Source organism: Nicotiana tabacum, chromosome 7 (genome assembly GCF_000715075.1).
Source record: "Nicotiana tabacum cultivar K326 chromosome 7, ASM71507v2, whole genome shotgun sequence".
Classification (NCBI taxonomy): Eukaryota; Viridiplantae; Streptophyta; class Magnoliopsida; order Solanales; family Solanaceae; genus Nicotiana; species Nicotiana tabacum.
The window spans coordinates 164534219-164595166 of NC_134086.1; the positions used below are offsets into that span (position 1 = coordinate 164534219).

General features: G+C 37.0%; 3 protein-coding genes, 1 long non-coding RNA gene and 2 pseudogenes across 5 annotated transcripts; 2 read left to right on the top strand and 4 right to left on the bottom strand.

The window, feature by feature from the left end:
- Positions 1–21778: 21778 nt before the first annotated feature.
- On the bottom strand, positions 21779–24009 carry LOC107773934 (uncharacterized). Its single transcript, XM_016593366.2, has 2 exons — positions 23092–24009; positions 21779–22711 (listed from the first exon to the last, which is right to left on the bottom strand). The coding sequence occupies exons 1-2, from the start codon at positions 23691–23693 to the stop codon at positions 22006–22008; spliced, it is 1308 nt and encodes a 435-aa protein (XP_016448852.2). The 5' UTR covers positions 23694–24009; the 3' UTR covers positions 21779–22005.
- A 15691-nt stretch (positions 24010–39700) lies between these two features.
- LOC107773933 (agamous-like MADS-box protein AGL62) lies at positions 39701–40357 on the top strand. Its single transcript, XM_016593365.1, has one exon. The coding sequence runs from the start codon at positions 39701–39703 to the stop codon at positions 40355–40357; it is 657 nt and encodes a 218-aa protein (XP_016448851.1).
- A 2255-nt stretch (positions 40358–42612) lies between these two features.
- LOC107773932 (agamous-like MADS-box protein AGL62) lies at positions 42613–43272 on the bottom strand. Its single transcript, XM_016593363.1, has one exon. It carries the CDS (start codon positions 43270–43272, stop codon positions 42613–42615), a length of 660 nt encoding a protein of 219 aa, XP_016448849.1.
- Positions 43273–50526: 7254 nt separating this feature from the next.
- LOC142162406 (agamous-like MADS-box protein AGL62) lies at positions 50527–51189 on the bottom strand (annotated as a pseudogene).
- A 966-nt stretch (positions 51190–52155) lies between these two features.
- On the bottom strand, positions 52156–55049 carry LOC142161918 (uncharacterized). Of its 2 annotated transcripts, XR_012693671.1 has the most exons (4): positions 54300–55049; positions 54095–54220; positions 53307–54007; positions 52156–53226 (listed from the first exon to the last, which is right to left on the bottom strand). It is a non-coding gene; the product is annotated as an uncharacterized LOC142161918 (long non-coding RNA). The 2 variants fall into 2 exon arrangements; XR_012693670.1 differs by having other exon boundaries at positions 53307–54220.
- A 1500-nt stretch (positions 55050–56549) lies between these two features.
- On the top strand, positions 56550–57224 carry LOC142162407 (agamous-like MADS-box protein AGL62; annotated as a pseudogene).
- Positions 57225–60948: the final 3724 nt, after the last annotated feature.

A 60948-nucleotide genomic window follows, 5' to 3' on the forward strand; every position in this document is an offset into this window, starting at 1 on the left:
GATTGTTATACCGGGTATCATCAAATTCTAATGGATGAAGAAGACGCAGAAAAGACGGCATTCATCACACCATGTGGAACTTATTGCTACCGGGTAATGCCATTCGGTTTGAAGAACACCGGAGCAACCTACATGAGAGCGATGACCACAGTGTTTCATGATATGATACACAAGGAGATTGAGGTATACGTGGACGATGTAATCATAAAATCAAAGCATCAGGCTGACCACGTTGGGGATTTGAGGAAATTCTTCTTAAGACTTCGCAGGTACAACCTCAAGCTTAACCCTGCCAAATGCGCATTTGGAGTTCCATCTGGAAAGTTGCTGGGATTCATAGTCAGTCGGCGAGGCATCGAGCTAGACCCCTCAAAAATCAAAGCCATCCAAGAATTGCCACCTCCAAGGAACAAAATTGAAGTAATGAGTTTGTTGGGAAGGTTGAATTACATCAGCAGGTTTATTGCTCAGCTTACGTCAACCTGTGAGCCTATTTTCAAATTGTTGAAAAAGGATGCTGCGGTCGAATGGACCGATGAGTGTCAGGAGGCGTTTGATAAGATAAAAGGATACCTGTCAAACCCACCCGTGTTGGTCCCGCCAGAGCCAGGAAGACCTCTGATTCTTTACTTGACGGTCTTGGAAAATTCATTTGGTTGTGTATTGGGGCAACATGACCTCACTGGCAGAAAAGAACAGGCCATCTACTACCTTAGCAAGAAATTCACAGCTTATGAGGTTAAGTATACTCATCTGGAGAAGACATGTTGCGCCCTGACTTGGGTAGCTCAAAAATTGAAACACTATTTGTCATCCTACACTACTTACCTCATTTCTCGTCTGGATCCATTGAAATATATTTTCCAAAAGCCTATGCCAACAGGGAGACTTGCAAAGTGGCAGATATTGCTCACAGAATTTGACATCATCTATGTGACTCGGACTGCAATGAAAGCCCAAGCACTGGCTGATCATTTAGCTGAAAACCCGGTCGACGAGGAATACGAGCTATTGAAAACCTATTTTCCTGATGAAGAAATAATGCATATCGACGAGGTGGAGCGAATTAAAAACCTAGATGGAAACTTTTCTTTGATGGAGCCGCTAACATGAAATGAGTCGGGATAGGAGCTGTAATCATCTCTGAAACAGGGCATCACTATCCTGTTATGGCTCAACTGCGATTTTATTGCACCAATAATATGGCTGAATATGAAGCTTGTATTATGGGGTTAAGGCTAGCCGCAGACATGGGTATCCAAGAAATCTTAGTCATGGGAGATTCGGATCTTCTGGTACATCAAATTCAAGGAGAATGAGAAACCCGAGATTTGAAGCTCATACCATACCGACAATGTCTACATGATATTTGTCAGCGGTTTCAATCAGTGGAGTTCTGGCATATTCCAAGGATCCATAATGAGGTCGCCGATGCATTGGCTACTTTGGCATCAATGTTGCACCATCCAGACAAAGCTTATGTGGATCCACTACTTATTCGAGTCCACGATCAGCACGCTTATTGCAATATGGTTGAAGACGAATTTGATGGTGAACCATGGTTCCACGACATCAAGGAGTATATCAGGATGTGGATATATTCCGCACAAGCCACAGGAGATCAAAAGAGGACCATTAGGTGATTGGCAAATGGATTCTTCTTAAGCGGAGGAGTTTTGTATAAAAGAACACCAGACCTTGGATTATTAAGATACATAGATGCTAGACAAGCTACAGCTGTCATGTCTGAAGTACATTCTGGAGTTTGCGGACCCCACATGTGCGGATATGTGTTGGCAAAGAAAATCCTCCGAGCTGGCTACTATTGGCCTACCATGGAGCGAGATTGTATTAGTTTTGTGCGCAAGTGTCATCAATGCCAGATACACGGAGATTTGATTCATTCTCCACCATCCGAGTTGCACACAATGTCGGCACCATGGCCCTTCGTTGCCTGGGGCATGGATGTGATTGGACCAATTGAGCCGGCAACATCCAATGGGCACAGGTTCATTCTGGTAGCCATTGATTATTTTACCAAATGGGTTGAGGCCAAGACATTCAAATCGGTGACCAAGAAAGCTGTGGTCGATTTTGTCCACTCAAATATCATATGTCGATTCGGAATCCCAAAGGTGATCATCACAGATAACGGTGCTAATCTTAACAGTAACTTAATGAATGAAGTATGTCAACAGTTTAAGATTACACATCGCAACTCTACCCCATATCGGCCCAAGGCGAATGGAGCAGTCGAGGCAGCCAACAAAAACATAAAGAAGATACTTCGGAAAATGGTAGAAGGTTCAAGACAATAGCATGGAAAACTACCATTTGCATTATTGGGATACCGCACTACTGTTCGCACTTCAGTAGGAGCAACTCCTTATTTGTTGGTATATGGCACTGAAGCAGTAATTCCTGCAGAAGTTGAGATTCCTTCCCTTCGGATCATCGCCGAAGCAAAGATTGATGATGATGAGTGTCAAAACCCGTTTGGAACAGTTAAACATGATTGATGAAAAACGATTGGCCGCAGTATGTCATGGTCAATTGTATCAAAGAAGAATAGCAAGAGCATACAACAAAAAGGTGCATCCACGGAAGTTTGAAGTGGGTCAACATGTGCTGAAACGTATTCTTCCACATCAGGTTGAGGCAAAAGGCAAATTTGCCCCGAATTGGCAAGGACCATTCATTGTGACCAGAGTATTATCGAATGGTGCACTATGCTTAACAGATATTGAAGGCAAATGCATAGACATGGCGATCAATTCTGACGCGGTAAAGAGATATTATGCATAACTTTTTGAATGTTTGTATTTAGCCTTATTTCGAAGATTGGAAAGACAAAGGCAATTTATTCTGCTATCCAAACACTATACCCTTTGCTTCCCCTTTTGAGCCATATTTGTTTCTTTCCTACCCTCTCTTGGAATCAATGAAAATCAAATATGGAATCTAAAAAAAAAAAGAAATCAAATCACTATTATTGTAGTGAACTACGTTTGACCTGATTCCTCAAAGAAGGATACGTAGGCGCCTCACGGCTCGGTCATAGGGTGCACAATATGCATAATGTGCACAAAAAGAAACATCAAGAGACCCCAATCGAGAAAACTGGGGCAGGAGTTGTATTGGAAATAAGAAAAAGATTCCAAGAGTTGTAATTTTAAACCCATACCAAAACTGTTTAGTTTTTGATACCTTTCCATTTCCAACCACATACCACATACCAAAAAGACCTTTCGATCAATCTTAGAAAAATGCTGAGTCAAGCAAATGAAGATGGTTCATAACACTCTGGTACAAACATGAAAAGAAAGTAAAAATGAGAGAGTCTTATAGGTGAAAACCCACACGGGCACCATAAGGCGACGGAAGTTGAGAGAAAGTAAAATGAGAGAGTCTTATTGGTGAAAACCTTCGCAGGCACCATAAGGCGAAAAAGAAGTAAGAAATGAACAAATGAGGAAGGTTTGTCGGTGAAAACTCTTTGAGATATTGCAAGTCAAACAGGTCTGTAAAATGAAAAGTGAAGTTGGGTTATGGAAATTTTGGGGGAAAGCAAAAATGAGACAATTGAAAGGAGATTGATTAAAAGACTGGGTTGATTAATCCAAATTGCATACCATGATCATTGGCGCCGGTGACTCCAATCAGATAAGTCCTTTATTCCTTCTCCAACAATCATCCAAATTTGGATTTTTCTTTTCATTCTAGATTGTCGAAATCATCATGTTTTCGTCACTAATAATCTTACTCTTCTAAAAACTTTTGAGCTAAGTTTTGTTCTAAACAAATAAGAAAGAATGTCAAGGTATACTGCCAAGATTCAAGGTTGCTTAGAACAAAAATACAGCCATGATGGGCAAAAGGTAATAAAAATAATAAGATATGGGTGTAAGAAAAGTGGAATCAAAAGCGGATCAGCAATGTCAGGAGAACATATGATTACGGTTAAAAGGGTTTGAAGGAAAACATATAGAGGGGAATCCTATAGTTAAGGATCAATTACGAGGACAAACAGTCTTTTCAACCATTTCAAGGCAACAAAACAAGGCAGAGAAGCCCCACCGTCGACAAGAATGCCCCAGTTAACCATCCTGTTTTAAAACTAACAAAATTTTCTTTGATTTGAAAACAGGGGCAAAAACAACATTTGTGTCAGGAAATACCCGATGAAAGAAGTCAGGCGTCCACCTGGAGAATGAGGATGAAGAGATAAAGAAGAAGTCAGGCGTCCACCTGGAGAATGAGGATGAAGAATTAAAGAAGAAATCAGGCGTCCACCTGGAGAATGAGGATGAGAATTTAAGAAGAAATCAGGCGTCCACCTGGAGAATGAGGATGAAGAATTAAAGAAATCAGGCGCCCACCTGGAGAATAAGGACAAGGAAAAGAAGAAATCAGGCGTCCACCTGGAGAATGAGGATGAAGAATTAAGAAGAAATCAGGCGTCCACCTGGAGAATGAGGATGAAAAATTGAAGAGATCAGGCGTCCACCTGGAGAATGAGGATGAAGAGATAAAAAATCAGGCGTCCACCTGGAGAATAAGGACAAGGAAAAGAAGAAATCAGGCGTCCACCTGGAGAATAAGGACAAAGAATTGAAGAAATCAGGCGTCCACCTGGAGAATGAGGATGAAGAATTAAAAAGAAATCAGGCGTCCACCTGGAGAATGAGGATGAAGAGATAAAAAAGAAATCAGGCGTCCACCTGGAGAATAAGGACAAGGAAAAGAAGAAATCAGGCGTCCACCTGGAGAATGAGGACAAAGAATTGAAGAAATCAAGCGTCCACCTGGAGAATGAGGATGAAGAATTAAGAAGAAATCAGGCGTCCACCTGGAGAATGAGGATGAAAAATTGAAGAGATCAGGCGTCCACCTGGAGAATGAGGATGAAGAGATAAAAAATCAGGCGTCCACCTGGAGAATAAGGACAAGGAAAAGAAGAAATCAGGCGTCCATCTGGAGAATAAGGACAAAGAATTGAAGAAATCAGGCGTCCACCTGGAGAATGAGGATGAAGAAATTAAGAAGAAGTCAGGCGTCCGCCTGAAGAACGAGGATGAAGAATTGAAGCAACAGAAGTCAGGCGCCCACCTGGAGAACAAGGGAATATAATTGAAGTATTGAAATCAAAAGCCCGCTCATATGAGAAAGGAGCACACTTAGAGTCAATAAAGCAAGAGGAATCCAACAAAGTCCCCAGCAGGAAACGACAAGAGTCCCAAACAGAGAAAGAAAATACGGGACACAATGAAGGGAATGCGGAACAAGCCAAATGACCAAGAGTCACCAAAATATCAAGACAACAAGAAACGCAAGGGCATGATCTAGATAAGATTTTATAATTCATGTACCATAGCCTAGTTTAGCTTTTTGTATTACCTTTGAAGCAAGGTGTAATAAGGAGGTCAGCAAGCAGTAAAAACAGCACGAAACAGCAGTAACATCACAGTCCCATGGTAGTCCCAGCTACCCAAAACTTCCCGAACTACATTGACCTGATTCCTTTATAGCCAAGGATATGTAGGAAACCTTTGAAGCAGAGGTTCGGTCAAATCTTTCAAAAAATGCTTCCCACGGAGTATTTGAACAGGCAAAAATCGCTCGTATCCGCTCACTTTATCTTTGCACGAAAACTCTTCGAGTTTCCGCGCAAAGAGGGGCAGCTGTGAGCACGTGATTCTTGCCTCACGAAAACTACTCCAAAATAAATCAAAAATAAAATTAATTTCTTTTAGTGTGCAATTTTTGAATTTGCGTGGTGTTTGTTAAATATTTGTGTTATGTCCGTAAATGTTTACTTTGTTATAATAAAATGAAAATTAAAATTAAAATATATGTTTCATGCATATCTAGGATTTAATTATGCATTTAATAATTGATTCAAAATAAAATCACAAAAATATGCATTTGTTCTATTTTAAATATTTCACTGTGTGATTAATGTTTTGCCTATGAGTTAAATAATTGTTAAAAGGTAATTAATATCTTTAGAAGGGTAATTTTTGTTTTTATAATTTTAATTAAGATTATTTATAATTAAGAATAAAATTAGAAAATAAAAAAATAAGTTGTAAAAGAAAAATCGGACCTGGACCTAAATCCAGGCCCAAACAAAATAAACCCTTCAGCCCAATCCAGACAACCCAGGTCCGGTCCAATTCAAGTCCAAAACCAAACGACGACGTTTGGTTAAATTTTATCAAGGACCGTTGGATCAAAGCCAACCAACGGTTGAGATCCTACGAACCTAACCCATAATCCTTACCCGATCCAATACCCGGTTCAACCCGTCCCCCCAACTTAAACCAAACGACATCGTTTGGTTAAGTGGATAGATCCTGGCCATTCATTCTGCCTGATCTAACGGTCAGCATCAATCCACCCTTCCCCTATATAAGGCCCAAACCCCTACCCCGGCCCCCTAACTAAACACCCACCCTCTTCACTATTCATCATCTTCCTCAAACACACCCCTAACCCTAGCCGCCCTAGCATCCCACCGCCTGAAACCCGGCGGCAACAACGCCGCCGGTCACCAAAATAACACCCCAGACTCCTCACCATTTCCTCTACACGGATCTGGCCTTAGTTTCCTTCGAATCAGACCCCAACCCTTCGAATCTTAAATCGAAGGTTGGTCTAAAAACTCAACCCTTTCCAATGGCTTCCAAAATAACACCACAGCTTCCCCTAAATACCCTCACCACAGATCTGTTAGTTGCATGGCTCGAATCCTACTGGAATTGCTCAAATCCTACTTGAATTGCTCGAATCTTCATTTGAAGATTCGAGTGAAACCTAACCCTACTCAGATTCCTTCCAAATTAACACCAAATGACCCCTAGGCTTCCCTCACCCTTGTGTCGTCTTTTGTTCCCTCCGAATCTGCCCGAAAATGTTCGGATTTAAAATCCAAGATCTGAAACCCTAAATTTTCCAATCTTGGAATCTTTTTCAATTCAAACGAAGGATTGAGGTTTAATCGACCTTAGTCGAAGTATTTTCAATTGAAAATACTTCGACTAAGGTCTGTTTGATTTCAAAAAGTCCGAATCCAAGTTGAGTTTGAGTCCGGTTGAATTTGAAGGTTCAGAGGTATTTTTTCTATTTCTTATATTCTACGTGTATTTTATGTTTGTTTCATTAGTCTGTTTAATTTTTTTTTTCCATAATTTTCTAGTCAATTCTGTGATTCTGCCTTATACCTGTCCATTTGATCCTAATTATACCATTGTTTCTGTCAGTATGATTATTTACAATGTGTGTAATCGACTCGATTAAGTTCGTCGATTAGTTATATTATGAATTCTCGTTTATGATAATACTGATTGAAATAATCTGTTTCTATAGACTGTTTGTTGACAATTGTTGTAGATAATCAGTTTAAATTAATACTCGTCAGTTAAATCACCCTTGTTTACATTTCAATGAGTCTGTCAAAATGAATGCTGTGTATATGTTGATTTCTGAACCAGTAAGTTTCAGGGCATTGTCAGTATACTGACAATGCCCCTGCATTCATGTTGATCTGAATTTCAATTCAATTTTGTTGGTTCTGTTAAGTTCTGCATGGTGTTAATGTGTTTGTATGCAAGTTCAGCTGCTCAATCTGAATTTAGCTTGTCCATTAGTTATTAGACATTGAGTTTGTTGGGTCAATTAACTAACAATGAAAGGACAGAATGTTGTTTGATTTAGGAATTGGTTGTTAGCTGCTAAACAAGTTTAATTCAGATAACTTGGACAGTAATTACAGTAGGATTTCAGGGACATTTCTGGGAATGAAACAGATAAAACAATGAGGGTAATATGTTAATAGTAGTGTGCTGAAAGTGGAAAGTTAATGGCTATTATTTAATGTGATAATGGGAAAACAAAGGGTAATGGGGCTGCTGACAATCAGGAAAAGGGTCACTTAATGGGATTTAAAGTTTTTAAAAGCAGATTTTGATATGATTTTCTATTTTTAAAAAAGATAAAAGGGGTCCAGGCAGCACTTAAAAAGAAAGGGACAGACCTGTATAAAATAGGAAGCAAACAGATTTTTTTTGAAGGATCAGATTTTTGAGGGAGATTTGAGGAGAAATACACAGAGGGAAAAGATAAATTTGAGAGAGGAAAATCATAAGCAGAAAATCAGAAATGAAAATCTGAAGAGGAAGAAGGAAACAGAAAAAGAAACAAAAAGAGAACACACATATACACACACAATCTGAAACATATGTAGAAAAAGAAAAGAAAAATCAGAAACATATTTATGAATCTGTCCGGGTCTGTTTTTAGTGGCATTTTTTTTGGTTCAAATATGAAATTTCTCAAAAATACTGTTACTGTGCATTTGGTTTCCTCGGGTCTTATTATTGCTCAAATCTGTGGAAAGAATGCTATTCTGCTAATTTTGTTACTGCTGCTACTGCTGAAATTTACTCCTTCTACCTTCATTTCCACGTACATACCTTTTAAACTCATGTTGTGAAAAGCTTCAACACGGCAAACAAATGAAGTTTGGAGTTATAATTCTGCTTTCTACTCATCTAATTCCTTTAGTTTAAATTTCAGTTTTATTTCGTGTTGGTTAATTAGTGGTGAGTTCAACACGATGGCTATAAGTTAATTACCTTATTTTGAAATTCGTATAAAGTTTGTAATAATGTTATCCGTTTCGAAATCTCATTAGTATAATTATATTGGAATTGTCAAAATAGGGAATATGGCATAAAAATGGGCCATTGATTACATCCTGTAATGTCTTTAGCTAAATGTAAAGTAGAATGGAAATATCAAGAAGTTACATTATTAGTATATCTTGTAAAAATATGATTTTGTTTAGATTGATATAAGTTATATGTTCATATATGGCATGATGACAGGTATATATATAATCATATGAGTAAGGTGAGTTGATATAGCTCGTTACGATGTTAGAATATTATAAATGTTTAAGCGCACAACTATGTTGCATGTAATGCAATTTTATTGAATCAATTCGAATAATAACCCCTTTCTCATCAATTTGATTATTTATCGTTATAAACAAATTAACTAAGCAATTATAATTTTGTATTAAAAAACAAGCATATGAGAATGAGATGAGATGTATAAGCATGAATGGCAACATTTTATATCAATGGTAAGTAGAAATAGAATTTGCACTAAATAAAATAATGAAAATTCTTCAAAAATACTTCTTCCCTTCATAAATCATTTTTTTTTAGTTTCATATGCAATTCATTCTTTGGTATATATATATATGTTGTATTTGCTAAAAATATTATTAATTATATTTTTATTCTTTGCTTTGAATTTGAATAGTCTGGATGAATATAATTTATACGCGGAAATTATAATCGACGGTCAACATTTAATAAATTGTGAATTCTTTTAAAAGAATTTAAAGGCATCCCTTAAATGTGAATTTCTCAGGATTTTCATATAAAATGTGTAGATATAATAAACAATTCGTGGAAAACCCATAATACCATTAAGAATATTTGGCGTAATTAGGGATGCGTTCGCGTAACCTGATTATATTTCTAAAAGCAATTCGAATTATGCGTTCGCGCAACTTCGAGTGAACATTTTAATAAAAGGGATTTCTCCGAGGATGTCAAAATAATTTCATATAACCCGAGATGTGCAGTTCATTGTTTAAATACAAGGGTGACGATGTTCTTAATTTTATTTTAAATTTTGAACATATGAGTTTTAACAAAAAATATAATATGGTCAATTTTATTGTGTACATGTATGCGTGGCACGATCCCCTGTAATTATAAAAGGTATATAATACGAATATACGTACACGTAATTCGTTTATATAATTGTAAACAATAAGTAAAAGCGGTAGTAAAATCATGCAATAAAAACATATTTAGTAAAATCAAGATAATTAAGCCAAGAATAATAGCAGTTGAGCGACCGTGCTAGAACCACGGAATTCGGAAATGCCTAACACCTTCTTCCGGATTAACAGAATTACTTACTCAGGATTTCTGGTTCGCAGAATAACAAACAGAGTCATATTCTCCTCGATTCAGGGATTAAAACCGGTGACTTGGGACACCTTAAAATTCCCAGGTGGCGACTCTGAAATAATTAAATAAATCCCGTTTCGACTATCCTTCAATTGGATAAAACTCCCTAAGCACCCCGCCGGTGCGGAAAAAGGAGGTGCGACAAGGACAATATTATCATTGTTTTGCACTATGGCGGCTGTGTTGTCGTCATTCTTTTGGCCACTGATTTCACCTTTGCCCTTCCTTGGATTTGGGCAATCTCTTTTGAAGTGATCTGGTTGATCACAGTTGTAGCAATTTCTGGCTCTTGATTTGGATCGGTTCTTTGACTTCCCACAAGCTCCGGATCTACCATAGTTGCTCGAACTCTTTTGATAACTCCTGCCTCTACCTTCTGTGATGAGAGCCTGTCCTTGATTTTCAGGCTTCTTTCTCATCTTCTCATTGAGTAGAAGAGCCGATGTGACATCTTTCAACTCAATAGTAGTCTTACCGTGCAGGATGGTTGTTGCCAAATTATCGTACGAAGATGGCAACGAGTTCAATAGCAAGATGACTTTATCTTCTTCCTCGATTTTTACTCCGAGGTTGGCAAGCTGTGTGATTAGTCCGTTAAATACATTTAAATATGACAAAAAATTCGTACCTTCACCCATGTGTAGGGCGTATAACTACTTCTTCAGGTACAATTTATTTGTCAACGTTTTGGACATGTATAGGCTTTCCAACCTTGTCCAAATTCCACGTGCAGTGTCTTCATTAATGATATTATTTACCACATCATCTGATAAGTGCAACCTGAATGCACTATCATCTCTTTCATCCAAGTCAGCCCAATCCTCAGCTTTATAGTATCAGGCTTTTTGGCATCAGCATCTAGTGCCTTATGTAATCCTTGTTGGATGAGCAGATCCCTCATCCTTCTTTGTCATGTTGAGAAACCGTTATCCCCGTTGAATTTTGCTACCTCGTACTTTACTCCGGACAATTTTATTTTTCACCGATTATAGTACAACCGGCAGTAAATAGTATTTCAGTGAACGAGCAGAACATGTGCTCTGATACCAGTTGTTGGGAATAAACCCCCTACAAAAATAATATTCATGATAATAAAAGCGGAATAATAACTTAGCACCGAGATACGGTAATTAACAAGAATAAAAGAGTAACAACGACACCAAGATTTTTACGTGGAAAACCCTTTTGAATAAGGGAAAAACCACGGCCCTGAGGAGAGCAATTGATATCACTATAGCAATGAATTTTACACTTTGTAGGTCCGAGTAAAATACTCAAAAGACCACTACAATACTCAAAAGAAATGACCCTCTTTTGATATTCCCACCTCACTACAATATCACTCACTCTTTATTTTTCTCACAGACTATTTTCTTATACCCTGTCTGTGAAACCTCACTCTTTCTTTCTAACTCTCAGATATATTTTTCCTCTGATATTGGTGTGTCAAAATGAGAGCCGAAGCTCTCCTTTTATAGGCAAAGTCTCGCCTACTACATTTGATATTTCCTTCTGCAAGCCTGCCGATTTTGATACAAACAACAAAAGAAACGTGGGCTGCTAATCAAGGAAGAAATTTTCTTCCTTGATTTATGAGATGGACCCCACAAAATATCCTTTCATGTGATTATGTAGTTTAATTTTTGCTGTGGCTTTCGAGTATTTTAATAACTTTATTTGTCACTCCTTTTTCCTTTGTCAAGAGATCTAAAAGGGATTCCTTTGAGTCACTTTCCTCACATTCTATGACTCTGAAAAATTCTTTTGATAAATTCATGATAATTTGGCGAATTAGGAGACCGATGCAGGTTTGGTATTATTTTCCTTTTCATTGTTCATTAGATAGGTATTCTTGTATCCATCTTTTTTATTTTCTCTATATTTGTATCAAAATTTCCAACTATGATCTTTTTTGACTGGCCAAAATAAATCATCTCTTTTTTATAGTTTTGAGTCCGCTGTAAAATAACAGCATCGACAGTTGATGGATTAGCCATTGACCGAATCCAGAAGATGTTTTCGAGAGGGCTATTTGCTGTTTCTCAACACCTGCAACAAACTTCTTTTAGAGGATGATGTATCCTAAGTGAAACAACAAAAGTCACAAAGGTCCTTTTAAAGCCCATAAGGAATAGAGTGCTTTGCTTTGGTAGTCACCTTCAAAAATTTTCCTTCAGAGTTGTGACTTATTTTTTGGTACATTCAAACTTTCAAAGTTGTCAAATTTTTTTTTGTGCTTCACAGTTGTGAATTGCTTGATAGCGGGGCACCAAGTCATTGAAGTTGCCAGGAAAACAAATTTGTTTGGCACTGATAAAAAAAAGTTGCCTGGCACCAAGTCATTGAAGATAAATGAAATTCACAAATGACGTCTTTTGGATAAATGATCCAAACCTACAAGCAATTACACCTTCAATTATATGTATATTTTATTTGTTCTTTATATTCCCTTAATACTCATGACGTTCCAAAAGAATGTGATTTTCAATTACGAATTCTTATAGTTATTACTTCTAGCAATTATACAAATGTATTAGTAATTCTATTATGGTTTCTGAACAGGAGGGTTAAATTCTGCTCTTACAATTAAATACAGAGTAAAAAAAACTTCATGTAAGTCTTCAAAAAGGACAATAGACATTTGTTGCCGATGCTCGATACATTCAAAACCTTACAATTAACATCTCATGTGGGGAGAGATTCATGATATCTTGGGCAAAAACGATGTTGTTAGGCAGATCCAAGCACTCCTCTCAGAGAGGTACAAGTTTGCAAGTAACTTGCATGCCCATGGAAAGCATGGGCTACCATAATATTCATGCAAGGGCGCAGTTGCTGCGCGAAGGCCGGTCTTACGAGCATATTAATTGGGTGACTACATAGGCTAGAAGGACGGATGTTATGGCAGGGTGAATCATATACGAAGACGGGTAATGTGATGCAATTATTGGGCTACCATAATATTCATGGAGAGCAAATTAATTGGGAGGTTGAAACAACTGGGTAAGAAGGTTAAAGAAAAGGTCATTCACTCTTTTCTCTGCCTTCAGTTAATGTCTTTTTCAGTTGTTTCATTCAAAATTTATCCTACTTTTCCTATCACACCTACTTCGAAACTCATTTATACATGTGATTTGTTTATGCTAGAGAAGTATCTACAATGTTTGTAGGAATATATGAGAATGAGACAATATAAACATATTTTATTTTTGTAAATGTAATGCATATAGATGCATTAATTTAAATGATATTTGTTGTTTTAATATTTCATACATGTTTTATTGTTCTTCTATTGAGTGTGATATTGCTATACCCTTTTTTTTGTGTGTCAAAACTCATTGACTGACATAAAAAAAAATATAAAATGGTATTTGTTTTGTTTATTTCATATACAAGGTATGTACTCTCCAAAAACAACACTTCAATACACAAGTTTTAAAATTTGTGATGCAAGCAGTGACAAGAGGATGTGTTCTCCCTAATGATTTTTTTGTTGCTAATCTGGAAGTGTATTTCATCTATATAATTTTTCATCTTCGTAATCATTAGACAACTAATAATAATTTAAATATTTTTATGTACGTTATTAGTAGTTTTAAGATGAATTTTATGTAATTTCAGTGTTAACCTCTTTTCTTATTGTTAATATTCCTTGAATCTGTCTTAACTCGATATAACTTAAATAAATTTCATTAGTAATATATGATTAACTACAAATTATAGAGAAGCATATGTTCTAACTAAATTAAAATTACGATTAACTCAAATATGTTTTATTTATATGAGTGTATTCTTCTCATTATAAAGAGATAATATCTAAATCCATATAAGCATACTAATCTTTTTAAATATTTGCTTGCATTAATTTTTTTATGATCTCGTGAAGTGCGAACAAATTTACTCGTATGTTAATTTTTTCAACCGGAGTATGGACATCGTGGCTCTCTTTAACCCTCAGCCAAGTCTGCCCATAGCAAAATGCAGCTGTTTCGTAACGTTTCCAGCTTTTCTGTGTCTCTAAATCCACTCGAACGGATAGAAAAAGAATAATTAAAATAAAAAGGAGAAGGCTAATTATATGTTCTCCTTTTCTTCTTATTGGAGGTGGAGTTTCGGGACCAAACAGTTCTGGCAGTCTGATTCAGTAACAACAAACTTTTCTTTATTATTTTGTGTAGAGATACGATATGATCTAAAAATCTCGCAGCTCATACGTTGGTATTGTAACAGCACATATGAGCAAAGCAAATGGAAGGTTGCTGAATTAAGCCATATAGGCACTAGGGACTACAAAGTATCTTTTGCGATTTTTTTTTTTTTTTAAATATTGCTATAATTGCAAGTGGACAATCCACTACAATTTTTCATCTACATTTCTATTTGTTAATTTTTCTTTTGAGCTTTTAACTTTCCTTTCATTTCCCGCGATTCATCTTTTAAAATTATTGAAGTCCATTATCTTTTGTAAAAACAGCATAACCAACTCTATAAGACTCATGGGCAGACTTATTCCATAACTATCATTACTGCACTACTTTTTTTTTCTAGCTTTTCTTCATTCTATTCTTCAACCTAGATAGTAATAGGGTGAAACTAATGGATCGACCATTTGCTCATTTGTCCATGGAGTCCAACATTACTGAATCAAACTTCATTCCTTCCCACACTTCATTTTTCTGTCATCTGATCATTTCAAATACCCATACTCTTGAATATTTAATAGGATGGCAAGGTAGAAGCATTACCAATTTAGTAATATACACGTCAATATAAAGATTTTTTTATATTATCAGGTCAAGCGAAAAAATATCTATAAAAAGTAAGCATGTGAGCTGCTATAACAAGTAAAAGCTAATATTTCTAACACTAATGACGATGTATATTGTATAGGTCAAAATCTGACCGTAGTGATCGACCAAGCTAGGACCTCGCCCATATGGTGAAATAAGGAAAAGCACCACGACCAATCCCAGTCAAAATCATCGACAGTGTATGACAAGTAAAGGTGGTATTCGAATAACGCCGAAAAAGGCTGTCATGCGAAAGTACATTGGTCAAAGAACACAGTAAGACTCCAAGAACTATATATAGAAGGAAATTCTCGGAAAAAAGGGGGAGGGACTTTTTCCTTTCTATTTTTTCTCCTATAGTCTCTTCTGGTGAAAGATGTAAACTATTTCTTTTCTTCCCCGGATTAAGGATGAGATTGTAATATCAATAAATTAAGAGTGTTCTATTTTCCAATCATGATCCCTCTATATACTTTTAGATCTGAAGTTAATTATGCTTGGTTAAGATTTACCCTTTTTTTCATCATTGATTGATTCAATCATAAGGCTCGACACTTTTTGGTCGAACAATTTGGCGCCGTCTGTGAGGATTTCTTAGCCAAATTCTTTAGTTTCCTTCAGATCCAAAACCGGTGAAACATGATCACCACCAGGAAGAATGGTAAGTAAACCTCACGTGCTAATCTGGATCATGATGCAACACACAAGCAGAAGTTACAACCAACTTCCCCGAAAATCCCACAGGAGGAGAACAAGCACATCCTGCCCTACTCTAACACCCTCCCCCGCACACCGGCTGGTCCACGAATAAGCTAAGGCGAACCCAACCCACGAGGAGCTAGAGCACAAAAAGAGGGGGAAATAGAGTCAAATACGGCCACCGAGTTTAGAAACCACCATCCCATCAGCCATTTAAACGCCAGGCAGAGTGAGCAACACTATAAGTCTACCCTCGTTCACCAACTCATCGGATCGAGGTAAGGAAAATATCATTGTGGTTCACCTTCTGTTGTTTGCCAAAACAGGGATACAAGCGTCGCGCGGGCAAACAAGTAAAGGAACATCTGAACTAGAGAATGGAAAATTGTCACAAAATAACTGGAATATCGCCTAACTAACACCCCAACTTCTGGAAAATACGCCCCTTAAGTCGTACTCTCTCTCCTTCACCCAGGTGTTGTCCGAATAAGGTTTTTCCGGGGAGGTTTTGATGGAGTCGATGAGGGGGACGTTACCGAAGTTTAAAGTATAATCCATCGCCTCGCATGCCAATGGCACCTCCAGACGGGAAGACGAAAGGACTAGACCGGGAAACTCCAATACACGCATAAAACGAATGTGAGCAAAATAACAACGTACTATACCCTCCGACATCACTCTCTCCGATGCAAACAAAATCAATCAAACTGGGACTCATCCAGGAAACGCAGAGGTTGAGCAAAACCGGGACTCCTCCAGGGGACACCCAAAGTTCTCAAAAAGAAAAACTGGGACACATAACAGGTTAATATTTCGACCAACTCGAAATAACACCTATACGGCCAAGGGTCATCGCCAAAAAAGAAGAGTTTGACCTCGCTCGAACTACAACAGGTTAATATTTCGACCAGCTCGAAATAACACCTCTACGGCTAAGGGCCATCGCCAAAAAAGAAGAGTTCGACCTCGCTCGAACTGAAACGGGTTAATATTTCGTCCAGCTCGAAATAACACCTCTAGAGCCAAGGGTCATTGCCAAAAAAGAAGAGTTCGACCTCGCTCGAACTGCAACGGGTTAATATTTCGACCAACTCGAAATAACACCTCTACGGCCAAAGGCTATCACCAAAAAAGAAGAGTTCGACCTCGCTCGAACTGCAACAGGTTAATATTTCGACCATCTCGAAATAACACCTCTACGGCCAAGGGCCATCGCCAAAAAAGAAGAGTTTGACCTCGTTTGAACTGCAACAGGTTAATATTTCGACTTGCTCGAAATAACACCTCTACGACCAAGGGCCATCGCCAAAAAACGAAGAGTTCGACCTCGCTCGAACTGCAACGGGTTAATATTTTGACCAGCTCGAAATAATACCTCTACGGCCAAGGGCCATCACAAAAAAAAAAAAAGAGTTCGACCTCGCTTGAACTGCAACGGGCTAATATTTCGACTAGCTCGAAATAATACCTCTATGACCATCGCCAAAAAAGAAGAGTTTGACCTCGTTCGAACTACAACGGGTTAATATTTCGACCAGCTCAAAATAATACATCTACGGCCAAGGTCCATCGCCAAAAAAGAAGAGCTTGACCTTGTTCGAATTGCAACGGGTTAATATTTTGACCAGCTCAAAATAACACCTCTACGGCTAAGGGCCATCTCCAAAAATGAAGAGTTCGACCTCATTCGAGCCTAATAATGTCTTTGCAGCTATCGGCCGTCGTCGTGCCTTTTTCCTTCTACTTATTAAAAATTGATTTCGCTACAAACTCCAAGTTCGACCTCGCTCGGATACGTATATAAAAAGATGACTTTGTAGCTATTTATGACGGTTTGATCCCACGCGAACTACTCAAGTCAAGACTAACTTCATCTAAAACAACGAAATTATATCAACTCATTTGAGTCAAAAGCGAATCTGCTTAAAGCAATAAGTCACCAAGTCAATTCCGCCCCAAATAGGCGAATTAAATGAGACTCCATTCGGAGTCACGATGAAGTCCCACTCAGTCTGGTTAAAATTGATTTCCTTGAAAAATCAGGAATCCACCATGCGAAGATCCGAACATTTACGCCAGAGTTGTAAAGCAAAAGGGGAAGATATACAAAAGACATACAACGATGAAAGCTCCTTTATTTAAAACAGTTGTGCAAATAGCCACAGGTTATACACGGCTAAAACCAGTCCAGTACTAAATAAAATAAAATAAAGAAGAAAAAGACAACAACCATAAACAAGAAAAAACAACAAAGATAACTTTTTTACTTGGTGCCATCACCGCCGCCCTCCTCATTGCCGTCTCCAGGAAACTCCCCCTCAGCATCAACATCCTCACCGGCCTCCGGTGTTGCGGGATCATAACCACAGTTAACACGAGCCTCTCGTGCCTTCGCCCGAACTCCTTCATAAGCGGCCTCAGAAATATTGACCGCTTCCCCACAAACTCTTGTATATGTCCCGCTGGGCTTCGGCATGAACCCAGAGTTCGTGCAAATGGTGAGGAACAGCGGCGGAGGTGGATTCAACTTGGGCCAATAATTTTTCCTTTTCGGCATCAAGAATTGCAACCCGATCTCCCAAAGTTAAAGTTTCTTGGTCAATGTAGCCAATACGCTCTTCAAACCTCGCCTCCCTGAGAGTTGTTGTCGCCCTCTCAAACTCTTTTTCAGATTGAAGAACACAGATAGCGTCCTCTAAAGCCGCCGCCTTGGCCGAAGCCGATGCCCAAGCACTCTCGACACTCTCCAACTCGGAGACCTTTCTCTCCAGCTCGGCTAATTTCCCCATCCACTCTTCGCTCAAAGCCTCGACTCTGGTGGCATTAAGGTCCAACTCGGACTGCAACGACCGCACCTTCGCCTGAAGATGCTCACACTCTGTGGCGCCCCTTTGACCAATGCAAGTTCTTCGTCCTTTACACGAAGTTGCTCCTCGAGCTCGCTATTCCTGCGAATAGCCTGCATCAGCTCCTGATCCCTCTTCTCCAGTTCCTCACCAAAAGATCGATCACTGGCATTCGCCCTCAGCCGCTCGTGCATCTCACAGTACTTGTTGCGGTAGCGCTGGTATTTCTCCAACATCCTCAGAAAAATTTTGGCCCGGGTGTCGGCCCTGCGAACACTTTCAATCTCCACCATGTACGTCGAAAAGACGAAAAGAGTTGGTAAAGGCCATCAAAAATAAAAGGAACGCAAAAAGAAAGAAGAAAGACTTACCCTCAGGCCCATAGCAGCCACTCCGTGCATCAAATCGACGTCGTAAACGTCCCGAAAAGCCTCACACTCGGCGGTAGAGCACAAAGGTCAAACAGCGGTACCAAGTCCTCCGTGTCTCCCAGAAGGTTAATCTCCGACGTGATTTCAAGTATATGGGTCGGGCCTCCCACATGAACCACCCTATGAGTAAGGCCTTCCTCGAACATCCTGATATCATCAGGATCAAGATCGGATTCAGATTCGTAGTCATCGACCATGGCACTTTTTCCCCTTTCTGCGGTCGAGGAAGAAACACGACCTGGTCTGGAAGATGAAGGCATGCCCAAAGTAGCAACAGCGGTCTCGGGATTTCGACCCCCCACCGCAATAGTCTGTTGATCAATTATAACAGCGGGAGTCTTTGTCGACGGGTTGGTCACAGTAACCGGCTCTACCTCTACGGACGGGTTAGCATCGTCCCCCATCTCAGACTCCATCGTGGGGATGCCACCTTCTGAACATACCACTACTGAAGGAGCCGTTTCGGACTCCACTCGTCATCTCTTTGACGGTCCTTCTCTATCCTCAGCACGGGAAGATTCCCTCGTTGAGCAAGTAGTAGGGGTCGGGGCCCCAGATTGAGGAACAGTTTCTGTGCATACGGCTACGACCGTAGATTCAACTTGAGCAGCCCTTGTCGTAGGTCGGACATCAAACCTTGGTACGGGCCGAGTAGAATATGTCGGTTGACGAAATGCAAGCGGAGGAGCCCTAGCCCTTCGCACTCTCCCTAATGACGATAAAAGTCGTATAAGCAACAAAGCCAAATTGCAAAGTGGAAAACAAAAATTGCGACAAGACTACTTACCAGTAAGGGGCTTACCTCCATATTTCTCATAGAAGGACGACCATTCGCGAACTCCCGCCGTATGAGGAAGAATGGCATTCACCCATTCACGGATATCGTCAACAGGCGTAGAGGGTAGTCTCGCGGCTGCAAAAGCAAAAACAATTCAATACAACCCAAAGAAGTACGGTCGACTATCATTCCGACAAATAACGAAAAGCATCACGACTAATCCCAGTCAAATCATCGACAGTGTATGACAAGTAAAGGTGGTATTTGAATAACACCGAAAAAGGCCGTCATGCGAAAGTACAATGGTCAAAGAACATAGTAAGACTCCAAGAACTATATATAGAAGGGAATTCTCGGGAAAAAGGGGGCGGGACTTTTTCCTTTCTATTTTTTCTCCTATAGTCTCTTCTGGTGAAAGATGTAAACTATTTCTTTTCTTCCCCGGATCAAGGATGAGATTGTAACATCAATAAATTAAGAGTGTTCTATTTTCCAATCATGATCCATTTATATACTTTTAGATCTGAAGTTAATTATGCTTGGTTAAGATTTACCTTTTTTCTCATCATTAATTGATTCAATCATAAGGTTCAACACTTTTTGGTCGAACATATAAAACTTAAACTCTATCTATAATATTCCCGACATCAAACATACACAGTGATAATCAAATATTCGTAGTCGTGGCGGAGTCACGTTATAGCAAGGGTGTTAACTAACACCCCTTTGTGGAAAAAATATAATGTGTAGATAGGTTCAAAAAGAAATTATATGCATATATATTATATGTTGACTCCCCTTGATTTTTCTTCTATGTTTATATTTATATATCTTGACATCTCTTAATGAAAATCCTGACTCCGCGTACAATACGTAGTTTAAAAAACAAGGACACAGCAGGCGTGGTGCGAGCACTGAGCATGCTGTGCTTCTTGGATTTGCATAAGCTGTTCTAAGACAAGGTAACAATTAGTCAAATAGGTCAGGTGAAATAGAAGTAAAGGATTAAGGATGTTATCCTTGCTGTTCCCAGCAATCTATTACTTGGTCCAACACCCATGTGAGAATTTAATAGAAAAGCAGAAAAAAACAAATTAGTCAATCACCCAAAAATGGGCTGTTCTACACCAATAAACATTGTCAAAACCAGATAAATTGCCACATATTACAGCCAAGTCTTAATTCTTATCCTACCAATTTCATTCACACGTGTACTGCTAAATGATGCAAATAAAATGGACTAATTTAATCGACACGCCGTACTCATTTGATTAATTTGAATTGCTATTATAATAAGACATGTATTTGCCAGATCCAAAGCCACCTGATGCCTAATGTATGCCAGCCTAGAAACCATATACATTAGATTCCTACCAACAAAAGCGACAAATATCAACCTACTTTGGATTCCCATTTCCTGTCCCCAACTTCATTCCTTAAAAACAAAACGCAATTTCTTTGTTAAAGTCTACATTTTGTGTACTCTTTTGGGTTAACGAAGGCAAGTAATCAATAACGATTCATGCAACAATAATAATAATTATAATTATGTTTCAATTTAAGCAAGGTGATGTTGACTTTATAAAGTTTCACTGTCCATAAATTTACTGTGCTAACCATCAACTTAAGGCAATTCTTTATTTTTTTTAATCCATGCTTGAAATTGACAATATGAAAGCCTACAATGCTACATACGGCGTTTGACGGGAACTTTTTTTTTTTGAAAGTTTTACCCAATAATACTCATACTAATGTCACTCATTCAAAAAGAGAATGTTAAAAAACAAGTCAGATTCAAGGGAGGTAGGTCAAAAATCATTACTACATCACCTTATCAATGTACTAAAATATTAACTCTCGTTGGGCACGAGAAATAAGGAATATAATTAATTTCGAATTTAAATTTAAAATAAAATAACCTCACATTTAGTCGGAATAAAGTCATTAATTCCGGGAATAATTATATCAAAATTGTATTGTTATTTTTATCTTTGTGTGAGGATGAAATGACAATCCGAAATAATTAATCCTAGAAAACCTGTTTCCCAATCCTAGTATACTTGATATATACTAGCACATGTAACTTTTTATTACTAGTTTCAAAAATATTTTGATAAATTTACACAAGATACTCAATGTCACACATCCAAAACAGGAATGTTAAAATGAGTGAGATTCATAATGCAAGTTCAAAATCATTATATTACAATTCAATCAATAAATACATCCATAAAGGGGAAGAAAAAGGAACTCAAACGAAACAGTTGTCTTAGCACTGTACACTCAAGAAAGGTAATGTAATAAATAGACAGAAAAGAAAGCCAGCTAAAACTGCTGTCAGTTAGTTAATTAGCAAAAATCAAACTGAAACCCGAAGCAACCCATTTGAGCGTTACGACCCGACCCGTTTCACCATAATTCTTGATCTTGCTGCCTCAATTCTTTCCGAAGCTTCTGAGAAAATGACCGACAAGCATCCATACTTAGATCCATGGCAGCTGCCAACGCCACAAAAGCCGCAGCATCCTCCGCACAGCTCACGTGCTGCACCCCTACTTCCACCTCCGGTTTGCTGCATTTTCCGTCACCTCCCACCGTCGACGACATCACAAACCCTCTGTACAGCAGATGCGCCCATGATCCGGACCCGGGTTGTGACCCGAAGTCCGACCCGGAACCTGACCCGGAACTTAGGTCGAAGCTGCTGTTGGGACTAGTCAACGGGGTCGCTCCGTTGACGATATCTATGCTGATTTTGCCACCCTTTTTTGTGCTGATTGTAGAATTGACTAATGTAATGGCGTCGGTGGCTCCGTCGGGAATGATCTCGAAGCGGTAGCCGAGCTCGCCGTTGCTTTCTCGCCACGCTTCGAGGCGGCCCCATGGCTTCCACGTGTTGTCACCGGGTTGGAGTATGAGCCAGGATCCGGGATTTGACTTGCTGACCCGATCCGAACCTTGTGATGGGACGAATGGAGTCACCATTGATGCTGCTGCTACGGGTGAACCCGATAGATCATGGACTGTAATTGACCATCCTTTTCGTTCTTTTACGGGTGTCTCTTTATCAGAACTAAAACAGCTTGTTGATGTGCTTGGTTCTGATAGTGACGATCTGTACATAATAACAAATTCATATTAGATACCCCTTTTCAATAACCAAAAAATATAAACCCATTCAACAATCGGTAAATATAATCAAGAAATATTAGTTATCCAGGCGGATTGATTGCTTATTTTAAGTTAATGCATATGAACTAATCAATCAAAAACGATAGAGTAAACTATTTAGTATTTTGATATTGTCAACGACTTAGTAAGGTAGCTAATTAGATAAAGACATGGTTTTTTATGAACTAAACTGAATACTAGAGAACCTTATGTACCCTAATTCAAGATCTAAAAGTTGGTCAAAACATGTTGCGTGCAATCAAACGATTATGACAAAATCCAATTATTTTTCTAATTGAAAAGAAAAGGATTAACTAAATAAACCTGGATCTTAAGTTCCGGTCACCGGAGTTTCTGAAACTGAACTTGCAAGTAAAAACCGGTTGCTTGTTTTTGCCATTGACTTGAAAAACTTGTGGACTACACTCAGGTTCTCCATCAAACTGAAAAACAAATCTTGGGTCAGGTTCAGCTCTCACGTTCAAATTCAATTCTGCAGTAGACAACGACCCACCAACAGAAACCCATCCATTCTTAATAACAACTCCTCTGTGCCCAATATTCTCCAAACTCTTCAAATCCAGTGGCACTAAAACACTGCCCAATAGCTTCCCACCGTTGAAACACCCAAAACCCATATTATCCCCATATATTTCAATCTTTAAACTACAGGGTTTTCCTCTACTATTGGATTTGTCAACGAGTTTCACAAGCTCTGACTTACTGAAGTTAAAACAAGCATGGATTCTGCTGTCCAAGATTGCATCTTTTTCTTGAATAAACGCTGGGATTGTTGTACTTTGCGTCAAGAAACCTTTAAGCTTGATTTTACAGTCAAAAGTCGCAGTAGGTGGTGGTTTTGATTCAGCCGAGAACTTTAAGGCTAAACTTCCGATCACAATACGCACGAAAGGACATGGATCCATTAGTCCTTTCGTATTTTGGTGTTAATAGAGAAAGAAGAAAGAATCACAAGATGGAAATTTTAGGGAAGAAAGTGGAATTGAATATAAGCTATATATATATATATATATATATATATATATATATATATATATATATATATATATATAATAACATTTATGGAGTAGTAGGAGTATTAACTAAGTGCATAGGCGTGCGTGCGGAATGAGCTGTGGGCACGTACGCATAGAAGGTGCGCCAGCAAGGAGCATCTCTGTTCTCTCTGTCAATTAATCAAGCATTTGGTGTGCCTAAAGGCTCTAAACTTGTCTTTTTTCCAAAGTGCTCTATTTCTTTTCCTAGATTTCTATTGGGTTGTGACCTCTGGGGATTTTTTGATAAGGGCTTCTTTGCATTTTATGTCCCTATGTTATGGGTCTTTTTCATATTACACCCTAATCTTTACTTTTGTATAGTTATTCCACTAATCGTTTGGTTTCACTTAAAAGTAGCAATACCTTGTTTTTGAGCATTTGATCTGGCTTAAACTACAAATTGCCATATAGTGTGCAGTATTTAGAAGCAAAAGTACTATGCTTTGACTTAGTGGTTTGATTTGAAGAAAAGTGAGTTATGCTTTAATTAGCTATATTGGAATTAATTCTTGTGATATTATTTCTTATTGATTATTTGGTATAAGTGATTGATTTGCTTTTTTATTTTGATCCAAAATAAGTGTCCATTTATATAATCAAGAAAGAATTCAATTTGTTTTTACAAAATTATCCTTATGTACATATCCCTAAAAAGTTTTCTTACTCCTTACATTAAATATTTAATTAAGGGTAGTTTAGTCATACTAGGTATTTTTGTATAGAATTTAGTATTTTCTTAATGGGCGTGCCAAAAATAAATTGGTCACTTATTGTGGACCGGATGAAGTATATTATATTAATCCTGAGATTCTCAATTTTACTGTTTTATCCTAGGATTATAATTTCAATCTCTGGCAGGTATAAATTATCCGGTACTATTTTTAATTATGAGATAACTTATCCTAAAATTAGTAATTAAATAAGGGATAAGGGAACTAAATTTTTATCCTAGTATAATTTTTGCTTATCCATCGTAACAAACGACCACTCGGAGGATGGATTTTGTGTAATGTTTCGATTATTGAGGTATTAAGGTGGCATATAGTGTAACACGTGAAATTAAGTAAATTTACATGTTTTTCAACAGAAATATATGAGAATATTTTTCTCCCATTTTTCAAAGCTTTTCCCACGTTTAAGATTCATAAACTTGGTTTCACAAAAGATTGAAAGTTCTAGCACTTTAATATAACCATGAAATGTTTTTGTTCCATCAAATTTGTGTAAAAAATGGAAATGAATATTTGACAAAAAGTTGAGTATTTTGAAACTGTTTTCATACATTCTCGGGAAAAAATTAATACCTTACATTTTGACACATGGTTAAATATTTGGTCTAGATAAACGAAAAATATTATTTTTTAAAACAAGTTTCCTTCTTTCTAACTTTGTACCTCTAGTGTACCTTCATGTTTTATCTATTCACATGCATTTCATCTCATACAAAGATTCATTAACATTTCAAACACTAAAATTAGCTTTATAGTTAATTAATAATTTTACAAGAGAACCAAGAATTTTATAAAGGAAAATCGTAAAGAATAAAAAACATAAAGTGCAGCTAACAAAATGGCACAAAATTTTAGGGATGAATAATGCAAAAGTTTTGGACTCTTTTGAGGGTTTGGTTTTATTAGGAAGAAGATGGAAAGACTTAAGAGGAATTGTAATTGGATTACAACTGGAGAACAGCTGTTGGGAGATTTTCATTTACACCACAAGTCTTCACCAACTTGGACCAATATGGTCCCATCACCCTCTAATTTATTTTTTATTTTTTATTTTTCCTTCAATTTCCAAATGAGAGAAACTTCCCCTAGTTTTTTTTCTTAGGACATCTAATTTACTTCTAGTCTAAATATTAGTCTTTTGTAAATTAAAACTTTCTGTAAATATATAATATTTTAAAAAGAAGAAGTTACGTATCCCTTTTTCTCGTCTACTCCTGCTGTTTCAATTAGTGGAAAGTTTATTAAGATGTTAAAGGGGGAGAATTAATATTGTTATGATTAAGCTGTTAAATATCTGTTTAAAGGGTGTGCAAAATTTTTAAATACAAATAGCATATATCGGAGGGAGTATATAAAAAAATCTCGTTACACTTCGTAAAATGTGATTTATCTTTACATTATGTAGTCTAATTTAAAATATACATATACCCTACAATATTATTCTTCTGAGATGAACTTGTTGAAGTTTGGCAAATTTGTCCCACATCGGTGGGCTCTTGAATTTTGGAGGATTTTCCCCCTATAAAAGAAGGCTTAATGTTTAGGATTTAAACACATAACAGAACTAACATTAGCGTATCACTTCTTTCTCATCTATACCAGTTGTTTCAATTAGTGGAGAGTTTATTAAGATGTTTAAGGGAGAGAATTGATATTGTTATTATTAAATTATTAAATATCTTTAAAAGGTGTGCAAATTTTGTTAAAATACGAATAGTGTGTATATATATATATATATACACACACACACGAGGGAGTATATAAAAAAACTCATTATACTTTGTAAAATTATAGGATATTTCTACGTAATGCAGTCTAGTCTGAAATATACACACTCTACATTATTATTATTCTCAGGTGAACTCGCATTAGTGTATCTTTGAAAATAGAAATTAAAATGAAGGATACTAGAAAAAAAATCTCAATTTATTTAAGGAAATATGTTTCTACTTTTGTCATGTCTTAACTACTTTGACACTAAAGCATTTTAAGAATTTAATTTTCTATTATTGTATAGCAGATATGAAAGATATATGATCATAGGTGGCAGATTGGACAATATATACTCCAAATTGGAATAAGAGATTGGCAATCCTTTTAAAATAAATCTAACAACAAATTTGATATATTTATATGGTATAAAATAATCCAAGAAAAAAAACTTAGTTAGCTAATAGTTCGTTTGGCCAAACTGCAAAAATCAGCTTATTTTGACAAGTATTTTTTTTCAAAAGTACTTTTGGTGAGAAACAGTTTGTGTTTGACTAATTAGTTTGAAAAGCACTTCTGAACAACAATTAGTGTTTGGCCAAGCTTTTAAAAACTGCTTTTAAGTATAATTTTTCTCAAAAGTGCTTTTGGGGAGAATCTACTTTTTTCTGTTTCTCCAAAACTGCTTCTGCTTCTCCTCAAAAATATTTTTTTTCCTTCCAAAAACTTGTCAAATACTTCAATTTTTAGCCAAAAATGCTTTTGAAAAAAAAAAACACACTTTTGCTCGAAGAAGCTTTGCCAAATAGACTATAAAACCAATGGCTCAGCCGCACAGCATTTGCAGTAAGGTGTACGTCAATTAGGACCACTGCTGTTTGTCAAGTGGCAACTTAGAATTGGGACCCTGCCAACCTGCAACAGCCAAACAAGATTAATGCTTGTCTTGTTTTGATAATTTCATCTTCTATTCTAGACCTTACCAAACAAGTCTTATTGGACTTTTGTGGGGTCTGTTTGAGAGAGCTGAATGCTGATTAACAATATTGATAGATTGGATTACTTTTATTTGAATTAAACACTACCAAATTCAATTATAACTAAATTATTATTACCAGATTAATAGTAAGCAAATCAAGAAGTCGTGTTTTGGAGGGTAGTTCGATTATCAAGAGTTTATAAAATGACAATATCATGACTTATGAGTATTCTTGTTGGCTTGTTGCACAATTAAATTTTCATTATTTTCTTTACAGCAGAGTAATAATTAAAACCCAGTTTTTCTATGAGATTGGGTGTAAGAGAGTACATGTTTGTGAAAAATGGTGTGGATAATACTAGCCAAGTAGAACATAATGACACAGTTATTGTGGTTAATTTTGGGGTGCAATCACTTGTGTAATCTGGTGGAGTGAGGTGTATTTTAGTGACAATTGTGGACCGTTTTGGGATGAAGACACATCAAAATTCAATAGACAAGATATATGTGACCAACTATAGGGTCAAAATTAAATTTGGGCTGATTGGGCTTCTGACGTCGACTAAACTAGTGGATCACTTCTTCCCCTTTTCTTCTTATTTTCATTTGGGTTTTTTTTACAAACAAGACAATTTTACCAGAGGCCGGTGACCAAAATGTTCAACGATCAACTCGGCAAGACCATGAAAGTATATATAGACGACATATTGGTCAATTCAAAGAGAAAGGAAAACCGTATCACCCACCTGAGGGAAGCCTTTGACATAATCAGAAGTTGCGGCATGAAATTAAACCCCGAAAAATGTGCTTTCGGCGTGACATCTGAAAATTCCTCGGCTTCTTGGTAACACAACGAGGAATAGAGGTCAACCCCGACCAAATCAAGGCCATAAAAGGAATCCCAGAAAATCTAACTAGCAAAAAGCAAGTGCAAAAGATGACCGGCCGGATAGCCACCCTATCAAGATTCATCTCGCGGTCTTCCGATAGGTGCCATAAATTTTTTGGCATACTCAAAAAGGATAACGGAATCTAATGGAATTCTGAGTGCGTAAACGCCTTAAAAGAGCTAAAGTTGTCTTCGCTACCGTTGCTCGCTAAGGCAGAACCCGGAAAGCGCATCCTCGTCTACCTGGCCGTGTCCGACGTCGCAGTAAGTGCGGTCCTTGTACGAGAAAATAAAGGTACGCAATCTCTAATCTATTACATTAGCAAAACTTTGGTCGACACTGAAATAAAGTACCCCCATCTCGAGAAGTTAGCTCTAGCCCTGGTCGTAGTTTCACGGAAGCTTAGACCTTATTTCCAGTGCCACCCCATCTCGGTGGTCACGACTTTTCCTTTAAGGAGTATCTTGCACAAACCTGAATTCTCGGGCAGGTTGGCAAAGTGGGCCATAGAGCTGAGCGAACACGATATAACCTATCAGCCGCGAACAAAGATAAAGTCGCAAATTCTTGCCGACTTCGTCGCCGATTTCAGTGCGAAGATAATGTCCGAAGTCGAATGGGAAACCACCATTATTTCCACCAAAGTATACGACCAATGGGTTTTGTACACCAATGGCGCTTCTAACGCATCATGATCTGGACTAGGACTCGTGCTCAAGGTCCCAACAGGAGAAATGGTTCGCCAATCCATACGATACCTTAATATGACTAACAACGAGGCCGAGTACGAGGCCGTGATTGCAGGGTTAAAATTAGCACTCAAGTATGGAGAACGGCGAGTCATCCTTCGATGCGACTCGCAACACGTCGTCAATCAGGTCACAGAGACTTTCCAAATTAAGGAGCAACGGTTACAGAAATATGAGGCCAAAATATGCAAACTATTACCCAAGTTCGACGAATGCTAGCTCGATCAAATACCCCGAGCGCAGAACATCAAAGCGGACGGCCTCGCCAAATTGGCAACGACCACTAAAAGCATAACCGGAGAAGGGGACGTGGTCACTCTCCTCCATTCATCACTAGACCAAATTGAGGTATGATCTATAAACCTAACTCTGGACTGGCTCAATAGTATTATCTTATACTTGCAGGATGGAGTGCTCCCACCCGACAAAAAAAAGCCAAGAAACTTCGAATGTAGGCGGCCAGGCACAACGTCGTCAATAACGACTTGTACAAAAGGACATTTGGTGGTCCCCTAACAAAGTGCATAGGACCAAATCAAACACGGATCATCCTCGAAGAAGTACACGAGGGCCACTGCGGAGCTCACACTAGAAACCGAGCTCTCATTAGATGCCTCATACGAGCAGGCTACTATTGGCCCATGATGAAGCCGCCGACTTCGTCAAAAGGTGCGAGCAATGCCAAAGATACGACCCCACGATTCACCAAGCGGGCGAACACCTTCATTCGGTCACCTCGCTTCTGGCCTTTCATTAAATGGGGAATGGACATCGTCGGATATCTCCCGACGGAATGAGGTAATGTACAATTTCTTTTAGTTTTAACTGACTATTTCTCAAAGTGGATAGAAGCAGGTGCGTTCGCGAGCAAGAAGTAATCACGTTCATATGGAGAAACATCATATGCCGCTTCGGCATCACCAAAGAAATCAGCTGCGACAACGGCCCCTAGTTCACTAGAAAAAAGACCGGCGAGTTCTTTAAAAAATGGCACATCAAAAGAATACTCTCCCACGCCATATCATCCCGCAGGCAACGCGCAGGCGGAATCCTCCAACAAAACAATATTAAATATCATGAAAAAAAAACTCGAAAACTCTTAGGGACTTTGGCTAGAAGTGCTGCCAGAAGTGTTATGGGCATATCACACCACACCAAAGACGAGCACAAGGGAAATGCCATACTTACTAGTCTATGGGACTGATGCAATAATACCAGTTAAGGTCGAGGAACCAAACCTAAGACTCAAATGAAAGCGAGCCAAGCAACGACGAGAACAGAAGGCAAGAGCTTGATGAAGCCAAAGAGGGAAGAGACATGGCCTACATAAGAATGATAGCTCAATAACAACAGGCAGAGCGGTACTACAACAAAAAAGCCAAAATCAGGCCACTCAAAGTCGGGGATTACATACTCAAAGCCAAAACGCAGACCAACAAAGATCCACGAGAAGGCAAACTGGGGACCAATTGGGATGGCCCTTACAAAATCACGGCGGCAACAACGAAAGGGTTTTTCCAACTAGAAACAATGGAGGGAAAAGTGCTACCGAACAATTGGAATGTCGCTTACCTCAAATACTTCAATTTATAAAAACAAGACGTCCTCCAAGTCGTACTCTTTTTCCCTTGCCCGAGTTTAGTCCCAATTGGGTTTTCTCGGGAAGGTTTTTTAACGCGGCGACGAAGAGGGCATCTCGAAGTCAAGTATAAGTTAATTGCCTGACCACTCGACAACCTCTCCAGGTCGGCCGATAAAGGGACTAGACAGATTGGGACTTTTCCACTTCATGTATGAACAAAACAAAAACATGTAAAACTTCTCCAATGAATGTACAAACAAAGTGAAGTATGCAAACACATGAGTTTCTCATAATCTTAAAGATTTTAAATTGATTTATTTCCTTCCATTTTACTCATAAAATCCCCAATAATTATCCCTCAAATTATTGTTGTGGTTATTTAGTCATTTAATTTTTATTTTTATGCCAAAATATGATTAAAATATTTTTTATGCATTTTTATAATTGCATTTTGTATTTTTAAGCTAAATTGCATATAATTACAATATTAGCCCTGTTAATGTATAATTACATTTATATGCATAAATTGATCTTCTATATTTTTAAAATATTAAATAAATATTTTAAATTATTTTGGTACACAAAGTTATTTTCTAGGAATTATTTATTATTTATTGTAAATTATATAGGGATAAATTAGCTATTTAAAATATAGCCAGATTACATTTCAATTTTAGCCTTAATTTTAACCCAACCCCAGCCCAATTTCATATTAAATTACCCGACCCAAACCCTAAAGTCGCCTACCCGACCCAGAACTAATTAAATCATGGTCGTTGATCTGAGAGATCAATGGCCCGTATTAACTCCTTCCTTTTTTAATCCTAAAAGACCCTAACACTATCTCATTCTTCCAAATCTCCCGCCTCTGTATTCTCTCATCTCCTCTCCTCTCTCAGCAACTCAACCTAACCCTAGCCCTTTTAACCGCCGACCTCTCTTCTCCGGTCTTCTACGTTGATCTCTCATCAACTCTTAAGCCTCCAATGGCTCCTCTAATGCCTTGCTTGACTTCTCTAAGGTCTTCAAGGGCCTAGAGCCATGCCGACTTGCGTCTAGGGTTCGTCACTTGTCTCTTCTTGGCTACTTCAGTGTGATTTCGAGCAAAATCATATTGTATTTGTTACGATCCTTGGGATTCTAGACAGGTCCTTTCACCTCTGTATGGATTTCTTCTGAAACCCTAATTTCTTCCTATATCTCCTAGATCTGTACAAATTGGAAATGATTTGAGTTTGTTTCTTTGATGTTTTACACTATCCTTGGAACTTTTTACAAGAACCATGTGATTTCAAGTGTTTTCGTCTTTTTCTAAAATTAGGGTTTTCGGAACTTCTTCTAAAACTTTGTTTAGACTAATTTTTTATGTTTAAACTTCTATTTTCTTTCATATTTTGACTGGTCCTGTGAGTTTACTACTTCTTCAACTCGCCTATGTTGAAATCCCTATTTTTTTTAGGTTTCTTCGTTTGATTTTGTGACTGGCCTGTTCTTGTTTGAGTTTCTGTGACTATCTCGCTTCGAATGTGTTTCTACTGAATTTCTTATGCCTAACCTACATTAGCTCTATGTGCTTCTGTTCGTCTTGACTGGTCAAGACTTGCCTCTTTGCTTGCTATGTTTAGCTACTCCTATCTCACTCTATTTAGATGCTGAAACATTGACTCATGACTCTCTCCTTGATTAACTCTGAGCTCCTTGTTTCTTGGCTTGATTTGAAAAACTTTCCTTTAGACTTTCGATTTTCCTATTTTAACTTGTTTATTTTCTTATTCATGGGAACCCATGTTACTCTCCTTAAATTAGTAATTTCGAATCCTTGATTCCATGATTTACTATATGCTAATTTTCGATTATTTTCATATTCTGTAACTTTATTTTGTTTTCTCACCTTATTTGGTTAACCGAGTATTTTACTGATTCTTTATTAGTTGTTTGCTTAATTGAACCTCTATGTACTTACCCCTAATTGTCTATTCTCTACCTTATACTCTACTTGATTTCTGTCCTTAATCATTTCTGCCTACCACCGTTGGTTGATTACCCCTTAATTAAAGGAATACTTGCATTGATTTGATTTTGATTAGTATTTGGTTCCATAATTACTATGCTACTATGATTCTTGCCTTATTTTTATCTAATTTCGAACTACTATATATACACACTCTCTCATTAACACAAACACGAATATTGGTTCAAAAACTCTCTCTTTCATACTAAAAAGCTTTCTTCTCTCTTTTGTGTCACGTACTACTGTCTAAAGTCAGTCGGCTGCAAGCCAAGATTGACTACTGTTTATTTTCACTTTGTGTTTACTACCCCTTTTACTAGTATGTTCCAATTTTAATTCAAATCCCAAAAACAATATGCTTCTCCTATTACTTTAATTTGTCATATTTCTAATATGCTTTTACCTATGGTTTTGTTGTTCAACCTGCAATTGGCATGTCTACTTCATTGTCTTCTTTACTGTATGCTATATACCCCTTATGATCCCCTTCTAGTATGTCTTAATGTGTCTATGTTTCCCTGATCCTGGCATGCCCCCTTCCTGTGTAAAGTAATTGGCTATCCTAAGCTTCTTGATTCTGTATTAGCTCTACAGTTCATGCTATACTTTAAAAAGCCTTGACCCCCTTTTAAGGAACCCTCTGGTTCTTTACCTATGTGTATCTATGTTTACTATGTGCCCTATGCTTATCCCAAATCCCCATTACCCCCTAAGTGGATGTGTGCACCTGTCTGACTTCATGTATTGAAGTGCTGATGAACTTCTCCTAATTCTGTATTTGGTTTGGTTGATTGTTGATCACTTACCCTTTTTAAATTGTATTATTCAATAACTCCCTATGTGTTTTACAAAACCATTTCAAGCAAATGCCTTTTAATATTGTTTTCCTACTGAAACCTTTCAAACTATGTCAAGCACTATCACCCTACTCCTAAGTCACTAGGTTCTGCCCCCTCCATTGTGTGTACTGCCTTGGGATCCTCTTGAAAACCTCTGAACTCTGGCACATTGGGGTTGACCCTTCCACACTGCACTTATTCAATTTGGTTACCAAGTCTAGGTATGCACACTGCCCGGGGATCCTTGATATCCTTAGGGAACTTTGACGCACCTAGACAATGATATTGTCTATGAAATTGGCATTTGAGGCTATGGGAAATTACTTGGGCCTGCTTCACCCTCCCTATAGTATAACTTCTTCTTCTTCTTTTTTATCTATTTATGTAATTCATTCAAATGGTTTGTAATAACTTGTAAACGAATATTGAGGCAACTAGTGAAAAGGGTGGGTAGTTACATATTTATGGGGTAATACAGGTAGAAACCATGCATATAGGACTTTACATTTTTGCTATGTTTGCCTTACCATGACAGAAATCATGCCTATAGGTCCCAAGTGGTTCCGATAATAGAAATCATGTTTGTAGATCTTAATATCAACTTCACAAGTAGATACCATGCCTATAGGATATGATCCAATCCAACTTCTATTATAATGGATATTATATGTGCTTTCATTTGTTACCATACCTACCAGTTTCTAACATCAGTGTTTAAACACAATTAGATATCATGCCTATAGGTAACAATACCAGAAATTCTGCATATAGATTTAAACCAGTTTAGTTTGAATAAATCAACTTAGTCCACGATTAGTTCACTTTGAAACTAGTTTAATTAGCAGTTTATTTTTCTGAAATGAGTTCTTTCAAAAAACTGTCTTAATCTATCATTAGACAGCATGCCTATAAGGATTCAAGAGTCTGCTTTTAAAAAATCAGCCTTGTTTTACTATATAAAATGTAGTTATCTGTATTTCGCGTATAGGCAAGCCTATAGGGAGTTTTCAAAATCTTGCAATTCTAAAACTGTTTTGTGACTTAATGTTGTTCTGATTTAACAGTCTTAATAAATCAGTAGGCAAACTGATAGGGCCATTACTTCTGAGTTTATAAAATAAACTGGCTATCTTCTGTGTCTTGATATTCACTTAGACATCATGTCTTAGGATATTGTTTAACAAAAGGCCCTTATTTGTGCTTGAGTCGTGCGACCTATATGTATTGTTTGAGGAGGTAAACTTGAGCCTCTAATTGCTCTCTTTTATCTTATGTGCTAAGGTCATAATTGTTCTTGCCTGTCGCCTTAGTATTTTCACCTTTAAAACTTTAGGGGTCTGTCTAGAACTACTTATAGGTAGAGGTCCTAAAATTCTTCCAGGACGATTAAGAAGGGACGGGTAACAGCATGCAATAGATATTGCTGACCAACACTCATTTTAATGACCACTAAAGGGGTGGAAAGGGTAGATATGAGATATGATGACTACGCGCTAATTTCATGTGTAGCCCCTTATTGAAGAGTGTTTACCGGACATTGTGTGGGGTGATCCTATAGTCTAACCAACCTAGGACTTCCCCTTTTCCCAAAATTCTTTTTGTTTAAACTTTTTTTATATGTATACAACTTGTTCAAAATCTCCGCCTTGTTTTGAGTTATACAAACGTGTTTTATTTATAATTGTTTTTTTCAAGTATTTATTTGTTAATGGACTAATTCGTAAATATAAGTTCGACCGGAAACCACAGTTGTGGACCAAGAGGGGTGCCTAACACCTTCCCCTCTAGGTCATTTCGAGCCCTTATCCTAATCTCCGGTAATGCAAACTAGTTCCAAGAGTTAATCACTCTAGGTACCCTAACGCACCATAACCCGTTAGGTGGCGACTCTTCAAACCCAAATTCCCAAAAGGAAATGAGTTATTACCCCCATGAATGTCGAAACCCATACTTCTCTCTATCTCCGCGGAGGGGAAAAAAGGGGCGCGACAGCCAGCTCATCCCTTAAGCCGTTAGCTTCCATTTTCGCTCTGCTCAAACTCGGCACATAAGGACGTCACCTGAGCTTGGAAGTCGACACACTCGGCCATAACTCCCTTGCTCACCTCAAGCTCATCATTTTTGGTGCTTAACGTCTCTTCGAGCTCGCTGCACCGACAATAACCCTTATGAGCTCATCATCCTTCTCCTTCAACTCCTCATTCTTCTTCATCAGATCATCAATGAGAGTTGGTTACAAAGCATTCTCACCAAGCATGTGAACCATGGCCTTGTGTTTTGTACGGTGCTCTCTATATTTTGACTCCATTTTCTTATAGAGAGTTATCCTCTTCTCCTCCCGACCAGCGGTCTCCATCTTTGGGATGAGATTCTGATAAACAAACGAAAAAGGGTCAGTAAAGGCAAATAACGTAGAGGAAAAAAGAAATTGAAATGCTAAGAGAAGACTTACCCGTAGGGGCATCCCGGAAATGCCTAACGACAAGTCTGCATCCTTCAACATCTGGAAGGTCCTGTTCTCGGACTCTGCGTATAAGGGGGCTAAAGCCGTAACCACTCCAAGTTGACCAACAATTTGAAATCCAAGGGGATGGCAATATTTTGAGTGGACCCCTCGGTCCTCACCTCCACTCGAGTAAATCTCTCCTCGAAAGCCCGTACCTCCTCAGAGTCGACATCGGAATCGGACCTGTCATCCTCAACAATGACCGTTTTTCCTCTACCACCAGCAGACGAAGAGCCAATCTCGACTTCCCCTGGTATATTCCTTTTCGCAGCAGCCTCCATTGTCTCCAATAGCCTATCTTCTACGAGAACGTCTGGTGAAGGAGCGGTTCCCGCAGCTGAAAGGCACGCCGCTTCCACGTCCACAATTATTGCGTGCTCAGGCATAGCCAAAGCCTTTACTCATTGCCTTATCAACAGTGCCGTTTCCTTCTCGCCGGGGAAAGATTCATCCTCTAAATGAAACATCGGGCATGTAGGGACCTCCGCTAATGGAGTGGCCGTTTGACGACCAGGCTCACTTAAAATCGGAGTATGGGAAGAAGTATTTCGCACAGACTCGGCCAACACAAACTGCATCCCCGCCGAAGCAACCACCTGGCGAAATGCGGGGATAGGAGCCTTCGCCTTCTTAGAAGTTCTCCGACCCGCCGTCAAAAGAAAACCATAAGCGGCAAAAAGAAGCACACTACAACAAGTGCGAAGTAGTTATGAGAGAAAACCCCAACTTACCGATCGAAGGTTTGAGCCCGAACCTCTTGTTGAAGGACGCCCAGTCACGGATCCCTACGGTGCGAGGCAAGACGTGGGTCACCCAATCACTGATATCGGCGACTAAAGAAGGGGGGGTGCTTCTCAGCTACAAAAAGACAAACAACGTAACAAGTCATGAAACACGAAGAGGAGGAAAAGAACGTACTCCAAATGATGACACTTACGAGAAAAATTCCATTGTTTAGGAAATTCGCTAGGGTTCGCCACCACATGCTCAATTTTGATGAAGAAGTAATGAGCCAAAAACCAACGGTTCATCCTATCATCCATCCCTGCCACCAACCCTTTGGTTCCGCAGTGGCGGAGGTGAATCATCGTGCCCCTATGGAAGCTCGATCTGAAGAGGTGCAGTAAATGACGGATAGAGACTTCGTAGTCGGCCAGCTCTGCGATCTTCGCCAACATAAGAAAAATCTTGTAAAGGTAGGGAGAAAGTTGTGCCGAGCAGATGTTGTAGTAGCGGCAGAACGGCTCCGCCAACGAAGGAAGAGGAAAAGAATAACCTATCTGGAATGGGTAGGCATAAAATGCACAATACCCAGGCCGGTGAACTTGAACCACGTCATCTCTAGCCGGGACCAAGTCGACATGGGCAGGAATGCCATATTTGGTCCTAAGGGCAACAAGGTGCTTCGCCTCCATCTCTGATTTCGCAGACTCCGGTTAAAGGGCGGGTTCCTTAGAGAAGTCGGACCTAGAAGTATGGTTATGAGGAATGATCTCTTTCACAGTAGGGAAGCTCTCATCCTCTATAACCATTGATTCTCCGCCACCAGAAGGCATGACCACCGATAATGGAGTAGGGTCAGAGATCATCTCAGCGTTAGGGGTCGCATTAGCCATTCTCCGCTAATATGTATGCGGTGGAGTAGAAAAAGAAAAAAAGGGTAAAAATGGTTGCAATTTCAGGGTGCAAGAATGCAAAAAGAAGAAAGAGAAGCGAGTGCAAGGTTGAAGAAATCAGAGAATGCAAAATTTCCATTGAGAAGTTTTCCCTTATTTATTTATAGACCTCAAAGGCGTTCAAATTGATGCAGGCAACCGCCAGTGGCCCTAAAATCGAAACGATAGGGACTCGAGGAACGAAGCAACGCATCGGGAAGATGCGCAATGATGGCGCATGCGACGTGATGTCATCCTACACCAACCCCATGAACCACGAATCTCAGAGCGACACGTCATTATTTCGGATACGGACGCCTCTACTCGATCACCATGCCAAAATGTTTTTCACAAATCGTCGACCGAAAAGGTCCGCTCATCGTAGCCGACTAGAAGGCGACCCCGACAAGCTGAGGGACTAACTATATGGGTCAAAATCTGGCTTAGGAAGTTAGGCGTGGGAAGATCGTTAAGTGAGAAGACTATATTTCGATTTGGGCGGATAAGCCGAGGTCGACCAAAGCCCAACAACGAGCAGCCGCTAAGTAAGCCGTAAAGGCCGAGGTCGAGTAGCGAAGAGTAGGAATAACGGCTAGTGTAGTCTTAGAACTAGTGACAGGAATATTCTCATTGTTGTACTTTTTAGGGTTCTTAGAGAATATCCAATATAAATAGAAAGAAAGGGAAAAGAAAAAGAACATGTGAGTTTGATTCTGAAAATACCGTTGTAAGAAGTTGACTCTTGAGAGAGAATAAAGTATACCTTTAAATAGTGATTGATTTTATCGATTATTCTTCCTTTCCACTCACACGATCCAAGAAAGCATTGTTCATATTCTTATTCACTACCATATTCCGTTGTCAGGAGGAAGAATCCTCCACATCGGTCGATATTTGGGCGAATTGTTCTTCCTATTTATATTTATTGCTCATCATTCATTCTTTATTTATTCCCAAGGCATGTATTTAATGATTTAATATCCGATTTTGGGCATTAATTAAACGGTATCACTTCAACACTTAGCTAGATCTAAGAATTATTATGCTTGACTATAATTCACCTTTCACCTCAATTATCTTTTAATTAGTTTAACAAAGAGTACTATACTTTTTGGTCAAACAAGGTGGCTCCACTACTATTTACCTGTTAGAGATGACTTCTTGATAACGGTCTTACTGTGTACATTAGTGGTGGCAAAATGATTAAAAAAAAATAGTTAACCACCCATATTATCCACTAAAAAATGGATTGAATAAAGAACTTTTTATAAACGGGTCAAATATAGATAAGAACCATATTATTTATTTAGAAAATGGATAATCAATATGTTTAACTTTTTAATTTGTAAGACCTTAACTTGGGGTTTCTCAAGTTTGAGAAAAACTAGAAATTCTCCCAAAAGCGATCATATTTTTGAAGCCATGGATAATATCGTAACCCGTTTTTTATCCGTATTAAATATGAGTCGGATCGAATAATTTATCCGTTTTTTCGTTACCCCATTTCAACACGTCCCATATTCGACTCGACCCGTCCGTTTTCCACCCCTAGCGTACACCACCCATCCTTGCACAAGCTTCTTGGTAAGAACCTTGAAAATCTGGTTTGGAGTGCGCCAAGGGAGCCTCCTATGTCCTATGCTTGGGTATAGTTCTCATATATAGGGTTTAAGACCTTTGGGTTTGGGGTAGTCCTCCTATGTATTTTTTTTGTTTGTTTGGGTATTTGCTTTCATATCTAATAAAATCTAAAAAATTCCTACTTACGAGAAATTCCAACGATAACGCGTGCCACTCAAGTACTATACATATTTTTTCCTATTAAAGATTCTAGTTTTCCAATTAGTAACAAAAATTATGGGAAGTATATATATATATATATATATATATATATATATATATATATATATATATATATATATATATATTAAAGATTCTACTTTTCCAATAAGTAACAAAGTTATGGAAAAGTTTTCGTTTATTTTTTAATTTTTCTAGAACAACGTTCTATATTACAGCACTTTCCAAAGTAAAACCCAATCCCGTTCCTACAACTACAACTAAAACGAGTAATTAAATCTTTTCCGGTTCTTGAATGGTAAAAATTCTTTGATTTACAGACCAAACAACTCTTCTATAAATTATTATACATCAACAAATTCTCAATTTACGAAGCCAATTAATCTTCTTCTTTCTTCTACCATGAACACTACTATTAACACCATGAAGAAAACTCAAGGACGGAGAAAAATTGCAATCAAGCCAATAGACAATCAAAATAGTAGGCATGTTACTTTCTCCAAACGGCGTTTAGGCCTTTTCAAAAAAGCTACCGAACTTTGCATCTTAAGCGGTGCAGAAATCGCTATTCTCGTTCAATCTTTAAAACGACAACGTCTTTTTGCTTTCGGTCATCCCAACGCTGACGCCGTTATCGACCGTTATCTCACGGGAAAATCCTCCTCCTCCTCATCCATCGTCGATAAACTCAACGTGCAGCAGAACAATCAATACTATTCTCAGAGTTGTAGAGAATTGGAGGCTGAGAAGAAAAAAAAGGAGATTATTGAAAATTCAAAGATTGTGAATAATAATAATAATAATGAGGGATTTTGGTGGAATGAATCATTTGATTATATGAGAATTGAGGAACTTGAAGAAATTATGGGTGCATTGGAAGAATTGAAGAAGAAAATAACAATGAGAGCTGATGAATTGAGTATGATAAATGGTTCTTCAGTTTTGCCAAGTAATTCAACTATGAATAGTAATATTGCTAGATTTGGGGCTGAAGATCAATTCTCGAATCAGGCTGCTATCGACTATTGTTCTTCAATTGTTCCTTACCAATTCAATCACCCGGGAGATGGCCAATTCTGAAGCAATTATTTTCATATTTAAAGCACATGATTAGTTGAGCATTTTAATAAAGAAGTAGCATGTTGTGATCTTTTGTTATATATAAAAAATTTGAGAAGCTGTTGTTTTTGTATTAATAATCTCGACTATCTTCTTCCTTGTGTCCATGAATAAGTTAATAGCTCAAGTGATGTAAACTAATGAATGTTACTACATTAATTAAAAAAATTAGTGGCGGAAGAATATAATTCGGAGTAGCAGAATCATTTACAAAACATTGCATTTTGAACAATTGTATTTATAGTCGGAATTACTAGGCTGATGCTAATCTCAATTTTATTGTGCCTGCAACACATTTAAGTGTGGAGCAGTATAATTTCGCTGTATTAATTTAAATGACTTATGTTAAATCTTGATATTTTATTCTTGAAGCTTAGGAAGATTGCCAAAAGGGAGAAGAAGCTTATGAGGCCGGGATAAAAGCTAAAACTAACTGGTCATGCTGCATTCTTTCTTTATGTTTTCTTACTAGTATTTTGTTTCATTGTTAGAATTTGAATGTGGTTTCTTATGGTCTTTATTCCACTTTTTATTGACAATGAGGTCACACCTTGGTGCCACTTTTCATTGGCTTACTAAAGCTTTAATCTGGTTTTTGTTTGATTTATTACTTAAGCTTATGATTGTAATATAATAACAACAGTATGCTTTATTATTCTGCTTACAAGAAAATGTATGCATCTTTTCCCCAAAATAATCATTTTACACGGTAAGAATGCTTGATATGTGTTCTTTGAGAGAAATTGTTATATCAATAACATTCATTATATTATTGCAAAATCATAGTCCTGAATATAAATAAATTTGGTGCAAAATTATCATTTTTATTAGGGGTGTACATAGGTCGGGTTGGTTCGGATTTTACAATTATCAAACCAAATCAATTGTGTCGGGTTATTAAATCTAAAGACCAAACCAAACCAATAAAATTCGGGTTTTTCAATCTCGATTTTTCTCGGGTTTTTTCCGGTAAAATCTTCCTAGAATAAAACATATAACTCGTGCTCAAAATATTTCTTTAACCCTAGTAATATACAACTATATAAATTACTTTTCAAGAAAATAAATACAAAATATGAGATGTGTCATGGCATTATACTAAAATATTCAACAATAAAATTATGTAATATAAATATTGCAAATTAAATAATAATAATAAATATAATCTAAAGGTACTAAGTCATGCTAAAATAAGCAGACTAATAAGGAAGTATTAATTATATGACTAAACGCTAAAGAAAAAAATAAAAATAGGTTATGCATTTTTATCTAAATTATTGCAAAACAAAAATTAGATATTCAATACATTCCCGTTCATAGTATTGAATTGAATGTCTTTTGTTAGCATTAATATTGATTTGATTTTAGTTTGAGCTTTTGTTAGCATTATCTAATTTACTAATATTAATGGCTATAAAACTTATTGAAACATTCAAAAGTTCTAAGTCCAACCATGAAATAATACATTAAAAGATAAAATTATGAAATTTTTTAAGAAATATTTATAAATTACATCACAATAAGTATATTTATATATTAAATATATCTAAAATTTCTATATATGTAATGTCGGGTTGGTTTGGTTTTGGTTTGACTTTCTTTAGTTAAAATCAAACCAAACCAATTATGGTCGGTTTTTTTTTTCCAAAATCAAACCAAACCATAGTCGGATTTTTTTTCTCGGTTTGAGTCGGATTATCGGGTTGGTGCGGTTTGTCGGTTTCCTTTGTACACCCCTAGCGAGAGATCCGAGGAGGGGCCGGACCACAAGAGTCTATCGTACATAGTCTTACCGTGCATTTCTACAAAAGGTTGTTTCCACGGCTCGAACCAATGATCTCTTGGTCACATAACACCAACTTTACCAGTTACTAAAACTCAACTTCACACTGAGAAATAAAGACAGGATTTCTTAATATATAAAAAGCAATGGATGAAGGTAATGGCTGGGGAAGTAATAACATGATAATAGCAGATAAAAGGATTGCAAAATATTAACAATTACTAACATATTGATTTATAAGGGCAACCATTTCTTGTTGCTCATATATAGGGAATCAATACACAAACTGAGAACTTGAAAAACTTATACTAGCAAAGACCAACTAGTGAGGTACTCGTTTGCTTTAGTTAATAAAAAGAGGGAAAAAAGGGCAGCCCAGTGCAATAAGCTCCCGCTATGCGCGGAATTCGAGGAGTGCCGAACCAGAAAAGAATTAAAACATCCCAGCTAAATCAAAACCAAAGTTTTGGTTATGAAGATTATTTGAAGCAACCATGTTTCGAGCTGGCTTGATATCATAGTTGTTAAAAATCCCATTCCCATTAACACCAAAATAAGAAGAAGAATTAGCAGTAGTCTCAACCATAAACTTGCTTGCCTGATTTGTCACATTCTTTTTTAAAACCTCCATTGAATCCTTTAATTGTTCAAGTTCATGCAAAGCAAGTTTACTTATAGGAGCTTCCCACCAATATTGACTTTGACTAGTTTTCCTCATTTCATCAAGTGATTCTCCTCTTTTCTTCTCAACTTCAACCTCAGCAAGAATCTGAGTTAATTGCAAATTTAGCTCACGAACACTAGCATTTCGATGAGCCTCAACAAGATGAAGCGATGAATTAGAAATTGGATTATGATTTCTTGACAGGAACCTATCGATAATGGACTCAACATTAGGGTGACCAAAAGAGAAAACTTTTCTTGCAGGTGAAAACACTATGATAGCTATTTCAACACCACAAAGTGTACAGAGTTCACTAGCTTTCTTGAAAAGACCAGAACGACGTTTTGAGAAGGTAACTTGGAGATGATTTTTGACCTCTATTTTGGCAATTTTGATCTTTTGACGACCAATGCTAGGTTTCTTTGCCATGGCTGAAACTAAAGAATGTTAGAGATAATTCGTCTTATGGTTTTTGAGTTTACATTCAGAGTAAAAAATATGGACTATTTAAAGGTGCTTTGTGTACTCTCAAACTTGCTGTCTTTAAAATATTTTTACTATTGTTTCTATGTAATGTGTTGATTTGGGAGTTAGAAAATCTTATCCTATTAATGGATCGATAATATGATACTCAATGCACCCTAGTTGGCATTATTAAAACAATAAGGCATATATATTACTTGTAAAAGTCAACTTTTTCTTCTTCTTCTTCTGATTAATCCCTTTATAAGTAATGACTTAATTGTTTGTTACAATTGTCAACCCTTCTATCTATTGATTGGTTTTTATGCAGCTAGCTAGCAGGGATTAATGGTAATTAATTAAGAGAGTAAGATTATTTTACGAATAAATGATGGTGAGTGAGCAAAGGATACGTAATTTTTATTTTTGAGTTGTAACGTAAATAGACAATCATGTTTTGCATTTACTTTTAAGTTGTAACCTAAGGAGAAGCCAATTATGATAATAGTTGGATAATAATAGTGTCTTAGCTTGAGAAATCAAGTGGTGATAATTAAGTTTAGATATTGATGAGTTATGAATCATAAAAGTTAAATAACATATATGGATTATAAGATATGAAGAAATTGCAAAAATTGTGTCGGAATATGGGAGTTTTCTTGAAATAAATTGCTGTAGTTGGTCGATCATACGGTTACAAATAATAAAGTTACATAAGAATTAAATAAAAGAAAATATGACATATTTCTTAAGATGGATATGGTTCTATCTCTAGATTTTCCAGACGTGACAGAAAATTTTCTAGAATAGCAAGTCGGGATTCAATAATCATAAAATGTATATTCACTACCATTAAGAGGAATAAATAAGCAAAGTAATATATTGTTAGCAGAATGAGCTTATTAAAATCTAAAAGACCGGAAGAATGAATGAGGTTTTTACAGTACATTTTAATTTTCTTAATGATTGTGCTAATTTGTAGTTAAGGACTATAGAGGCCAACTCTAGCATGTATACATTTTTATCAAAACTTTAACTTGATTTCAAGACAGATAATCATATAGTACGATAACTTTCGTATATTTTCTCTTCTTAGCAAATGCAAAGGTTAATTTATGTCGTAGTGACGTGTACAATATTGAGAGTTGTTTATATGACATCTTTTCACTTAAAAGGCTTAAAACCAGATGCGGATGTGATGTATTCGCATCGAGTTCAATTGAACCTAATACTTTTAATGCGTAACATAAATTTATATAAATTTTTTTATTAATATTGCTATAAATAGCAATTTAAACCCATAACTTGAAAAGGAACATGAGTTAAATGCTAAAAATCATAAAGATTAAACCCATAAAACTTAAATTTTAGATCCGTCCCTACTTAAAACCCCTCTGTTATTGCATTTACCCTCTTTTTAATTTGTGAGGATTTTTGGCTTTCGCAATGATCGATGTCTCTATTTTATTTTTATAAGAATCACTCAAAATCGAGAGAAAGACCACCAGTCCACCACCACCATCAAAAAAAAAAAAAACAAAAGATAAAGAAATTTCTCAACAACAAAAAAAAAGATAAAAGAAAAGTAACACGTCAAGCATAGATATACCTATTTTGACAAAATTCATCAATATGTCTAGGTCTTTAATTAATAAGAAAACGGGTTCTATATACCACAGCTTGATAAAGAGGTCAAATGACAAAAGAAAGAAAAGGGTGAATGAGTATTTGATCCCTAGTCCAACAAGTCATCAACATATATATGTTAGATTAGTTAGTGTTTGATGGGAGTATTTGAGGAGAGGTTGTTTTGTTCCTTATTAAAAAAAGAAATCAAGAAAAAGGTATTTAAAATTGCTTCTTTGTCTTATATAATTTGAATTAATTTTTGAGCGAGATGTCAAAATTGGGCAATTGGGCTTTGGGCCAATTAAGTACCCCAGAATTAATATTTTAGTCACATATTATTTAATTAATTAAAAATATTTTTTTTTAATTTCAGAAAACGTTTTTAACAATTTTCTTTTAAATTCAAAAGAAGGTGACTATTGGTTTTAGAAGGTGCCTGTTATGAAGAGATGAGTCTGTTATTTCCAACAGACTCCTAGATGTATTATAAATACCTATATCATCTCCAAAACGAAATTATCTAAAAATTTCCATCTCTTTCTCTTCTACTTATTTTCCACAACTCACAAATATTCTGTTCTTGTGTGAAATTCGAGTTAATTGTTGAAACTCGAATTTCAGAGGTTTTGTAAAATCCTGGAGGAATTTTTCTATTATCCCTACAACAACGAAGTGGGAAGTTTAAATTCTTTAAGGACGGTGATTATGCTATCGAAGCTGATTATTTCATCAAATTAATTTTCTAACAATATATACCACCATTTTAAATGTGAATTCAAGTTTTACGAAGTAAAGATTTTGAAAAGATTAGACAACCAGATCGCTTATAATGTATAATGTGATTACATATTTTTTTTTAGATAAGTAGGAGTAGTAATTTTACTTAATTAATCCATTGACCAATGCTTTCACCTCGCACGAGAAGTTTTATTTTGTGTCTCATACAACTGAGACTAGTTGTATGAGGCTCCTTTTTGTCTCACAAATTTGTGGACCCCAATCTTACACTTCTGAGTCCACAAAACGGTGAGACAAAAAAGAACCTCATACAACAAGTATCCGTCGTATGAGACACGAAATAAAATTTTCCACCTCGCACTGATAGACTGATAGTGTAAAAAAATCATCACACTGTCCAATGCATATAGCTTAAATCCTTTAATTATGGCTATCACTGTCTCCCCCGAATTGTTCATATAAATTTGGAGTTTAGCTTAAATACATTGATAGTGTACAAAAAATTACACTATTAGACCATCTCCAAATTTCACATCAAAATGGTGTAACATCAAATTTACTCCAACCAACACATTATTTTTTACACCAAAAAAATATTTTTTTTTATAAATTTTCTCTTCTATATTATATTATTATCTTCTATTTAAATTTTATTTTTTATTTCCTTCAAATAAATTCTATCTTTTTTCTTTTTTCCATATTCATTACATATAATTCACATTCACCACTTATATAATCATTTATTACAAAATTATTTTAAAGGATAAATCAACTAAAAGTAAAATCATTGATGAAAGATAATTAAATAAATATTACATCATAGTCAAAGTTAATTTAAGTACCACATAAATATTCAACTTTCACCTCTATTCTCCCATAAATGCTTGACTTTGGAGAGGAAAGGGCAGAGAAGAAAACGTCCTTCGCGTAAGTTTTTTTGCTTCCTGCGTCCTTACTAGTAAAAAAAGGGGCTCTTCGACCAAGAAGGCATTCTGGTAGGAAGGCCGACCACTACATAAGTTATTATACCACTTCCCGGAATAGAAGACAAGAAGGAGGTTTGACATCACTCGTGACACAAGAAGGTCAGCTCACCAAAGGGGGGAAGAAAGGTCAGTACTTAGAGACTATCGCGAATGCATCTATCGTCATTGTTGCATAAATAAAGATACCAATTAATAGTGATTAATGCATTACGAAGTGCGAAATGCACATCTTTATCCTTAATTTTTTTGTATCGAGCTAAAAATTATTCAAATCGGTAAAAGAAGCCAACAATTTCAACAACCATAAGCACAATAATCTTCTACCCTGTTCTCTCAGTTTTTTAGTAATTTTGGTGAACCTGAAAATGGCATACTGGATTACTAAACTTATGTTTTATGTTATTTAATGTAATTTCAATTTTAATATATCCTCCTTTGATGTACTTTTAATTTTAATGTATTTTTATTTTATGTATTGTTAATTTTCTTTTTTAATTTTAGTTTTCACTTTTCAATTTTAGCAACATTAGATATCTTACATTTGCATTTTTCATTTTTAAATAATGGTTATATTTCATTTTATACAATTATAATAATAATAAAATTAACTTATAATTTTATATAAATATAATATATACAAAAATTAATATATCAAAAAATAGGATATAAAATTAAAATTATAAAGATCTTAATATAAAAATTAATTATATACACAATATATGATAAATTAAAAGTCCAAAAATAAAAAGATTGAATAAAATAATAATAAACCAAATTTGGAGTGATAAATAGTGTTGCACCAAATCTGGTGCAACACTATTCATGTTCTATAATAGTGCAAGATTTAGTGTTGCATTGGAGCGAAAAACATGGTGCAGCCTTGGTGCAAAAAATAGTGCACCATTGGAGATGCCCTTAGGTAAGTCTCCTTTACCCTGTAGCAATATGACTTCTTTACAAAATTACAGATTCCACTTCTCATGAAGGGTTACCCGTAAATATTTGTGTTATAGTAGGGGTGCAGAAAGGAAACCGAAAAATCGTATCAACCCGATAATCCTAGTCAAACCGAGAAAAAAATTCGACTATGGTTTGATTTGATTTGGTTTGGTGTTGGAAAAAAAAATCCGACCATAATTGGTTTGGTTTGGTTTTAACTAAAGAAAGTCAAACCGAAAACAAACCAACCCGACATTACATATATAGAAGTTTTAGATATATTTAATATATAAATATACTTATTGTGATGAATTTATAAATATTTCTTAAAAAATTTCCTAATTTTATCTTTTAAGGTATTATTTCAAGGTTGGACTTAGAACTTTTGAATGCTCCAATAAGTTTTATAGCCATTAACATTAGTAAATTAAATAATGCTAACAAAAGCCCAAGCCAAAATCAAATCAATATTAATGCTAACAAAGACAATCAATTCAATATTACGAACAAGAATGTATTGAATATCTATTTTTTGTTTTGCAATAATTTAGATAAAAATGCATAACCTATTTTTATTTTTCTTTAGCGTTTAGTCATGTAATTAATACTCCCTTATTAGTCTATTTATTTTAGCATGAATTAGTACTTTTAGATTATGTTTATTTTTATTATGGCTTTTTAATTAGCAATATTTATATGACATAATTTTATTGTCTTTATTGTTGAATATTTTAAGATAATGCCATGACATATCTCATATTTTGTATTATTTTTTTGGAAAATACTTTATATAGTTGTATCTTACTAGGATTAAAGAAATATTTTGAGCATACATTATATGTTTTGTTCCACGAAGATTTTAGTGGAAAAAAACCCCGAAAACCCCGGATAACTCGAGAACCTGAGAAAAACTGAGATTGAAAAACCCAAATTTTATTAGTTTGATTTGATCTTTAGATTTAATAACCCGACACAATTGATTTGATTTGGTAATTATAAAATTCGAACCAATCCGGCCTATCTACACCCCTATGTTATAGCCTAAAGATGCGCTTAAAGAAGAACTAGAGGGTTCTAAGATTTATAGGACAAAGCTCCACCAATAAATTTTATTGGATTAGCGTAATGTATCAGCTTTCTTTTTCTCAAAAATAAAATTAAAAAAATGATGTATCAGCTTTCCTCCTTTCTCCTTTATTTTTTTTCAAACACAACGTTGAATGTTTGGTACGGGTTAAAAATGGAATTTTTACACCCTATAGAAAACCTTAGTACCTATTTATTTTAAATAAATACCATTTTAAAATATTACATCCTATAAATACCTTTTATACTTTATAGCCAAATATCTAATTATAGTTACATCCTATATTTAAGGCACCATATATGCTAAATAATATTTCTTTCTCTCCTTTTTAGTCTTTTCTCTCACATAATCACAGTAAAATTGACTAACCACGTTCTCTCTCTCTTCTTGCATACACTTTACTCTTTCTCCCTCAACCCACAATTCATACCTCTTCTCCTACCCAAATTCTCTAGTTCTCCTCCATTATCACTCCATTACAATCGCTTAGGGTAAGTTTAATTCGTTGATTTTGATAGACGAAGAGCAATTGGTTCAACTGTAGCGGCTCGATTCTGCTTGGCAGTGGTCATCGAAGTAGGGTTCACAGCTTTTGCGTAATTCATGGATTCGTTTGTGGGATTTGAGGGCTGAGGATTGTTTGTAGTTGTTGTAGGAGGTTGGGAGATGTGTTAGGGGGCTGACCAGCCGGAATTAATGGCTGGCCGCCGGCCGGCGAAGCCATAAGGCTGTTTCTCTCTCTAGATCGCCCAAATCGCCTATTTGTATTCAGTTGTATTCGAATGTATATTTCAGTTGTATTCACATGTATTCAGTAGCATTCATTTATATATTTTAGATGTATTAAAAAGTTATGTGTATTCTCTTGTATTCAGTTTTAATCAGTTGTATTTAACTATTTTATTCAGCAGTAGTTAGTTGTATTCAAGTGTTTTATACAACTGTATTAAGTTGTATTCAGTTGTAGTTAGTTATATTCAATTATTTTATTCAGCAGAAGTTAGTTGTATTTTGTTGCATTCAAGAGTTTTATTCAGCTATATTCAGTTGTATTTTGTTGTATTCAAGTGTTTTATTCAGATGAATTAAGTTGTATTTTGTTGTATTCAACTGTATACAGTTCTACTCAACTGTATTATTCATATGTATTTCTCTTTATTCAGCTATAATCTTTATTATGTATCTTTCAAATACAGATTAATGAGGGATCGTTTTAGTTCGTTGAGTTAAATTAGGAGAATATCATGTGATTTGATTTCCTTCTGTTTTTAACCAGTTTAACCTTCCAGATTTTGCGAAGATACGTTACTGTATTTAACGTTAATGCCGCTTGAATACAGCTAAATACATGTCAAACTTAGCAGGAATTCCAGTTTTTACGCCTATTTTTTTTGTTGTATTAATGAATACAACAACTTGAATACATGAAATATATTGTATAAAAACATAAAAGGTATCTATAACACGTAATATAACAAAGAGTATCTATAAATGACTAATTAGACCTAAAAGATGGTGCTTTATGAAAAATTCTCTTAAAAAATTACTGGAGCAATATTTTCAGGGAAAAACTAAGCCCAATGCAGAAAAAGTTTGGAATGAAATCACTGTAAACTTCTTTGTTCGTTCGCTTTAGGATGATAAAAACACCAAACCACGACAATAGCATAAATTAATATGCATATTGTCTAGACGTCTGGCCGTACAAATTGCATAGTACAATAAATAAACATTTAAGGTATTACTCAAATATAGAGTATATTAGAACAAAAATTAATTTAAAGTGATCTCGATATGATCAACCTCTTGACCTAAAATTATAATATTTCTTGATTAACTCAGTTAATCAGGGAAAAATTGTATGCCCATGACTTGGGTGGCCATGGAAAGTCCAAGACCTGTGATATTTTTAACATCAGCTTGGCCTCCATTAGATGAAGAAGCTCCAAGAAAAAAAGCAGGAGTATTTGATGACTCAATAAATAATTTCTGCATTTGCTTTGTAACACTTTTTTTGAGTTCCTCCATTCCTAATTTCAACTGTTCCAATTCAGCATGTCCAAGTTCATTTACTGGCCTTTCCCACCAATTCTTTCCTATTTTTGCCTTGTTAATTTTCACAAGTTCAACTTCATGTTTTTTTCTCAAACTCCAATTGATTAAGAATCTCCAAGAGCTGCTTATTCAATTCGCGAACATTTGCATTTCTATGAGCCTCAACAAGTTGACAAGTTGTAGAAGAAGAATTTGCAGTAGTGCTACTAGGAATATTATGAGTAAGGAAACGACCGATAATTGACTTAATATTAGGATGACCAAAAGAGAAAACTTTATGGCCAGGAGAAAAAACAATAATGGATATTTCAACACCACAAAATGTACAAAGTTCACTAGCTTTTTTGAAAAGTCCATAACCCGTTTTGAGAAGGTTACAAGAAGGTTGCTTTCTTTTGACATTTTGGTCATTTGAATCTTTTGTCTACCTTTGCTCATCTTTCTTGCCATAGCTAAAGTAAAATTTAATCTCTTCTTCCTTATGTAGAAGAGAAACTTATATAGCTTTTGTTGGTTTGGTCCAATTCAGGGAAAATTGTTGAACAACTTATTTTCATGGATTTTGTGAGATATGTGATTATTGTTTCCATTTGATTCCATGATTTGAGTTCTCAAATTGGGGAAAAAAATTATTTCTCTTCAACGATGTGCTAGCCATTCATGTACATGTGCGAAAGTTCAACGAAACTCTACGAACTTAGTCGATGAGGTTTCTTGAAAATTTAATTTTTCCAACTGGCTTGTAACTGAAACTCGAGAATCTTTAGATTTGTTGATTTTTGTGAACAAAATGCATCATTACAATTATAATTAAAGTATAAAGTAAATACCTTACTAAGTTTGTGGCGAAGGCCTACCAAGCCATTATTCTCTGAATTTCGACAAGCAATTGTTCCACACATTGTACATGTGCGTATTTTGAAAAAGGAAAAAAAAAGGAAAAAAGGATTTCATTAACTATATAACTTGCTAATATATAAAGTGAATAAGGTTTCGAGTACTAACTATTATAGGAGAACGAATCTTTTTAGTTCGTCTACGAGGCCGAGAACATGATTTATTTCTTCTTGTAATTTGTTTTGCCTGTTGTATGGCAGGAATTGATTTTTCAATCATTTTAGTTCCTCTTACAATAACTTTCTTCCTTTCTCCTAACTTTGTTTTGCTTTTGTACAGTCGGATTTGATATTGCTTATGTGTCCTTTTACACTGTACACATATTCTGTTTCTTTCCCTAAATATTGTTTTTTGACTTTCATTACGACTTCTCTGTACTTGAGAAAATGTTAATTTGATGTGTCTACAACTACTTTTTATCAATACTTTTTTGAAGATATAACTAATAAAGTTTGAGTAACTGCGCAAAACGATCAAATGAAATAGGAATTGGATCAACTAAATAATTTATTTTTCTGATTAATTTATTTTTTGCACGTCAATGATTTAGGCGGGTAGTATTTTAGATTACATCGAAAAATTGATCGCTTAAATCATGAAGGGAATCTAAATCAAAATAATATCTTTAGGTTTCGTTTGTGATCAAGTCCTTCCTCTCGACTATAGAACTTATCAAGGTAAAAAGTTCATTTGAAATCATAATCACATATCATTATTTCTCGTCATACCAAGCATCTAGCTCAATCCCGTCCAAATTCTCTTTGTCATCATCCATCCCGGGCGTGCCGGGGTCATAGCCGCAAGCGGCACGAGTTGCCCGTGCCTTAACACGTGCATCCTCAAACTCCGCCTCAAAAGATTTTTCGGCCACCATCAAACCCCTATATATGTCAATATAAGCCTCAGGATGGACCCACTTCTCGTACAAGTCTTGTGGAACGGAAGGATATGTGGAAGCATGAGAGGTAGATGGCTGAGCCTGCTGCTGTGCATTCTCCGCCTTGAGGACGGTTATCTGCTCGTTCAAATCCAGGACTTCCCCTTCCAACCCGCCAATACGCTCTTCAAGCCTTGCCTCTTTAATAGCAGAAGTCTCTGCTTCACTAGCTCACTCTGATCTGAAGACACGGAGGGTGCCCGCTAGCGTCGCCGCCTTCGCCACAGCAGCCGATCTAGCTCTCTTAATTCGCTCCAACTCCGCAGCTCTGGCAGCTAGCTCATCCCTTAAGCCGTTAGCTACAGTTTTGCTCTGCTCAAGCTCAGCACATAAGGACGTCACCTGACCTTGGAGGTCGACACACTCGGCCATAACCCCCTTGCTCACCTCAAGCTTATAATTTTTGGTCCTTAATGTCTCTTCGAGCTCGCTGCACCGGCAATAACCCTTATGAGCTCATCATCCTTTTCTTTCAACTCCTCATTCTTATTCCTCAGATCATCACAGAGAGTTGGGAACAAAGCATCCTCACCAAGCATGCAAGCTAGGGCCTTGTGTTTGGTATGACACTCTCTGTATTTTGCCTCCATCTTCTTATAGAGAGCAGTCCTCTTCTCCTCCCGAAGGGTGCTCTCAATCTCCAGGATGAGAGTCTAATAAACAGACAAAGAAGGGTCAGCAAAGGCAAATAACGTAGAGGAAAAAAAAATTGAAACGCTAAGAGAAGACTTACTCGCAGGGCCATCTCGGAAATGCCTAACGACAGGTTCGCATCCTTCAATGTCTGCAAGGTCCTATTCTCGGACTCCGTGCATAAGGGGGCCAAAGCCGAAACCACACTTCGAGTTGACCAACAAGTTGAAATACAAGGGGATGGCAATATTTCGAGTGGACCCTTCGATCCTCACCTCCACTCGAGTAAATCTCTCCTCGAAAGCCCGTACCTCCTCAGGGTCGATATCAGAACCGGACCCGTCATCCTCCACAATGACCATTTTTACTCTGCCACCAGCAGATCAAGAGCCAACCTTGGCTGCCCCTAGTATATCCCTTTCCACAGCAGCCTCCATCATCTCCAATGGCCTATCTTCGGCGACAACGTCTGGTGGAGGAGCGGTCCCCACAGCTGAAGGGCACGCCGCTTCCACGTCCGTAATTATTGCCCACTCAGGCATAACCACAGCCTCTACTCGTCGCCTTATCAACGATGTCGTTTCCTTCTCACCGGGGAAATATTCGTCCATTAAATAAAACATCGGGCAGACAGGGACCTCCACTGATGAAGTGGCCGTCTGACAACCAGGCTCGATTAAAATCGGAGTATGGGAAGAAGTATTTCACGCAGACTCAGCCAACATAAACTGCATCCCCGTCGAAGCAACCGCCTAGCGAAATGTGGGGATAGGAGACTTTGCCTTCTAAGAAGTTCTCCAACTTGGCATCAATAGAAAAGCATAAGCGACAGAAAGAATCACACTACAACAAAGAGCGAAGTAGTTATGAGAGAAAAACCTGACTTACCGGTCGAAGGCTTAAGCCCGAGCCTCTTATTGAAGGACACCTAGTCATGGATCCCTACGGTGTGAGGCAAGACGCGAGTCACTCAGTCACTGATAACGACGACTAAAGAAGGGGGTTACTTCTCAGCTACAAAAAGAAAAACAACGTAGCAAATCACAAAACACGAAGATGAGGGAAAGAACGTACTCCAAATGATGACACTTACGAGAAATATTCCATTGTTTAGGAAATTTGCTAGGGTTCGCCACTACATGCTCGGTTTTGATGAAGAAGTAATGAGCCAAAAACCAATGGTTCATCCTATCATCCATCCCCGCCACCAACCATTTTTTTCCGTGGTGGCGGATGTGAATCATCGTGCCCTTATGGAAGCTCGATCCGAAGAGGTGCAGTAGATGACGAATAGAACTTTGCAGCCGGCCAGCCCTATAGACCTCAGAGGCGTTCGGATTGATGCAGGCAACCGTTAGTGGCACTAGAATCGAAATGACAGGGACTCGAGGAACGAGGGAACGCATCGGGAAGATGCGCAATGATGGCGCATGCGACGTGACATCATCCTGCACCAACCCCATGACCCACGAATCTCAGAGCGACACATTATTATTTATGCTATGGACGCCTCTACTCGATCACCACGCTAAAATGTTTTTTCACAAATCGTCGACTGAAAAGGTCCGCTCATCGGGGCCGATCGTTAAGTGAGAAGACTGTATTTTGATTTGGGCGGATAAGCCGAGGTCGACCAAAGCCCAACAACGAGCAGTCGCTGAGTAAGCCGTAAAGGCTGAGGTCGAGTAGCGAAGAGTAGGAATAACGGCTAGTGTAGTCTTGGAACTAGTGACAGGAATATTCTCCTGAATATTCTCCTTGTTGTACTTTTTAGGGTTTTTAGGGAATATCTCATATAAATAGAAAGAGAGGGAAAAGAAAAAGGACACGTGAGATTGATTCTGAAAATACTGTTGTAAGAAGTTGACTCTTGAGAGAGAATAAAGTATACCTTTCCATAGTGATTGATTTTATCGATTATTCTTTCTCTCCACTCACACGATCCAAGAAAGCATTGTTCATATTCTTATTCACTGCCATATTCCGTTATCAGGAGGAAGAATCTTCCACATCGGCCGATATTTGGGCGAATTGTTCTTTCTATTTACATTTGTTGCCACTTTCCATATTTATTGCTCATCATTCATTCTTCGTTTATTCCCCAAGGCATGCATTTAATGATTTAGTATTCGATTATGGGCATTAAGTAAACGGTATCACTTCAACACTTAGCTAGATCTAAGAATTATTATGTTTGACTATGATTCACCTTTCACCTCAGTTATCTTTTAGTTAGTTTAACAAATAGTACTATACTTTTTGGTCAAACAAGGTGGCTCCACCACTATTTACCTGTTGAGATGACTTATTGATCACGGTCTTACTACGTACACTAGTGGTGGCAAAATGAATCAAAAAAAAAATAGTCAACCACCCATATTATCCACTAAATAATGGATTGGATAATGAACTTTTTATAAACGAGTCAAATATAGATAAAAACTATATTATCTATTTAGAAAATGGATAATCAATAGGTTTAACTATTACATTTGTAAGACCTTAACTTGCAGTTTCTCAAGTTTGAGAAAAACTAGAAATTCTCCCAAATGCGATCATATTTATGAAGTCATGGATAATATGATTAACTCGTTTTTTATCAGTATTAAATATGGGTCGGATCGAATAATTTATCAATTTTTTTACTATCCGTTTTCGACACGTCCCATATTCGACTAGACCCGCCCGTTTGCCACCTCTAGCGTACACCACCCATCCTTGCACAAGCTTCTCAGTATGAACCTTTGAAAATCTGGTCTGGAGTGCGCCAAGGGAGCCTCCTATGTCCTATTCTTGGGTAGAAGTTCTCATATATAGGGTTTGGGACCTTTGGGTTTGGGGCACAGTCCTCCTATGTATTGTTTTTGTTTGTTTGGGTATTTTGCTTTCATATCTAATTAAATCTAAAAAATTCCCACTTACGAGAAATTCCAACGATGATGCGTGCCCCTCAAGTACTATAAATATTTTTTCTTATTCTCTTTTCCTATTAAAGATTCTAGTTTTCCAATTAGTAACAAAAATTATGGGAAGTATATTTATATATTTAAAGATTCTACTTTTCCAATAAGTAACAAAGTTACGGAAAAGTTTCCGTTTGTTTTTTAAATTTTCCTAGAACTGCGTTCCATATTACAGTACTTTCCAAATTAAAACCCAATCATGTTCCTACAACTACAACTAAAACGAGTAACTAAATCTTTTTCGATTCTTGAATGGTAATTTTTTTTTGATTTACAGACCAAACAACTCTTCTATAAATTATTATACATCAACAAGTTCTCAATTTACGAAGCCAATTAATCTTCTTCTTTCTTCTACCATGAACACTACTATTAACACCATGAAGAAAACTCAAGGACCGAGAAAAATTGCAATCAAGCCAATAGACAACCAAAACAGCAGGCATGTTACTTTCTCCAAATGGCGTTTAGGTCTTTTCAAAAAAGCTGGCGAACTTTGCATCTTAAGCGGTGCAGAAATCGCTATTCTTGTTCAATCTTTAAAACGATAAAGTTTTTTCGCTTTCGGTTATCTCAATGCTGATGTCGTTATCGACCGTTATCTCACCGGAAAATCCTCCTCCTCCTCCTCATCCACCGTCAATAAACTCAATGTACAACAGAACAATCAATACTATTCTCAGATTTGTAGAGAATTGGAGGTTAAGAAGAAAAAAAAGGAGATTACTGAAAATTCAAAGATTGTGAATAATAATAATAATAATGAGGTATTTTGGTGGAATAAATCAATTGATGAGATGGGAATTGAGGAACTTGAAGAATTTATGGGTGCATTGGAAGAATTGAAGAAGAAAATAGCAATGAGAGCTGATGAATTGAGTATGATTAATGGTTCTTCAGTAGTGCCAACTACTTCAACTTTGAATAATAATATTGCTAGATTTGGGGCTGAAGATCAATTCTTGAATCAGGCCACTATCGACTATTGTTCTTCAATTGTTCCTTACCAATTCAATCAACCAGGAGATGTGTCACGACCCCAACCTCGGTCATGATGGCGCCCAACACACTGCTAGGCAAGCCCGACCATTCAACAACAATATCCCAAATTCTTATTCAGATTATAGATAAATATCACAGAGAATTACTAAGTCATTACTTCAAGTTTATAAATAATAAAAAATCTGCGAAAATTCAATTAAAATACCACACCATAGCCCAATAGAATCCGGTGTCACGAATATGAGCATCTAATACAGAATATCCACCTATTACAAGTCTGTCTAGGAAAAATGCGGAATAGAAGATAGAGATAGAGGGGAGAGATCAAGGCTGCGAATGCCATGCAGCTACCTCAATACTCCCGGATACTGCTGTTCAGCTAAACAAATCCTCACTCAGCCTGTGGTGTACCTGGATCTGCACGCAAGGTGCAGAGAGTAATGTGAGTACTCCGACCCAGTGTGTAATAAATATAAATAATGGCTGAAAGCAAGAAAACGCGTAAAGGTACAAAGCATTCTATACAGAAGTAGTAAAATCACTTAAAACAGTAATTCAGTGAGATATCAATGAAATCTCTTTTAAAACCAGTAAACACAGGTAATTTGGCAGTAATTAACAAGTAGAAATTTGCCCCTCGGACTCAGTATCAAAATAACAAGTAGAAATCTGCCCCTCAGACACCGTATCAGTCACTCAGTACAGTATCAGCCCCTCGGGCTCACTCTCAGAACAGTATCACTCATATCAGCCCCACGGGCGTAGTATCAATCACTCAGCATAATGGGTACCCACGCTCACTGTGGGTGTGCAGACTCCAGAGGGGCTCATAGAGCCCAAGTGCAATAATACTCATAAGGCCTGAAAGCCTTCTCACATCACTCATAAGGCCTGAAAGCCTCCTCACATCACTCATAAGGCCTGAAAGCCTTCTCACATCACTCATGAGGCCTGAAAGCCTCCTTACATCACTCAAGCCACCACGTGGCGTAAATAGTGTCACAGGCCCTCTGCCTCATATCACTCAACATATCCTCACATATGGCCCTCGGCCTCACTCAGTCCACAAATCATCATAAGCCCCTTGGGCATTTGTAAAACAGTAGTTCTCAGCCCAAAAATATCATTTAAGTTTCAAATCTGTATAAAGTGGCTGAGTTTGTAAAACAATAATTGTCAATAGGACTGAGTTCAAATACAAGTCAAAACAGTGAGGAAATAGTGATAAAAATTCCCGAAAGATTCAAACAATTGGCATGAAGCCCAAATATGGCAAACATCCTAAATCATGATGATAACAAATGTAACGACCCGACCGGTCTTTTTGAGATTCTGCACTTCGCTCGCCAGTTCTTGGGCATTACTTGCCCCATGTGGTGTATTATGACTTATGTAAATCATTGGTGTTGGGTTTCAGGTTAATCAGAATGAATTTGGAAGAATAGTCTCAGTTGAAAGCTTTGAATTTGAAAGGTTTGACCAAAAGTTGACTTATGTGTAAATGATCTCGGATCAGAATTTTTATGATTTGTCTAGATCCATTAGGTGATTTATGACTTAGGAGTGCGATCGGAATTGGTTTTGGAGGTCCGGTGTGGAATTTGGCTTGAATTGGCGAAAGTAGTATTTTAGCGAATTCCGGTTGATAAGTGAGATTTTGATCCAAGGGCCGGAATGGAATTCCGAGAGTTTCTGTAGCTTTATTATGTGATTTGGGATGTGTGTGCAAAATTTCATGTCATTCGGAGGTGATTTGGTCGGGTTTTTGATCAAATGCGTATTTCGGAAGTTTTTGGAAAACTTAGGCTTGAATTCGATGTGAATTGATGATTTTGATGTTGTTTGAGGTGTTTTGTTGATTGGAAAAGTTTAAATGATGTTATGAGGTGTGTTGGCATGTTTGGTCGGGGTCACATGAGGCTCGGATAAGTTTTGGAAGAGTTTTTGGAAGATTTTTGCCGTTTTGAGCATAAGCACGTAATGATCCAAAGGTCCATTTTTAGTTCTCGAGATTGAAATTTGATTTCGAGACTTCCTAAATTTTGATAATGAATTATAGGACTGATCTGAAAAGTTTGGTCTAATTTCATCAAGTCGCGATTGGGTTTTTGACGCGAAACATCTGTTAATTGTTTAACGAGCGAAATGGATATCGCACTGAGCAAATGAGCTCCGAATTGAGTTTAGAATGAAGGTATATGTTTGTATCATTATTTGTGACTCATAGGAACAAGAATCATCAAATTCCGAGGTCCCAGGCCCGATAAATGAATTTTGAGTAAAAATTATTTTCTGAAAATATTTAAGGAAAATAGAAATGAAATTTGATTAGAAAGTGATTATATCGGGTCCGTATTTTAGTTCCGGTGCCCGTTACAGATCTTATGTATGGTTTAAGTACTTTTTGTAAAGTTTGGTTGAAAACGGACGTCATTTGACGTGTTTCGGACTCAAAATGGAAAATTTGATATTTTATGAAATTTGAAAGAATTGTTGGATTTTAAAGCTTAATTCATGGTATATGACGTTATTTTGGCGATTTTATCGCACGGTTAAATTCGTAGGATGTTGTTGAGTTAATGCATATGTTTGGTTAGTAGCCCCGAGGGCTCGGGAGTGTTTCGGAGTGATTTCGGACTTAGGAAAATTTGGAGAAAAATTGCAGAAATAGTACCCAGTGAACAGTAACCGCGCGTGAACAATGCAACACTTTTTCTTTTCACTAAAATGGCTCTAACTCCATCATACGAACTCGGAATTTGAGGATTCTTATTCCTATGAGTCACAAATAATGATACGAACATAGTCCTTCAATCGAAACTCAATTCGGAGCTCGTTTGCTCAGTGCGATATCCATTTCGCTCGTTAAATAATTAACTCATGTTTCGTGTCAAAAACCCAATCGCGACTTGATAAAATTAGACCAAACTTTTCAGATCACTCCTATAATTCATTATTTAAATTCTGGAAATCTCAAAATAAAATTTCGATCTCTAGAACTAAAAATGGACCTTTGGATCATTACATGCTTATGCTCAAACGACAAAAATCTTCCAAAAACTCTTCCAAAACTTATCCGAGCCTCATGGGACCCCGACCAAACATGCCAACATAATTCATAATATTATTCAAACCTCTTCCAATCATCAAAATACTTCAAACAACATCAAATTACCCAAAACTCATCGAATTCAAGCCTAATTTTCTAAAAACTTCCGAAATACACTTTCGATCAAAAACCCGACCAAACCACGTCCGAATGACCTGAAATTTTTCACGCATATCCCAAATCACCTAACAAAGCTACAGCATCTCTCGTAATTCCATTCCGACTCTCGGATCAAAATCTCACCTATCAACCGGAATTCGCCAAAATACTAACTTCGCCAATTCAAGCCTAATTCTACACCGAACCTCCAAAATTACTTCCGATCACTCCTAAGTCACAAATCATCCCCCGAAGCTAACCGAATTATCGGGTTTCAAATCCGAGCCCTCTAACACGTAAGTCAACGTCCGGTTGACTTTTCCAAAACAAATCTTCCTTAAAGAGACTAAGTGTCTCATTTCCTACTAAAACCAATCCAAATCAACTCGTTCACACCCAACACTGATAATGAAGCATAAAGAAATAGGAAATGGGGAAAACGGGGCGGTAAATCACGAGACGACGGGTCGGGTCGTGTCACGACCCAAATCCCGAACCTGGTCGTGATGGCGCCTCTCGTGAAGACAAGGCCAGCCAGCCTAACCCAATTCGTCCTTTTAAATAGTTAT

Coding starts and splice junctions, on each gene's coding strand:
- LOC107773933 (XM_016593365.1), top strand. CDS start 39,701: ATGAAGAAAACTCAAGGACGGAGAAAAATTGCAATCAAGCCAATAGAC.
- LOC107773932 (XM_016593363.1), bottom strand. CDS start 43,272: ATGGCAAAGAAACCTAGCATTGGTCGTCAAAAGATCAAAATTGCCAAA.
- LOC107773934 (XM_016593366.2), bottom strand. CDS start 23,693: ATGGATCCATGTCCTTTCGTGCGTATTGTGATCGGAAGTTTAGCCTTA. Junction 22,712..23,091: donor GACCGGAACTTAAGATCCAG/GTTTATTTAGTT, acceptor TATTATGTACAG/ATCGTCACTATCAGAACCAA.